The 70815-nt window shown below is 43.6% G+C and overlaps 4 protein-coding genes across 5 annotated transcripts; all 4 read right to left on the bottom strand.

The window, feature by feature from the left end:
- Positions 1–10509: 10509 nt before the first annotated feature.
- On the bottom strand, positions 10510–18378 carry LOC100497803 (coagulation factor XIII B chain). 2 transcript variants are annotated; one of them, XM_002938335.5, is made up of 8 exons: positions 17912–18363; positions 16627–16821; positions 15845–16045; positions 15042–15215; positions 14363–14560; positions 11649–11822; positions 11079–11276; positions 10510–10767 (listed from the first exon to the last, which is right to left on the bottom strand). In XM_002938335.5, the coding sequence occupies exons 1-8, from the start codon at positions 17973–17975 to the stop codon at positions 10703–10705; spliced, it is 1269 nt and encodes a 422-aa protein (XP_002938381.1). In that variant the 5' UTR covers positions 17976–18363; the 3' UTR covers positions 10510–10702. The 2 variants fall into 2 exon arrangements, with proteins under 2 accessions (XP_002938381.1, XP_012809417.1); XM_012953963.3 differs by lacking the exon at positions 11079–11276 and having other exon boundaries at positions 17912–18378.
- A 4256-nt stretch (positions 18379–22634) lies between these two features.
- LOC100497496 (coagulation factor XIII B chain) lies at positions 22635–34103 on the bottom strand. Its single transcript, XM_002938333.5, has 8 exons — positions 32886–34103; positions 31897–32085; positions 30603–30803; positions 25436–25609; positions 24751–24951; positions 24013–24186; positions 23440–23637; positions 22635–22890 (listed from the first exon to the last, which is right to left on the bottom strand). Exons 1-8 carry the CDS (start codon positions 32947–32949, stop codon positions 22826–22828), a joined length of 1266 nt encoding a protein of 421 aa, XP_002938379.1. The 5' UTR covers positions 32950–34103; the 3' UTR covers positions 22635–22825.
- A 1064-nt stretch (positions 34104–35167) lies between these two features.
- Positions 35168–48902, bottom strand: svep1l (sushi, von Willebrand factor type A, EGF and pentraxin domain containing 1 like). The gene is made up of 11 exons (XM_002938332.4): positions 48762–48902; positions 47308–47502; positions 46624–46797; positions 44599–44772; positions 44336–44518; positions 42275–42472; positions 40294–40476; positions 39693–39890; positions 38091–38264; positions 35688–35885; positions 35168–35311 (listed from the first exon to the last, which is right to left on the bottom strand). Exons 1-11 carry the CDS (start codon positions 48832–48834, stop codon positions 35307–35309), a joined length of 1755 nt encoding a protein of 584 aa, XP_002938378.1. The 5' UTR covers positions 48835–48902; the 3' UTR covers positions 35168–35306.
- Positions 48903–51818: 2916 nt separating this feature from the next.
- LOC100496324 (complement factor H-related protein 1) lies at positions 51819–67018 on the bottom strand. The gene is made up of 10 exons (XM_018096983.2): positions 66863–67018; positions 61136–61330; positions 60495–60668; positions 60160–60333; positions 57941–58123; positions 55492–55686; positions 54415–54606; positions 53370–53552; positions 53026–53223; positions 51819–52117 (listed from the first exon to the last, which is right to left on the bottom strand). Exons 1-10 carry the CDS (start codon positions 66933–66935, stop codon positions 52113–52115), a joined length of 1572 nt encoding a protein of 523 aa, XP_017952472.1. The 5' UTR covers positions 66936–67018; the 3' UTR covers positions 51819–52112.
- Positions 67019–70815: the final 3797 nt, after the last annotated feature.

Genomic DNA, 70815 nt, shown 5'->3' with positions numbered 1-70815 from the left:
GGACAGGCCAGACCGGGGGTGAGTGAGTGTAGGACAGACCGGGGGTGAGTGAGTGTAGGACAGACCGGGGGTGAGTGAGTGTAGGACAGGCCAGACCGGGGGTGAGTGAGTGTAGGACAGGCCAGACCGGGGGTGAGTGAGTGTAGGACTGGCCAGACTGGGGGTGAGTGAGTGTAGGACAGGCCAGACCGGGGGTGAGTGAGTGTAGGACAGGCCAGACTGGGGGTGAGTGAGTGTAGGACAGGCCAGACCGGGGGTGAGTGAGTGTAGGACAGGCCAGACCGGGGGTGAGTGAGTGTAGGACAGGCCAGACCGGGGGTGAGTGAGTATAGGACAGGCCAGACCGGGGGGTGAGTGAGTGTAGGACAGGCCAGACCGGGGGTGAGTGAGTGTAGGACAGGCCAGACTGGGGGTGAGTGAGTGTAGGACAGGCCAGACCGGGGGTGAGTGAGTGTAGGACTGGCCAGACCGGGGGTGAGTGAGTGTAGGACTGGCCAGACCGGGGGTGAGTGAGTGTAGGACAGGCCAGACCGGGGGTGAGTGAGTGTAGGACTGGCCAGACCGGGGATGAGTGAGTGTAGGACAGGCCAGACCGGGGGTGAGTGAGTGTAGGACAGGCCAGACCGGGGGTGAGTGAGTGTAGGACAGGCCAGACCGGGGATGAGTGAGTGTAGGACAGGCCAGACCGGGGGTGAGTGAGTGTAGGACAGGCCAGACCGGGGGTGAGTAAGTGTAGGACAGGCCAGACCGGGGGTGAGTGAGTGTAGGACAGGCCAGACCGCGGGTGAGTGAGTGTAGGACAGGCCAGACCGGGGGTGACTGTGACACAGTTGGCCAGCTTGAATACATTACAATATATGGACAAACAATCCCTGTTTTGCTTAAAGGGGAGGGCATTGCCTCTTACACACCTTCCTACATACTGTGCGTAGGTAATACATTCCCCCAGTCATACACTTACCTTCCTTGCAGAGGGCCAAGAGATCGACTGCTCTGTGCACCTTACTGATGGGGTTTTCAGCATAGCAGGTATAATGCAGGTTTGTGCTAATATTATACAGGGAAATAGTCGCTCCCTCTATGATTTTGTTGTCCTGGTCTCTCCACCCAATCACAGGGTCTCCTTTTACTGAGCAGGTCACACTGATATCACATGGATTGTGCCTGACTGTATGGTGATGTATATTCAGGTCTTCATATTGTAATCTCCCTGCACAAAATGATTAAATTAGAAAGAAAATGACTGTAAAAGAAAACAAACCCCCATTTATTTTTGCATTTTTTAAATATTTAATTGCTTGGGCCAAAGGCACCATTTGGTAACCAATGTAGGTATCAGGATCCCTGCGGAGTCTGTAGAATTACAGCCTCTCCTACACCTCTCACTAAGTTCTCGGGACCAGAGGTAAAAAAACAGGATAAATAATAACTTGGATAAGTTTATACCAAGTAAAGGAGTAATGAAGTGAAGGAAACAGACAGGGTCAGGGCAGGCAGCGATCCAATAGAGTTGCCAAAACAGGCCAAACAAGCACTCCTATAGGCAGTATTGCCATGTTTCTGGGCAAAAATTGTACGGCAGAAATGGCGATAGGCAGGATACAGCATGCTTAGACAGAGAATACTTTTGATATTTAGTAACTATGACATGTCTTGTGAATATATGGCTGATGAATTGGGGCAAACTTTGTAGCTAGACAAGGAGAAAGATGCTGAAGCAGTTGCATTTACTTACTGTACACTGAGAGATTATAGCACTGAATGAAATCATCTGCCTCACCGAGGCCACGCATATCTACTGTATATATTCCTTGGTCTCCCCCGCTTGCTTTATTGATGATTAATGAAGCGTCAGGTTTGCTGCCCAGTCTTGTTATAAACTGCCGGTTCTTCCATCCAATAGGCTGATTGGGTCTGGTTGTAGCAATGTGCCGTCCCTTAAAGATCCAAGAGATCTCTGTGATTCCTGTTCTATTCACTTGCAGAATGGCCTCTTCTCCTTCAGTGGCCGCAACTGTCTCTGTAGCTTTACAGGTGAGCTCCGCCAATACACCTAGCGAGGAACATAGAATACATTTACAGAGCAAAATGTGCTATTTATGGACACAGTACAGTGAGCAATTTTCAGGCACATGTAACCGTGTTTTTTTACTCCCATTGTAATTGCTGGAGTGCATGTTTACAAACTGAGTGCAAGATGCTGCTAACATAGTACCAGTACCAATTGGGGCACATGTGCACAATTGGTCAGAGCAGTCCAGACTGACGCAATGGCAGTGGCACTAAGAACATCTGTACAGAAATAAAAGGTCCATGTTTGGCTGGAAGCAAGTTGTTCACCTTTGAGTTAACTTTTAGTATTTACATTACATTACATTAACATTTATTTATAAAGCGCCAACATATCCCGCAGCGCTGTACAATAAGTGGGTTCCATACATTGGGCATACAGAGTAACATATAAAGCAATCAGTAACCGATACAGGAGGGGAAGAGAGCCCTGCCCAAAAGAGCTTACACTCTACATTATTATTATTATTATTTATTTATAAAGCGCCAACATATCCCGCAGCGCTGTACAATAAGTGGGTTCCATACATTGGGCATACAGAGTAACATATAAAGCAATCAGTAACCGATACAAGAGGTGAAGAGTATAATGTAGAGAGTAGTATTCTGAGGAAGTTTGCAATTGGTCTTCATTTTTTATTATTTGTAGTTTTTTAATTATTTCAATAATTGTTCAGAAGCTCTCCGGTTTGGAGTTCTAACAGCTATCTGGTTGCTAGGGCCAAATCACCTTAGCAACCAGGCAGTGGTTTGTATGAGACCATGGTAAATGAATAGGAGAGGGACAGAATGAAAAAAAAAGTTATTAAAAACAACACTAACAATAAAATGGTAGCCTCACAGAGCAATAGTTTTTAGCTGCTGGGGTCAGTGACCCCCCATTTACAAGCTGCAAAGAGTTTGAAGAAGAAGGAAAATAATTCAAAATCTAGATGAAAAAGGTAATAAAGACCAATTGAAAAGTTGCTTAGACTTATACATTCTATAAGATACTAAGGGCCTGATTCACTAAAGTGCGATAAAAATTATTGCACGCTTTTTTGCGGTTAAAAAGACGCGATAATTAGTGCGCGATTCACCATAGTATTATCGCGTGCGATAAATCGCCATTTTCGCATGGGTTATTTCTCGCGCTAGTTTTACCGCATGCGTTAATTTCCGCGCTGAAAAGAATACGATCGCATGATTCACTATAACTTTTGCGCGCTAAATATCGCATTCGGCTATGCGAAAATTAACACCTACTACAGGCAGGCGAAAAATGATACAAAAGTACAGTAAATGATTTTTTGCAATAAAATATGGACTTACAGTGTTATTTATTCAAGTCTGTGTTGGCCCCAGAGTGACGCAGCTGCCAGTTTGCAGCGAAATGTTCATTTTTAATACAGTAATTTTCTGCAAGTATTGGCGTGTATGGCTAACATGGCACGCGTTCATTTGCGCGACTATTTATATTTGGCTACAAGTGATGAAATGTTTCGCCAGGCATGGATTCGCAGCAAATTTTTGGACGTGCGTTGAATTTTTTCGCGGCGGATTTTTTCATGCGTTTCACAAAACAATCCGCCAATGGCAAAACGCATGAAAAAATTTGCCACACAAAAATTCACCGCACATCCAAAAATTGATACAAGCGTCAAAAAATAATAGTCACGGGCAACAATATTTTTGCCCGCACAACATTTTTGCCGTTTCACGGATCTTACGAAAGATTTGCTAATTTTTCACTAAAGAAACCAGAACACATTTGCTCATCACTAGTGGCTACTATTTATAAGCATCTACTATTTATATGCTACCATTTATATGATACTATTTATATGCTACTATTTATATGTGGCTAATATTTATATACACCATTTATATGCGGCGGCAATCTTTATACACTATTTCTATGCTACCATTCATATGCGGGCGACTATTCGCGTGCGTAATTTAGCGCATGTACCGGCAAATACCGCATTGAAATAGTCTTCGCGAGTTAAATAACGAAAAGGTGAACAATGTGGGTGATTACAGTCTGAGCCTGAGGTGTGAACACTGCAGGGGGTGAACAATGCAGAGATTAAAAGGTGTGAACAACACAGGGGATTACATGTTTAAACAATACAGGGGAGTTACAGCCTGAATCTGTGGTGTGAGCAATGCAGGGGGCTGGGTACTGTTGAAAGTGGAGGCTAAGTACTGGAGGAGGTGGAGGCGGAGTACTGGAGGAGGTGGAGGCTGAGTACTGGAGGAGGTGGAGGCTGAGTACTGGAGGAGGTAGAGGCTGAGTACTGGAGGAGGTGGAGGCTGAGTACTGGGGGAGGTGGAAGCTGAGTACTGAAGAAGGTGGAGGCTGAGTACTGGGGGAGGTGAAGGCTGAGTACTGGAGGAGGTGGAGGCTGAGTACTGGAGGAGGTGGAGGCTGAGTACTGGAGGAGGTGGAGGCTGAGTACTGGGGGAGGTGGAGGCTGAGTACTGAAGAAGGTGGAGGCTGAGTACTGGAGGAGGTGGAGGCTGAGTACTGGGGGAGGTGGAGGCTGAGTACTGAAGAAGGTGGAGGCTGAGTACTGGAGGAGGTGGAGGCTGAGTACTGGGGGAGGTGGAGGCTGAGTACTGAAGAAGGTGGAGGCTGAGTACTGGAGGAGGTGGAGGCTGAGTACTGGAGGAGGTGGAGGCTGAGTACTGGAGGAGGTGGAGGCTGAGTAATGGAGGAGGCGGAGGCTGAGTCGAGTGATAAATTTAAAAAGATCCAAAAATGTACTGAATTGTGTCTGAGTGACAGAGTAACCCCTCGCCCAACATAATATCTCTGCTCCCAGCTCCCAGCTCCATTTATGATGTTGCACCACACCAGCTACGTTATTGCACCTGCCCCCCGACACCATCAGTCCATCTCTTTGCTACAAATGTGGCAACCCTAATGCCCTCTCCAGCCTACTGTGCCCTTTCCCCTATACCTACAGTCCTGCTCCCGACCTGCTGCTCACAAAATGCACCTTCTTCTTATTTCTCCTCCCCTCCCTTCTGAATACCCACTAGGGCCCCACCATGCTCAGAAGCTGCCACAAACTAAAACTGCTGCCCTCCAGTTATTGCTCCATAAAGGCTGGAGGACCCCACCTGCTTCATTGCTGCCCTGCAGGAAGTGCCCCTCACTGTCTCCCTGCTGCTCTAAAACTACAATTCCCATCAACCCCTTTCCCCTACTACTTACTTACCCACCCCCACCCCGAGTTTTCTCAAAGAAAGAAAAACGAGGTCTAACCTATAAAACATTAAAGGGACACTGCCATGATATTTATGGGGCACTTTTTATTTCTAAATGACACTGTTACACAGCTAATAATTCCTTCTGCCATTTAACCTTTTATTCTTGAACCAACAAATGTATTTGTAGCTGTAATATTGGTGGGTTTTAAACAAAACCCATTTTTCCATGGCAGTATTCCTTTAATATTCTAAAAGCAATTAGAAAATACAGACTATGATTTCCATTCCCCCTACAGTGTGCGGCATCTCCGTTATCCTAGAATGACGACTATGTAGATTGTAAGCTCTAGGGACAGGGACCTCCATCCTCTTGTGCCTTTGACTCTTACCCTCCCATATAGACTGTAAGCTCTACGGGACAGGGACCTCCATCCTCTTGTGCCTTTGACTCTTACCCTCCCATATAGATTGTAAGCTCTACGGGGCAGGGACCTCCATCCTCTTGTGTCTTTGACTCTTACCCTCCCATATAGATTGTAAGCTCTACGGGGCAGGGACCTCCATCCTCTTGTGTCTTTGACTCTTACCCTCCCATATAGATTGTAAGCTCTACGGGGCAGGGACCTCCATCCTCTTGTGTCTTTGACTCTTACCCTCCCATATAGATTGTAAGCTCTACGGGGCAGGGACCTCCATCCTCTTGTGCCTTTGACTCTTACCCTCCCATATAGATTGTAAGCTCTACGGGGCAGGGACCCCCATCCTCTTGTGCCTTTGACTCTTACCCTCCCATATAGATTGTAAGCTCTACGGGGCAGGGACCTCCATCCTCTTGTGTCTTTGGCTCTTACTCTCCCATATAGACTGTAAGCTCTATGGGGCAGGGACCGCCATCCTCTTGTGCCTTTGACTCTTACCCTCCCATATAGATTGTAAGCTCTACGGGGCAGGAACCTCCATCCTCTTGTGTCTTGGATTTTTAACTTATTGCAACTGTAACTGTACCTTGTATTTATCTGTATTTATTGTTATACTTTGTATTTATCTATTATTATCTTAATAACCCCCTGTTTGTATTAATGTATTCTACTGTACAGCGCTGCGTACATAAGTAGCACTTAATAAATAAAGATATACATACATACATACATACATACATACATACAAACATGTAGAAATGCCATTATTAGACAGGATACAAGCAAGTTGCATTCCTATTATATTTTATAAACACATTTGAAAACATTTCAATGAAAATGCTATGTAACACTTACATTTTTGAAGAAGAAAAAGTATAAAAAGGCAGCAGGAATGGGGTAACATTGTCTGGATGATGTTGTTTCTCAGCAGAAAGAGAAGTGAAATGAATCCTGTGTTTAAGTGTTTTATTCTAAATAACAGGAACAAAATGGCCAACACACTGCTCTCTCTCTCACTCTCTTTCTATATATATATATGTATTTCCTTGATAGAGAGACCTGTGCCAGGAAATAGCCCTTCCGCTAACTGTTCTGTAATAACGCTATGGTTTTTAACACGTTCCCTTTCATGCATTTTCTTATAAGTCACAGCAGCCCATCAATGTCCTTCATTCATTTGGTTCTTTTAACATCTTCCTTTATCTCTGCTATAGTGTTTTTGCAGATTGGTGGGATGAAGGATGAATCTGTAAATGAATCCAAAATGACACCGGATTGATCGGCAAGTCATGGGTCAAGGAAAATTCATCCCAACCCTAACCTGCCCTCTCCCAGCCTGCACCCAGTGTGCCATTGTTATACACCTGCACCCAACCCACATATCTCTAATGTCACCTGGGTGGGTGGGGCAAACGTGAGTTTATAAATAACACCACCAGGCGGGCAGCGGAGGAGGGGCATGCTGGCATTGTGGGCAGAGGAACACCCACTAAAAAGTGTTTTTTCACATCCTGCGGAACACTACTACTGACTAGTGATGGGCACCAAAAAATTTGGCAGGCATGAATTTGCAGCGAATTTCTGCGTTTCACCAAAAAGAATTATCTCTCTCATCAAAAGAATTGTCTCTCTCATTCAAAAAATTGCCTCTCGCATCAAAAGAATTGTCTCTCATAAAAAGAATTGTCTCTCGCATAAAAATAAATTGTCTCTCATCAAAGGAATTGTCTCTCTCATCAAAAGAATTGTCTCTCGCATCATAAAAAATTGTCTCTAACGTCACAAAAAATTGTCTCTCATGTCACAAAAAATTGTCTCTCAAGTAAAAATGAATTGTCTTTCATCAAAAGAATTGTCTGGCACCAAAAAGAATTGGTTCTCATCAAAAGGATTGTCTCTCGCATCAAAATGAATTGTCTCTCATCAAAACAATTGTCTCTCTCATCAAAAAAATTGCCTCTTGCATCAAAAAGAATTGTCTCCCATCAAAAGAATTGTCTCTCGCGTCACAAAACATTGTCTCTTTCGTCAAAATGAATTGTCTCTCATCAAAAGAATTGTCTCTTTTGTCAAAATGAATTGTCTCTCATCAAAAGAATTGTCTCTCGCATAAAAAAGAATTGGCTCGTGTAAAAATGAATTGTCGCGCGGCAAACGATTGTTGCGTGTATTGTCGATTTTGAAAGATTCACAAATTTTTCAGCAAAACAAGACAGATTCGCTCATCACTACTACTGACATCCAGCCCACTGCAACGGAAGATCCACTAGTTGACTCCCAGGATTTCCTTTATACATAATTGCAATGGAAAGCAGTATCTGGATGATTAGATTCGTTTACTGCACTGCTGCTTCTGACTCCTGAAACAATGCAGCAGATGTCAGCTGATAAAGAGACTGCGAGACTTCTGCTACAGAAGTAAACAACGAGAAAAAGAACACAAAAAATCCTCTTTATTGTGCACAGCAGTGACCCCTTGTGGTCAGTCCAACAATATAGTCTAGTACCTATACTACTAAATTAGTAGTGCTATTCTGAAACATTTAGTCCAATTTGCCCTTTTGGAACTAACATTTTATGAGAGCTTCCTTTTACATGACACAGGTACAGATACATATAAACATTAGTAACCATGCTATAATGTTCACACTAACTGGCCTTCAGGCTGGGCCCCCTTAGCCCATAACAAGGTTACAGATATATAGAAACATTGGGGTAACAGTCACCCTGCTATAGTTCCAGGGGTACCCAGGGCACAAATAAGCACTCACCCCAAATCCCCCCCTAACTGGCCTTCAGGCTGGGCCCCCTTAGCCCATAACAAGGTTACAGATATATAGAAACATTGGGGTAACAGTCAGCCCGCTATAGTTCCAGGGTTAGCAAGGGCACAAATAAGCACTCACCCCAATTCCCCCCCTAACTGGCCTTCAGGGTGGGCCCCCTTAGCTCATAACAAGGTTACAGATATATAGAAACACTGGGGTAACAGTCACCCTGCTATAATTCCAGGGGTACCCAGGGCACAAATAAGCACTCACCCCAAATCCCCCCCTAATTGGCCTTCAGGCTGGGCCCCCTTAGCCCATAACAAGGTTACAGATATATAGAAACATTGGGGTAACAGTCAGCCCGCTATAGTTCCAGGGTTAGCAAGGGCACAAATAAGCACTCACCCCAATTCCCCCCCTAACTGGCCTTCAGGCTGGGCCCCCTTAGCTCATAACAAGGTTACAGATATATAGAAACATTGGGGTAACAGTCACCCTGCTATAGTTCCAGGGGTACCCAGGGCACAAATAAGCACTCACCCCAAATTCCCCCCTAACTGGCCTTCAGGCTGGGCCCCCTTAGCCCATAACAAGGTTACAGATATATAGAAACATTGGGGTAACAGTCACCCTGCTATAGTTCCAGGGTTAGCAAGGGCACAAATAAGCACTCACCCCAATTCCCCCCCTAACTGGCCTTCAGGCTGGGCCCCCTTAGCCCATAACAAGGTTACAGATATATAGAAACATTGGGGTAACAGTCACCCTGCTATAGTTCCAGGGTTAGCAAGGGCACAAATAAGCACTCACCCCAATTCCCCCCCTAACTGGCCTTCAGGCTGGGCCCCCTTAGCTCATAACAAGGTTACAGATATATAGAAACATTGGGGTAACAGTCACCCTGCTATAGTTCCAGGGGTACCCAGGGCACAAATAAGCACTCACCCCAAATCCCCCCCTAACTGGCCTTCAGGCTGGGCCCCCTTAGCCCATAACAAGGTTACAGATATATAGAAACATTGGGGTAACGGTCACCCCGCTATAGTTCCAGGGGTACCCAGGGCACAAATAAGCACTCACCCCAAATCCCCCCCTAACTGGCCTTCAGGCTGGGCCCCCTTAGCCCATAACAAGGTTACAGATATATAGAAACATTGGGGTAACAGTCACCCTGCTATAGTTCCAGGGGTACCCAGGGCACAAATAAGCACTCACCCCAAATTCCCCCCTAACTGGCCTTCAGGCTGGGCCCCCTTAGCCCATAACAAGGTTACAGATATATAGAAACATTGGGGTAATAGTCACCCTTCTATAGTTCCAGGGGTACCCAGGGCACAAATAAGCACTAACCCCAAATCCCCCCCCTAACTGGCCTTCAGGCTGGGCCCCCTTAGCCCATAACAAGGTTACAGATATATAGAAACATTGGGGTAACAGTCACCGTGCTATAGTTCCAGGGGTACCCTGCCAGACCACTGGTACTGATGGTAGAATGGATTTAGTGTAGACCTCTGTAGGCTGTTGAAAATAACTCCTGGATATTCTTCTTTAAAGAGTAAATGTTGAAAAATAACAGCTACTTACCTTAATGCATAGTAGAAGGCTTTGAGATCTGATCAGGAGATACTGTACCTTTCCAGAGAGAAAATGCAAGTATACATAGAGAAGCAAAGCCTATACCAGCAGGAGCAGAACCCCATCATTCACCATATTCCCATGTTTGTGATGTAGACTCTCAAGATGGACAATCCAATATAACTAAAGATTTTGGAGTGACACAAGGGGGTCTCTTAATTCATCAAATACCCCTTCAAACTAGACTAGGGGAGACTCACAGAGAGGTCCTACAATTCATCACAATGAGTTTCCCAGTCAAAGGGCTCCAGGAAAGGCAACAACAATAACCAATGGCCATTGCCTCCTCAAGATGTTCTACTGACTTGGGCTACTAGTCTAATGCCACGTTCAACAATACTGTAGTTCTTGGAGACCCTAGCAGTAAATAATTTATTATTTTAGTATAATTGTATTAAATAATCACACACACATAATGCAATATCCATAGAGAATGTATTTAAGGCAGAAGGTGGAGGAGAAGTATATAATTACCAGTGCAGTTTATGGGATTATATTGCTTACAAAAGGGAAGGGAAACCTATTGAGGAAAGGAACGTATAACAGCAAATGCAATGACGGCTATAAGTCCATTAGCTCTTTCACTTCTGTGCATTCCCTGTCTTTGCGTTACTTGGGGGGCTTGAACATCTGCCAGAAATCGGACCATTGGGGAGTTCCTTCCGCATGAGGATCTAGAAGAATTAAAAAGAAGGGGCTGTTAATAGCAATAGAACTGATTTACCACATTAATCCTAAATTGCATAGCTAATTTTCCATCAGATCGGGACCACATGGATGAGGTCTTCGGTCCGACAGCGCCTATGCTCACCGTTTTAATTTGATCGCTTGGCCCTAGGGCTAAATAATCAAATGAGCCTGATATTGCCCACCTTAGGTGGGGATATCGGGAGAAGATCCTGTCATTTGGCGACCTCACCAAATGAGCGGATCACATCATGTATGGCCACCTTCACCCTACAGTACTGTACCTATCATGGCTCACCTTGTTCAGTACACTTGGGAATGGCCATTCTACCTTGCTGACATTGTACCATAAGTAGAGTTTTGTTAGATATATCATATCCTTCTACGCAATAAAATAACATGAAGTCTCCATGCGGAACGTGTCGTTTAAAAGGGAACAGCCTAATCCAGTTGATTTTGTTTTCCTCCATTTCTTTACAGGTGACCTTGCATGGTTCTGAAAGGCAAGAAAAACAGAATTTTATAGCAGTAAAGACCGGTGATTATATTGCCAGCATAGAATATTAAATCAAGACATTTCAAGATTACTATAGGTATTAGCAAAGAAATCAGTAGCCTCAGATGCCCCTTCCCTGAGCAGAGCAACATCAGAACACTTCTCTGTTTCCCTTCTGAAGGTATCTCTCTCTGTCTGTACTGTTACATGAACTGGCCAGCAGGTGGCGCTGTTGTTTCAAAATGTATTATATTGGTTAATAACAACTTAAGTAGCTCTGAAACTGGAAAAAATAAATGTGACCAGAGGAGGGTCCTTGGGGAAAATATAGGGACAGTATCAGCTTTCATATTCTTCAGATTGTGCATGTACCTCTGCAGGCTGGTGGTTCATCCCATGTTCCATTTCTACACGTAACATTTTGTTTTCCCTCCAATGTATAATATTGCAGACACCGATATGTCATTACCGAGCCGTGTCCATATGACTCCAGTTGACCTTGTACTGTTTCTCCGAGTGGCACTTCTGGTGGGGGTCCGCAGCTCTCTACGCAGGAATATTGTTCATTTGTCAATTACACCCAACATTTTACCATAGACTATATACAGTATATGGAGCAGGTTTAATTTGAACATGAAACCCATTGACTATGACTATGCAAATGTTAAGAAGTTCCACACACTATCCAATTATTTGGTGCCTAGAAAGCCAATGAAATCATATATGATAACCTAGAATAACTTACCAAATGATAAAGTGAGTGTTTATCATTTATAAGTCTCCAAAAAGTGTCCATTAAGTCAGATAGGTGTTTATGTTTTTGTAAGTCGCTGTAAGCTGTGCCCCGGGGACTAACATGAAAAGTGGAATGATGACAAGCTGTATCCTGACTATGTTTGGAGGGGTCCCTTGAGAATTGTAGGATTCAAGGGGTTGTGGGAGATATAGTCTGTCTCATGATTGGCCAAGGGTGGTGAGCTGGAGTTAAATAAACAGAGCAGCAGAAGCGGATCTATCGCCAGGTGGCCCCAGTCCTAGTGAACACCAGTCAAGGACAGTTTCACAGTGTGTCTTAACTGTTAGAGTCTCCAAAGCTGGTACTGTAGGTTCTAGGAGGCCCAAACCCAATCCTGCAGCCACTCTCCATGCTCAGCTGTGCACATGGCTGGAGATTGTAAGACTGAGCTTTTTCTTGCTCTTCCTCTGGTTTCCTGTTAGGCTCTGCTGGGGTTTGATTCCAGGACCTCCTGGTTGTTGGCTAATAGCTAAAGTTTGCTACTCGTCTCTCTTCCCATGCATTATGTTAAGTCCAGTCTTCTTCACAAACCTTGCCTTGGTCTAACATGAAGCACTGTGCCTTGCCCCTAGCTTGTGTTCCCTGTTCTGGCTCCTGATCATGCCCCTTGCCTTTGCTCCTTCACCCCTTGCCTTTGCTCCTTCGCCCCTTGCCTTTGCTCCTTCGCCCCTTGCCTTTGCTCCTTCGCCCCTTGCCTTTGCTCCTTCGCCCCTTGCCTTTCCTCCTTCGCCCCTTGCCTTTGCTCCTTCGCCCCTTGCCTTTCCTCCTTCGCCCCTTGCCTTTGCTCCTTCGCCCCTTGCCTTTGCTCCTTCACCCCTTGCCTTTGCTCCTTCACCCCTTGCCTTTCCTCCTTCACCCCTTGCCTTTGCTCCTTCGCCCCTTGCCTTTGTTCCTTCGCTCCTTGCCTTTCCTCCTTCGCCCCATGCCTTTGCTCCTTTGCCCCTTGCCTTTGCTCCTTCGCCCCTTGCCTTTCCTCCTTCGCCCCTTGCCTTTGCTCCTTCGCCCCTTGCCTTTGCTCCTTCGCCCCTTGCATTTGCTCCTTCGCCCCTTGCCTTTGTTCCTTCGCTCCTTGCCTTTCCTCCTTCGCCCCTTGCCTTTGCTCCTTCGCCCCTTGCCTTTGCTCCTTCGCCCCTTGCCTTTGCTCCTTCGCCCCTTGCCTTTGTTCCTTCGCTCCTTGCCTTTTCTCCTTCGCTCCTTGCCTTTCCTCCTTCGCTCCTTGCCTTTCCTCCTTCGCCCCTTGCCTTTCCTCCTTCGCCCCTTACCTTTGCTCCTTCGCCCCTTGCCTTTGCTCCTTCGCTCCTTGCCTTTCCTCCTTCGCCCCTTGCCTTTGCTCCTTCGCTCCTTGTCTTTCCTCCTTCACCCCTTGCCTTTCCTCCTTTGCCCCTTGCCTTTGCTCATTTGCTCCTTCGCTCCTTGCCTTTGCTCCTTCGCCCCTTGCCTTTGCTCCTTGGCGCCTTGCCTTTGCTCCTTGGCCCCTTGTCTTTGCTCCTTGGTGCCTTGCCTTTGCTCCTTGGCCCCTTGCCTTTGCTCCTTCGCCCCTTGCCTTTGCTCCTTCAGCCCTTGCCTTTGTTCCTTCGCCCCTTTTCTTTGCTCCTTTGTCCCTTGCCTTTGCTCCTTCGTCCCTTCCTTTGCTCCTTTGCTCCTTTGTCCCTTGCCTTTGCTCTTTGGCCCCTTGCCTTTGCTCTTTCGTCCCTTGTCTTTGCTCCTTCGCCCCTTGCCTTTCCTCCTTGCCTTTGCTCCTTTGCCCCTTGCCTTTGCTCCTTTGCTCCTTCGCTCCTTGCCTTTGCTCCTTCGCCCCTTGCCTTTGCTCCTTTGCCCCTTGCCTTTGCTCTTTCGCCCTTTCCTTTGCTCCTTCGCCCCTTGCCTTTGCTCCTTCGCCCCTTGCCTTTGCTCCTTTGCCCCTTTCCTTTGCTCCTTGCCTTTGCTCCTTGGCCCCTTGCCTTTGCTCCTTTGCCCCTTTCCTTTGCTCTTTCGCCCCTTGTCTTTGCTCCTTTGCCCCTTGCCTTTGCTCCTTGGCCCCTTGCCTTTGCTCTTTTGCCCCTTTCCTTGGCTCCTTCGCCCCTTGCCTTTGCTCCTTTGCCCCTTGCCTTTGCTCCTTCGCCCCTTGTCTTTGCTCCTTTGCCCCTTTCCTTTGCTCCTTCGTCCCTTGCCTTTGCTCCTTCGCCCCTTGCCTTTGCTCCTTGACCCAGGACATTACACAAAGAGGTGGGCTCTAGATGTAAATACTGCAATAACTAGACCTTGAGTGATGAAATGAACCCATTTCTGCAGGTACCAAATTAGCACTTACCTTGTTTGATGCACTTGGGGTACATAACAACCCCATCGTTGCACCTTACTCTCAGCAGGCTTGAGTCAGATATGTCATATGTCTGCACACAGCTAAAGGAAACTATGTTTTTATGCTTCACCGGGGAACTTCTCCACAAAGGATCATCTATTCTGAGACCATTTGCTTCCATCTCCTCCTCAGAAAGAGAGCAGGGGCCTAAGGTAGAGATAAAACAAAGACACAATAAAAATCCCATAGGAATGAATCCGACATGAGTGAGTTTTTAGGAATTAAGCTCTAAACTCTGTTGATCAATCTGTCACAAAGCATTGTCTGGCCCCTTTAAGGTCTTAAGGCGTCCCACCTTGGAAGTTACTGATTCATTGGGCTTTACAGAAATAAGGTTCTCAGATCATTCTGGGCATCAAAAACATTGCTTTGGCCATTTACTAACTATTGTTACCCCTCATACATCATGGCTGCACACAGCTGAATGTGGTACATAGGGTGCATCTCAGCTGCTGGGGATGGACAGAGAAACGGAATACTTGTAGGGTGATTGGAGGCCATTTTGCTGAGGAACCTTGTATAAGAAACTAGTTAATCCTTTTGTGGGTTTGGAGGAATCCGGAATCCAGTTTTGCCTATACTGAATCCAAACCCTAATTCCCATATTCATACATGTACCCAAATGTACCTTTGCAGACTGGGGGATCGTCCCATTGCCCATTTCTACATGAGATCTGTTTTTTCCCCTCAAGGGTATAACTCTGTTGGCACTTATACGTCACAGCCGCGCCATGTTCATAGAACTTGTTGGGATCTTCCACTGTTTCACCATGGGACACTTCTGGTGGGGGCCCACAGCCATCTAGAACAACAGTTGTTACATTGGCATTGGCATCTACTGTATTCTTTTGTGTTTGTCAAGTAAAATGAACTTCACTTACACTGTATAAATAATATAAATCTTGTTTCCTTCAGTCTGGGAATCAAACAATCACAGCCAGATGGCAGACGCCATTTTGTGGGCACTGTTATTAAGGCAAGCTTTGTATCCCCCTTTAATCTTGTGTATGTGCCAGTATGGGGGGGCCTGATTCACATGCCCATGCACTGGCTACACAATTAGCTACAGTAACATCTAGGAAGTGCTGCATGGAAAGTGAAAGTAATTGTCTGCCCCACCTAGAGGTGTGGCAGGCGATATATGATTGACAGCTGGGATTTTGAAATAGCTTTATAATGCGTATGGGTGTTTGCTGTGGTGCCTGAGAAGTTTCCCGGGGAATGTTGGGGTGTATTATACATCCAGGGCTGTGCATGGAACTGGATAACATTGGTTGAGATAAGAAAATAGATTGGGATACAACGTTTGTATGTGTTTGGTAATATTTTATTACTGATGAATGGACTTTAAGTCATGGAAGGAAAATGCCAAGCTTTCCAGGCTCCATCAACATGCGAGCGCTTTTGCCTTTCCCAAATGTTAGTACTTACCTGGTTTGGTGCACTTGGGGTAAGTGAGAACGCCGTCACTGCACTTTGAATACAACATCTTTGAGTCAGATATTTCATATCCCTTTTTACAGCTAAATATAGCGTTGTCTCCATGCTTTATTGGGGACGTAAGCCACCTCAGAAAGCGGCTCATTGCGATGCCGTTTGCGTCCATGTCTTCCTCGGAGAGAGAGCACGGCGCTGAGGTAGAGAAGAACCATATGGAAACACTTAAAGGGTAACTATACCCCCAAACAATGTAGGTCAAGCTCATATGTAAAACCCTGCTTCATCTAATAAACCATTGTCATATAAATATACTTTTTAGTAGTATGTGCCATTGGGTAATCCTAAATAGTTCCTTGGTGTTTTTGTCCTGATTGCTGCTGAAGCCTCAGCCTCTGGGGTAAATAAATATAAGCATGAATATGCTCCATGACATCAATAGTATCACCTAATTGGCCTTCCCACCCCAGCCGCAAACCTCCCCCTACACTTTTACTTACGTAGGTGGGGGAGGGGTGCCTGGCTCGGAGCGAGAGGGGTACAGAACTGGGTTGGTGGGGCCCACTAATGTTAAGTTCATGGTGAACAACCTTGGAAGTATCTTGGGTATCAGTGCCAAATCACCCCCAAATAATTGTTTCTTGAAAATCTGGCATTGTGGAAGTAGAAAGTAAAAACTGGGCAGTGCCAAGGCAAATCTACCCCCTCCCTAGCTATAAAAATACCATTAACTATAGTGATAGATAGAAGGTTATGTAAGTGAAGATGGTACTTACCCAAACACCTTGGCTTAGGATCCCACCCATTTTCTGTACATTTGGCTGTGCCATATTCGGATCTACGCTCCTTATTCACTGGAATGTAACCTTCATTACATCGATAATTAGCATTTCCATCTATAGGTCGGTCCACCCAAAACCAAGTATCAACTCTTCCATTTTGAATCACGGGTTTGCCACAGGTTTTTTCTTCTGGATACAAAAACAAACCAAAAAAAAAAAAAGTGGACTGGAATGTTGGGTCACACTTAGGGGCAGAATTATCTAAATGTGAGTTTAGAGCTTAATACATAAAAACTCACCCATGTTCTATTCATTCTTATGGGATATGGGATTTCTAACAGAGATCCCCAACCATTTATACCCATAAGCCACATTCAAATGTAAGAAGAGTTGGGGAGCAACAAAAGCAATAAGAAGTTCCTGGGGGGGCAAATAAGGGCTGTAGTTGGCTATTTGGTAGCCCCTATGTGGACTGGCAGCCTACAGGGGGCTCTGTTTGGCAGTACATCTGGTTTTTATGCAACCAAAACTTGAGGCCACATCCAAGGGGTTGGTGAGCAACATGTTGTGGTTGGGGATTACTGCTTCATGGACAAAAGGAAGCCTCCTAATAGGCAGGGAACAGCTGCCTTTAGGGGATGTTTGTCAGCTTTTTTTCCCTTTCTCACCCAACTGGCTTGTACCTAATGATAGTGGCTTCTGGGTAGAGCACTTGCCCAAACCAGGCATCAGAGTCGGATGAGGAGTGAATGGCCCACCAAGGCATGCTAGCCCAGGGCCCCCCACATCCCCTCTAGGGCCCCTGCCACCCTCCTGCTGACCCAACACCAGCCCCCCACTGGGTTTTATCCCAGTGTCCCATCGGCCCAGTCCAACCCCATCAGACATTACATACTTCACACACTCAATATGACACAACCACTACTTGCATGAATGCATATATCTAGACGGTGTGCATTGAAGGCTCCTTTTCAGCATCCAGAATTAGGCTGGAATTCTGGGAAACTAACTATAATAAAGTTAGGGACCATGGGAGAGGAGTCCGGCAGTAAGGGACTATTCCAGTACATATCCGCTCACTCACAGCTCTGGTTATTAAGGGGTTCAGCTTCCACAATATTTGGAAGCCCAAATACTATAGGTTTTCACCCATAATAATTCACTTTTATAGTTCTAGAGCAGTGTTCTAGTTCTAGTGCAGTGTTCTAGTTCTAGAGCAGTGTTAAAGAAGGTTGATTCATTTTGGGTAAAAGGCAGAGAAATATAAAAGACCCCTTACCTGATGCCTGGGCTCCCACTACAATACAGCACAGGACAGATACCAGAACCCCAACAGGCCCCATTGGGCTATAAACTGTGACTGTTCCTCCTCGGTGTCGGGTCTCCTACTGTTTCCCTCAGCCTGAGTTTCATCCCATCCCTTTTAAAACTCCCTAATTTCGTAAGCGCAGATAACGAATGCCCGGAATTCGAGGGACATTGATCGGCCATCTGTGCTGCCCCTTCCCAAATACCAGCCCCGCAGCTCCGGACGGTACGTTACAGTAATGATAAAATCATCAGTATCAACAGAATGTTGCTCAACATAAACTTTGGATTTCAAGCTCAAACCTTAAATAGCCCAGAGGTCATGAATCTCTGGAACAGAATCAAATATTCTCTGTAGTAACTGGAACAGGATGCCCAGTACACATTCCATTTTTCCATTCTGCAAGACCCTATTACAAGCGGTGTGTTGTTACACTGGCTAGGCCCCTGGATGTAATTGGGTATAGTTGAAAAGGGTATAGATCTAAGAAAATATAAGTATGTGAGCTTATGGTAAATTAGCCCTTCTGTTTACCACAAACCACACCATATATCATCCGCGCTGAGACTCAATCCCTCAGGGGTGAGCCCTCGCTTTGTATGGAGGCCAGGTGGATATGTGTTGTATTTCTCAATAAATGGGCGCCAGTGGTTCTTAACGTTGAAACCATGAACTGTTTATTTACACAGCCACTTAGGAGTAATTACAGCACAGAATAGGCAGGTAGTAGCATCTCACAAAACAGGCAGTACAAATGGTCTCCCCGTAGGGCACAATGGGTTAACTCCCAGTTTTCAGGTATATGCTTCCAGTGGAACCTGGGCGATCACTATCTAACCCTAGGTCTGTTCCCTGATAACCCTACTCTGGCCAGTATTATACCCAGGATAATAATCCCTCTGCAAAATCTTGTCGGAGCCAGAAACTGCTTACTAGCTAGCCCTGCCTGTCTATCACACCTAGTGTGACCTATAACAGGAGCTGCCTATTCTGTCTGGACCTACCTATTCCCAAATTCCACAATATCTCCCTACCTGCTTGCTCAGGCAGAGAGTTTCACAAAATGGCCTCCAGTCTCATGGCTGCTCAGCCTATTATACTACACCACAGCGCTACCTTTTGGCCAAACTGCAAAAGGTCATGCTATGACACAGAAAAAAGGACTTGCTTCCCTTTACATTAAGGACCCTTTATAGCTGTCCAGATAACTTGGGGACCACAGAGTTAGAAAAGGCATAAATTACCAGTTAATTACAAGTGTGTCAGTCATTAAGCCATAGTTCCCTAAATAGGCTAAACACTCACCCATTCACCTATCTACTATGGAAATGTAGGGACCCATAGGGTTAATCTTGCCCTATGGCTTTAAACCCTAATACTTCCTTATTTGCTGCTGTTACTGGGTAAAGACCCTTGTATCTAGTTCACCCTTTACTTATGCCTTATTGGTTTATTTGGGTTGACCACACCTCTTGCACTCTCATATAGTGTTGAGCAGGAAGCTGTTTTTTCCTCTTTGGTTGCCTCTGTGTCTCAGGTGAAGGTTCACTGAGCATGGGATTGGAATATAGGCCCCAGTAAAACCATTATTGCCCTAGAGTTACCATCTGCTCTAGAAAAGTCGGGGACAGGGACCCCGTGAATGAGGACCAATTAGATAGTTACTCTTGTAGAGCACTTTCTAGGAAAGTGAGAGAGGGAAGGAAGCAAGGGCAGTTTTGGCTCCACCAAGGAAAGTAGCTGGAAGTACTTTCCATACAGGCAATGTTGCCTCAGTATAGGGCCACGGACATAGGAGACAGGCAGTATCTGAACCCTGTTCCACAGTCGGCTATAGGACCCATAAAGCTAGAGGTATTCAACCTGAGGACTGAGGTATCTATCCTGACTGCTTCCAAACGGGTGCCAAGCTGCCCAGGTGCATTTACCCTGCCCAGACTCTAAAGGAGGTGGGATAAACCGGTGTGCATCCTCTCTTTGCTGTCCTCAGGGAGTACTTTCATATATCATCTGTATGTGAGTTTATTACAATAACCCTGCACATTGATTGTCTTTGACAATAAACCAGTTCGCTTGTTCAACTGCAAGAACCTTCTGGCATCTATCTTTGCTACACTGGACACAGCTACAGTAAGTTGTAGTTATACTACACCCTAAGTTCTGCAGGTCTAGCAAAGGCCCATCTTTCCCTCCCATCCTCCCCATTGGGGGCAGAACAATCCTATTGGATTTATTTTATGTTTAAATGATTCCCTTTTCTCTGTAATAATAAAACAGCACCTGTACTTGATCCCAACTAAGATATAATTACCCCTTATTGGGGGCAGAACAATCCTATTGGGTTTATTTAATGGTTAAATGATTCCCTTTTCTCTGTAATAATAAAACAGTACCTGTACTTGATCCCAACTAAGATATAATTACCCCTTATTGGGGGCAGAACAGCCCTATTGGGTTTATTTAATGGTTAAATGATTCCCTTTTCTCTGTAATAATAAAGCAGTACCTGTACTTGATCCCAACTAAGATATAATTACCCCTTATTGGGGGCAGAACAGTCCTATTGGGTTTATTTCATGGTTAAATGATTCCCTTTTCTCTGTAATAATAAAACAGTACCTGTACTTGTTCCCAACTAAGATATAATTACCCCTTATTGGGGGCAGAACAGCCCTATTGGGTTTATTTAATGGGTAAATGATTCCCTTTTCTCTGTAATAATAAAACAGTACCTGTACATGATCCCAACTAAGATATAATTACCCCTTATTGGGGGCAGAACAGCCCTATTGGGTTTATTTAATGGTTAAATGATTCCCTTTTCTCTGTAATAATAAAACAGTACCTGTACTTGATCCCAACTAAGATATAATTACCCCTTATTGGCGCAGAACAGTCCTATTGGGTTTATTTAATGGTTAAATGATTCCCTTTTCTCTGTAATAATAAAACAGTACCTGTACTTGATCCCAACTAAGATATAATTACCCCTTATTGGGGGCAGAACAGCCCTATTGGGTTTATTTAATGGTTAAATGATTCCCTTTTCTCTGTAATAATAAAACAGTACCTGTACTTGATCCCAACTAAGATATAATTACCCCTTATTGGCGCAGAACAGTCCTATTGGGTTTATTTAATGGTTAAATGATTCCCTTTTCTCTGTAATAATAAAACAGTACCTGTACTTGATCCCAACTAAGATATAATTACCCCTTATTGGGGGCAGAACAGCCCTATTGGGTTTATTTCATGGTTAAATGATTCCCTTTTCTCTGTAATAATAAAACAGTACCTGTACTTGATCCCAACTAAGATATAATTACCCCTTATTGGGGGCAGAACAGCCCTATTGGGTTTATTTAATGGTTAAATGATTCCCTTTTCTCTGTAATAATAAAACAGTATCTGTACTTGATCCCAACTAAGATATAATTACCCCTTATTGGGGCAGAACAGCCCTATTGGGTTTATTTAATGGGTAAATGATTCCCTTTTCTCTGTAATAATAAAACAGTACCTGTACATGATCCCAACTAAGATATAATTACCCCTTATTGGGGGCAGAACAGCCCTATTGGGTTTATTTAATGGTTAAATGATTCCCTTTTCTCTGTAATAATAAAACAGTACCTGTACTTGATCCCAACTAAGATATAATTACCCCTTATTGGCGCAGAACAGTCCTATTGGGTTTATTTAATGGTTAAATGATTCCCTTTTCTCTGTAATAATAAAACAGTACCTGTACTTGATCCCAACTAAGATATAATTACCCCTTATTGGGGGCAGAACAGCCCTATTGGGTTTATTTAATGGTTAAATGATTCCCTTTTCTCTGTAATAATAAAACAGTACCTGTACTTGATCCCAACTAAGATATAATTACCCCTTATTGGCGCAGAACAGTCCTATTGGGTTTATTTAATGGTTAAATGATTCCCTTTTCTCTGTAATAATAAAACAGTACCTGTACTTGATCCCAACTAAGATATAATTACCCCTTATTGGGGGCAGAACAGCCCTATTGGGTTTATTTCATGGTTAAATGATTCCCTTTTCTCTGTAATAATAAAACAGTACCTGTACTTGATCCCAACTAAGATATAATTACCCCTTATTGGCGCAGAACAGTCCTATTGGGTTTATTTAATGGTTAAATGATTCCCTTTTCTCTGTAATAATAAAACAGTACCTGTACTTGATCCCAACTAAGATATAATTACCCCTTATTGGGGGCAGAACAGCCCTATTGGGTTTATTTCATGGTTAAATGATTCCCTTTTCTCTGTAATAATAAAACAGTACCTGTACATGATCCCTGTCATTCACCATATTCCCATGTTTGTGATGTAGACTCTCAAGATGGACAATCCAATATAACTAAAGGTTTTGGACTGACACAAGGGGGTCTCTTAATTCATCAAATACCCCTTCAAACTAGACTAGGGGAGACTCACAGAGAGGTCCTACAATTCATCACAATGAGTTTCCCAGTCAAAGGGCTCCAGGAAAGGCAACAACAATAACCAATGGCCATTGCCTCCTCAAGATGTTCTACTGACTTGGGCTACTAGTCTAATGCCACGTTCAACAATACTGTAGTTCTGGAGTCCCTAGGGGTAAATAATTTATTACTTTAGTATAATTGTATTAAATAATCACTCACACACACACACACACACACATAATGCAATATTCATAGAGAATGTATTTAAGGCAGAAGGTGGAGGAGAAGTATATAATTACCAGTGCAGTTTATGGGATTATATTGCTTACAAAAGGGAAGGGAAACCTATTGAGGAAAGGAACGTATAACAGCAAATGCAATGACGGCTATAAGTCCATTAGCTCTTTCACTTCTGTGCATTCCCTATCTTTGTGTTACATGGGGGGCTTGAACATCTGCCAGAAATCGGACCGGTGGGGAGTTCCTTCCGCATGAGGATCTAGAAGAATTAAAAAGATGGGACTGTTAATAGCAATAGAACTGATTTATCACATTGTCTCTGGATCAGATTCAGTTTGGTGGGAAAATATCTCCACTGACTAAGGGAAAATCTTGATGTCAACTAGAAGTTGTTCTTGTAAACTCAAAGCCGGCCCTGACTACGGTCAGTTAACCCCAAGAACATTTTTATTTTGCTATTCAGCACAAAATGGTTGAAAATTACATTTCTTTATGGTCCTGTGAACTGACTTTCTAGTTAATACAAGAAATTTGGACGACTAGATCTCAATCAGGCAGTTTTGATCCATCCACAGGATCAGGGACCACATAGGATCATTGATGCGGTGTTCGGTCCAACTCACAGTTTTAATTTGATCGCTTGGCCCTAGGGCCAAATAATCAAATGAGCCTGATATTGCCCACCTTAGGTGGGGATATCGGGAGAAGATCCTCTCATTTGGTGACCTCACCAAATAAGTGGATCACATCATGTATGGCCACCTTCACTCTAGTGATGCCCTACAGTACTGTACCTATCATGGCTTACCTTGTTCAGTGCAATTGGGAATGGCCATTCTACCTTGCTGACATTGTACCATAAGTAGATCTTTTTTAGATGTCTCATATCCTTCTAAGCAATGAAATAAAATGAACTCTCCATGCAGAACGTGTCGTTTTATAGGGAATGGCCAAATCCAGGTGATGTTTTTTTCGTCCAAGTCTTTACAGGTGACCTTGCATGGTTCTGACAGGCAAGAAAAACAGAATTTTATAGCAGAAAATGCCGGTGATGATATTGCCAGCATAGAATATTAAATCAAGACATTTCAAGATTGCTATAGGCATTAGCAAAGAAATCAGTAGCCTCAGATGCCCCTTCCCTGAGCAGAGCAACATCAGAACACTTCTCTGTTTCTCTTCTGAAGGTATCTCTCTCTGTCTGTACTGTTACATGAACTGGCCAGCAGGTGGCGCTGTTGTTTCAAAATGTATTATATTGGCAGCTAATAACAACTTAAATAGCTCTGAAACTGGAAAAAATAAATGTGACCAGAGGAGGGTCCATGGGGAAAATATAGGGACAGTATCAGCTTTCATATTCCTCAGATTGTGCATGTACCTCTGCAGGCTGGTGGTTCATCCCATGTTCCATTTCTACATGTAACATTTTGCTTTCCCTCCAATGTATAATATTGCGGACACCGATATGTCATTACCGAGCCGTGTCCATATGACTCCAGTTGACCTTGTACTGTTTCTCCGAGTGGCACTTCTGGTGGGGGTCCACAGCTCTCTACGCAGGAATATTGTTCATTTGTCAATCACATGCAACATTTTACCATAGACTACATACAGTATATGGAGCAGGATTAATTTGAACATGAAACCCATTGACTATGACCATGCAAATGTGAAGACGTTCCACATACTATCCAATTATTTGGTGCCTAGAAAGCCAATGAAATCATATATGATAACTTAGAATAACATACCAAATAACAAAGGAGTCTCAGTGCTCCATGACCCATTCACTTCTCCATCCTAATACATTTGGCAACACTGAGAGCTTGGTCAAAATATGGAAAATAGTAATAATGGTGAAACTCCATCTTTGCCTCTATATTAATAGGCACTAATAACATCCCATATTACAATACCTTCAATGCTAGAACCCCAGTTTAGGGTAAGAAGAAGAAGATCTATCTCCAGGTGGACCCCAGCCCTAGTGAACACCAGTCAAGGGCAATTTCACAGTGGATCTTAACTGTTAGGTTCTCCAGGGCTGGTAGGTTCTAGGAGACCCAATCCCAATCAGAAGAAATTAACCCATTTCTGTAGGTACCATATTAGTACTTACCTAGTTTCATGCACTTGGGGTACATAACAACCCCATCGTTGCACCTTACTCTGAGCAGGCTTGAGTCAGATATGTCATATCTCTGCACACAGCTAAATGAAACTATGTTTTCATGCTTCACCGGGGAACTTCTCCACCACAAAGGATAGTCTAATCTGAGACCATTTGCTTCCATCTCCTCCTCGGAAAGAGAGCAGGGGCCTAAGGTAGAGATAAAACAAAGACACAATAAAAATCCCATAGGAATGAATCCAACATGAGTGAGTTTTTTAGAAGTAAGCTCTAAACTCTGTTGATCAATCTGTCATAAAGCATTGTCTGGCCCCTTTAAGGTCTTAAGGCGTCCCACCTTGGAAGTTACTGATTCATTGGGCTTTACAGAAATAAGGTTCTCAGATCATTCTGGGCATCAAAAACATTGCGTGGCCATTAACTAACTATTGTTACCCCTCATACATCATGGCTGCACACAGCTGAATGTGGTACATAGGGTGCATCTCAGCTGCTGGGAATGGACAGAGAAACGGGAATACTTGTAGAGCGATTGGAGGCCATTTTGCTGAGGAACCTTGTATAAGAAACTAGTTAATCCTTTATTTGTGGGTTTGGAGGAATCCGGAATCCAGTTTTGCCTATACTGAATCCAAACCCTAATTCCCATATTCATACATGTACCCAAATGTACCTTTGCAGACTGGGGGATCGTCCCATTGCCCATTTCTACATGAGATCTGTTTTTTCCCCTCAAGGGTATAACTCTGTTGGCACTTATACGTCACAGCCGCGCCATGTTCATAGAACTTGTTGGGATCTTCCACTGTTTCTCCATGGGACACTTCTGGTGGGGGCCCACAGCCATCTAGAACAACAGTTGTTACATTGGCATTGGCATCTACCGTATTCTTTTGTGTTTGTCAAGTAAAATGAACTTCACTTACACTGTATAAATAATATAAATCTTGTTTCCTTCAGTCTTGGAATCACACAATCACAGCCAGACGGCAGACGCCATTTTGTGGGCAATGTTAGTAAGGCAAGCTTTGTATCCCCCCTTAATCTTGTGTATGTGCCAGTATGGGGGGGCCTGATTCACATGCCTATGCACTGGCTACAAAATTAGCTACAGTAACATCTAGGAAGTGCTGAATGGAAAGTAAAAGTAATCATTTGCCCCGCTTAGAGGTGTGGCAGGCAATATATAATTGACAGCTGGGATTTTTGAATAGCTTTATAATAGGTATGGGTGTGTTCTGTGGTGCCTGAGAAGTTTCCCGGGGAATGTTGTGGTGTATGATACATCCAGGGCTGTGCATGGATCTGGATAACATTGGTTGAGATAAGAAAATAGGGATATTTATCAAAGGAACAAGATTAGAATGTAAAGTTTGTATGTTACATAGTTACATAGGGATGAAAAAAGACCAGAGTCCATCAAGTTCAACCCATCCAATTAAACCCAACACACATAACCTATACTTATCTATCCTATACCAATCTGTACACTCACATACATAAACTATATATACAACCACTAATACTAACTGTAGATATTAGTATCACAATAGCCTTGGATATTCTGCTTGTTCAAGAACTCATCCAGGCCCCTCTTATAGGCATTAACAGAATCTGCCATTACCCCATCACTAGGAAGAGCATTCCCCAACCTCACTGCCTTCACCGTGAGGAACCCCCTACCCAACATCCCCCGGCAAGGCATTCCCCAACCCCCTCACTGCCCTCACAGTGAGGAGCCCCCTACCCAACATCCCCCGGCAGGGCATTCCCCAACCCCCTCACTGCCCTCACAGTGAGGAGCCCCCTACCCAACATCCCCCGGCAGGGCATTCCCCAACCCCCTCACTGCCCTCACCGTGAGGAACCCCCTACCCAACATCCCCCGGCAGGGCATTCCCCAACCCCCTCACTGCCCTCACCGTGAGGAACCCCCTACCCAACATCCCCCGGCAGGGAATTCCCCAACCCCCTCACTGCCCTCACCGTGAGGAACCCCCTACCCAACATCCCCCGGCAGGGCATTCCCCAACCCCCTCACTGCCCTCACCATGAGGAACCCCCTACCAAACATCCCCCGGCAGGGCATTCCCCAACCCCCTCACTGCCCTCACCGTGAGGAACCCCCTACCCAACAACCCCCGGCAGGGCATTCCCCAACCCCCTCACTGCCCTCACCGTGAGGAACCCCCTACCCAACATCCCCCGGCAGGGCATTCCCCAACCTCCTCACTGCCCTCACCGTGAGGAACCCCCTACCCAACATCCTCCGGCAGGGCATTCCCCAACCTCACTGCCCTCACCGTGAGGAACCCCCTACCCAACATCCCCTGGCAGGGCATTCCCCAACCCCCTCCCTGCCCTCACCGTGAGGAACCCCCTACCCAACATCCCCCGGCAGGGCATTCCCCAAACCCACTGCCCTCACCATGAGAAACCCCCTACCCAACATCCCCCGGCAGGGCATTCCCCAACCCCCTCACTGCCCTCACCGTGAGGAACCCCCTACCCAACATCCCCCGGCAGGGCATTCCCCAACCTCCTCACTGCCCTCACCGTGAGGAACCCCCTACCCAACATCCTCCGGCAGGGCATTCCCCAACCTCACTGCCCTCACCGTGAGGAACCCCCTACCCAACATCCCCCGGCAGGGCATTCCCCAACCCCCTCACTGCCCTCACCGTGAGGAACCCCCTACCCAACATCCCCCGGCAGGGCATTCCCCAACCTCCTCACTGCCCTCACCGTGAGGAACCCCCTACCCAACATCCTCCGGCAGGGCATTCCCCAACCTCACTGCCCTCACCGTGAGGAACCCCCTACCCAACATCCCCTGGCAGGGCATTCCCCAACCCCCTCACTGCCCTCACCGTGAGGAACCCCCTACCCAACATCCTCCGGCAGGGCATTCCCCAACCTCACTGCCCTCACCGTGAGGAACCCCCTACCCAACATCCCCCGGCAGGGCATTCCCCAACCCCCTCCCTGCCCTCACCGTGAGGAACCCCCTACCCAACATCCCCCGGCAGGGCATTCCCCAACCCCTCACTGCCCTCACCGTGAGGAACCCCCTACCCAACATGCCCCGGAAGGGCATTCCCCAACCTCCTCACTGCCTTCACCGTGAGGAACCCCCTACCCAACATCCCCCAGCAGGGCATTCCCCAACCTCCTTACTGCCTTCACCGTGAGGAACCCCCTACCCAACATCCCCCGGCAGGGCATTCCCCAACCCCCTCACTGCCCTCACCGTGAGGAACCCCCTACCCAACATCCCCCGGCAGGGCATTCCCCAACCTCATTGCCCTCACCGTGAGGAACCCCCTACCCAACATCCCCCGGCAGGGCATTCCCCAACCCCCTCACTGCCCTCACCGTGAGGAACCCCCTACCCAACATCCCCCGGCAGGGCATTCCCCAACCTCATTGCCCTCACCGTGAGGAACCCCCTACCCAACATCCCCCGGCAGGGCATTCCCCAACCCCCTCACTGCCCTAACCGTGAGGAACCCCCTACCCAACATCCCCCGGCAGGGCATTCCCCAACCCCCTCACTGCCCTCACCGTGAGGAACCCCCTACGCTGCTTCAAATGGAAGCTCCTTTCCTCTAATCTAAAGGGGTGACCTCTGGTGCGCTGATTGTTTTTATGGGAAAAAAGAACATCCCCCAACTGCCTATAATCCCCTCTAATGTACTTGTACAGAGTAATCATGTCCCCTCGCAAGCGCCTCTTTTCCAGAGAAAACAACCCCAACCCTGACAGTCTACCCTCATAGTTTAACCCTCTCTCTGCACTTTCTCCAGCTCATTAATATCCTTCTTAAGGACCGGAGCCCAAAACTGCCCCCCATACTCAGGGTGAGGCCTTACCAGGGACCTATAAAGGGGCAAAATTATGTTTCATCCCTTGAGTCAATGCCCTTTTTATACAAGACAGCACTTTATTTGCTTTAGTAGCCCAGAATGACACTGCCTGGAATTAGACAACTTGTTATCTACAAAAACCCCTAGATCCTTCTCCATTAAGGAAACCCCCAACTCACTACCATTCAGTAGATAGTTTGCATTTATATTATTTCTACCAAAGGGCATAACTTTGCACTTATCAACATTGAACCTCATTTTCCACTTTGCTGCCCAGTTTTCCAATTTAGTCAAATCTCAACCCTTTCTCCTTGTAGATTGTAAGCTCTTTTGGGCAGGGCTCTCTTCCCCTCTTGTATCGGTTATTGATTGCTTTATATGTTACTCTGTATGCCCAATGTATGGAACCCACTTATTGTACAGCGCTGCGGGGTATGTTGGCGCTTTATAAATAAATGTTAATGTAATGTAATGTCAAATCGCTCTGCAAAGCGGCACATCCTGCATGGAACTTGTTTTGCACAATTTAGTGTCATCAGCAAAAATAGAAACAGTACTGTCTATGCCCCCCTCCAGGTCATTAATAAACAAGTTAAAAAGCAAAGGACCAAGGACTGGCCCCTGCGGTACCCACTAACCACACTGGTCCAATTAGAAAATGTTCCATTTACCCCACTCTGTGTAATCTATCCTTCAGCCAGTTCTCTATCCAATTACAGATATTGGGCCTGATTCACTAAAGGGCGATAAAAATTATCGTACACTTTTTCGCGTTAAAAAACGCGAAATAATTTGCGCGCGATTCACCATAGTATTATCGCGTGCGAAAAATCACCAGTTTTACCGTTTTTAACGTCTTTTACCGTTTTGCGTTAATTTCCGCGCTGAAAAGAATATGATCGCATGATTCACTATAACTTTTGCGCGCTAAATATCGCATTCGGCTATGCGAAAATTAACACCTACTACAGGCAGGCGAAAAATTATACAATTATACAGTAAATGATTTTTTGCAATAAAATATGGACTTACAGTGTTATTTATTCAAGTCTGTGTTTCTGCTAGAGTGACGCAGCCGCCAGTTTGCAGCGAAATGTTCATTTTTAATACAGTAATTTTCCGCAAGTATTGGCGTGTATGGCTAACATGGCGTGCGTTCATTTGCGCGACTATTTCTATTTGGCTACAAGTGATGAAATGTTTCGCCAGGCATGGATTCGCAGTGAATTTTTGGACGTGCGTTGAATTTTTTTCGCGGCGGATTTTTTCATGCGTTTCTCAAAACAATCTGCCAATGGCAAAATGCATGAAAAAATTTGCCACGCAAAAATTCACCGCACATCCAAAAATTGATACAAGTGTCAAAAAATAATAGTCACAGCAACAATTTTTTTGCCCGCACAACATTTTTGCCGTTTCGGGGATCTTTCGAAAGATTTGCTAATTTTTCACTAAAGAAACCAGAACACATTCGCTCATCACTAGTGGCTACTATTTATAAGCATCTACTATTTATATGCTACTATTTATATGATACCATTTATATGCTACCATTCATATGCGGCGATTATTCGCGTATTTAGCGCATGTACCGGCAAATACCGCATTGAAATAGCCTTTCGCGAGTTAAATAACGCATGCAATATCACGCGTAAAAAAGTGCGAGTATGCTTATAGTGAATTGTGCGAAAAATCGCCAAAATTAAGCCGCGGTAAAAATTTTAGCGCACAATAAAAATAGCGCACGTTTTATCGCCCTTTAGTGAATCAGGCCCATTATGTTCTAGGCCAATATTCCTTAATTTGATCATTAACCTTCTGTGAGGTACTGTATCAATCGCTTTAGCAAAGTCCAAGTAGATCCCATCCACTGCCATTCCAGCATCAAGGTTCCTGCTCACCTCCTCATAAAAGGCGACTAAATTAGTCTGGCAAGATGCAAGCGCTTTTGCCTTTCCCAATGTTAGTACTTACCTGGTTTGGTGCAATTAGGGTAAGTGAGAACGCCGTCACTGCACGTTGAATCTAACAGCTTTGAGTCAGATATTTCATATCCCTCTTTACATCTAAACGAAGCGGTGTCTCCATGCTTTATTGGGGACGTAAGCCACACCCGATGGAGGGCCATTGCGATGCCGTTTGCGTCCATGTCTTCCTCGGAGAGAGAGCACGGCGCTGAGGTAGAGAACAACCATATGGAAACACGTAAAGGGAAACTATACCCCCAAACAATGTAGGTCTCTCCCAAACAGCTCATATGTAAAACCCTGCTTCATCTAAATAAACCATTTTCATAAAAAAATACTTTTTTAGCAGTATGTGCCATTGGGTAATCCTAAATAGGAAACTGCCATTTTAAGTACTAAGGGCCGCCCCCTGGGATCATAGGAGTCACAGTGCACACAAACAAGCCAAGGCACACATACATGCTAGGCCCCAACCGCCAATGAATGGGCAGAGTTCTGCCTTTTGCTCCCACACTACTTCCTGTTACAGTTAGAGCTGCATCACTTCCTGTCAGCTGATCTCTGAGGGAGCACACAGCCCATCACTAAATGGCGGCTCAAGGGAAAGGATGTAAAAGGGCAATATTTACTGATATATATATTCCAGTTTGGGGAGATTCTTTAATAGGCCACTTAATATAATATAAACTGTTGGTTACGTAATCATTCTGGGGGTATAGTTTTCCTTTAATTGCTAGTGAGTTACCAATGAAATTCTCAATGCTTCTTCTCAAAGGGGTGGTTCACTTTTAAGTTAACTTTTTGTATGTTGTTGAACAGCCAATTCTAAGCAACTTTGCAACTGGTCTTCATTATTGAGGTTTAGATTGCTGCTGAAGCCTCAGCCTCTGGGGTAAATAAATATAAGCATGATTACATTCCATGACATCAATAGTATCAGACTAGGGTGTCTGGGGCCCACCAGGGCTAGCACCTAATTTGCCAACCCACCCCAGTCGCGAACCTCCCCCTACACTTTTACTTACGTAGGTGGGGGAGGGGTGCCTGGCTCGGAGCGAGAGGGGCGCAGAACTGGGTTGGTGGGGCCCACTAATGTTAAGTTCATGGTGAAGAACCTTGGAAGTATCTTGGGTATCAGTGCCAAATCACCCCCAAATAATTGTTTCTTGAAAATCTGGCATTGTGGAAGTAGAAAGTAAAAACTGGGCAGTGCCAAGGCAAATCTACCCCCTCCCTATCTATAAAAATACCATTAACTATAGTGATAGATAGAAGGTTATGTAAGTGAGGATGGTACTTACCCAAACACCTTGGCTTAGGATCATACCCATTTTCTGTACATTTGGCTGTGCCATATTCGGATTTCGGACCTTTTTTATCTGCAATGTAACCTCCATTACATAGATATCTAATAGATTTCAATCGGCCCACCACGTACAAAGATTCAACTCTTCCATTTTGAATCACGGGTCTGCCGCAGCCTTTTCTTTCTGGATACAAAAACAAACCAAAAAAAAAGTGGACTGGGAGCCATTGGTTGGGGATCACTGCTATAGGGTTCATGGACAAAGGGAAGCCTCCTAATAGGCAGGGAACAGCTGCCTTTAGGGGATGTTTGTTTGTTTTTTTCCCCTTTCCCACCCAACTGGCTTGTACCTAATGATAGTGGCTTCTGGGCAGAGCATTTGCCCAAACCAGGCATCAGAGTCGGACTAGGGAGTGAGAGTCCCACCAAGGCATGCTAGCCCAGGGCTTCCTACATCCCCTCTAGGGCCCCTGCCACCCTCCTGCTGACCCACCACCAGCCCCCCCCCCTTTCCTTTGCTGTGATTGAAGGGGAAGGGCAGGTGGGGATCGGGTCTGGGGCTTTATCCCAGTGTCCCATCGGCCCAGTCCAACCCCGTCAGACATCACATACTTCACACCAACACACTCAATAACACACAACCACTACTTGCATGAATGTATACATCTAGACGGTGTGCATTGAAGGCTCCTTTTCAGCATCCAGAATTAGGCTGGAATTCTGGGAAACTAACTATAATAAAGTTAGGGACCATGGGAGAGGAGTCTGGCAGTAAGGGACTATTCCAGTACATATCCGCTTACTCACAGCTCTGGTTATAAAGGGGTTCACATTCCACAATATTTGGAAGCCCAAATACTACAGGTTTTTCACCCATAATAATTCCCTTTTATAGTTCTAGATCAGTGTTATAGTTCTAGAGCAGTGTTAAAGAAGGTTGATTCATTTTGGGTAAAAGGCAGAGAAATATAAAAGACCCCTTACCTGATGGCTGGGCTCCCACTACAATACAGCACAGGACACATACTAGAACCCCAACAGGCCCCATTGGGCTATAAACTGTGACTGTTGCTCCTCGGTGTCGGGTCTCCTACTGTTTCCCTCAGCCTGAGTTTCATCCCATCCCTTTTAAAACTCCCTAATTTCGTAAGCGCAGATAACGAATGCCCGGAATTTGAGGGACATTGATCGGCCATCTGTGCTGCCCCTTCCCAAATACCAGCCCCGCAGCTCCGGACGGTACGTTACAGTAATGATAAAATCATCAGTATCAACAGAATGTTGCTCAACATAAACTTTGGATTTCAAGCTCAAACCTTAAATAGCCCAGAGGTCATGAATCTCTGCAAAAGAATCAAATATTCTTAGTAGTAACTGGAACAGGATGCCCAGTACACATTCCATTTTTCCATTCTGCAAGACCCTATTACAAGCGGTGTGTTGTTACACTGGCTAGGCCCCTGGATGTAATTGGGTATAGTTGAAAAGGGTATAGATCTAAGAAAATAGTGTGTCAGTCATTAAGCCATAGTGGCCATAAGCCAGAGTAGAGAAAGGCTTATGCAGCCCCTCATTGGTGCAGCTCTAAATAAATAAACCTGATTGGTTAAACCAAGTAGTACCTGAGCATTAGATGTTATGTGCTCGTAACAGCTCCTCCCCCTTCTCCATCGGGGAGAACTGCTGGTTCTGAGCCCTTGTTGCTCATTTTGGTGGGGCTTGTTGACAACTGGATTTTGTTTGCCCACCAACAGTTGGCCACTCCTTGAGCTCATTTCATTGATCCCTTGAGAAAGAGCCTGTGCGTGAAACGCGTAGGTTTATTTCTGTACCAACGTTATTGACTCAATTTTTAAAGTTTCTGTAACTTTTTGAGGCTTTTACCTTGATTTAGTTGTCAGTACACTAGGTCACGATATTAACTATAATAAGATTATTATTAAGCCGTAGATTTACTAGCACACTTTATACTTACTGAATACAAACTTTGGAATATTACATATCTCATGGAAATGCTTCTCACTAGTGTTGAGCGTTTTATTTTTGCCAGGTTGCTTCTTCTCACTTACCGTGGAACTTTTATGTGTGGTTGAGTGGATATATATGTAAAGTGGGCAGTTTCTATTGTGAAAAAGGTCATTTTTAAACCTTTTGGAATCAATCTTTATCTTTATCTCTTAGTTTTTTACTCCTAGAGCTCCCACACGTTCCAATGGTGATCATTGGCTGGGGTGGGATTTCTCACTCAGTGTAATCAGCTCTAACCTCATTGTTCTAGATTTGGATCTTTCAGAAAGATCTGTTGAGGTTCTCCACTTGAAGTAAGAGCTTCCTATTAATATTGGCTCCACGAATCATTTGGAAAGATCTGTTGAGGTTCTCCACCTGAAGTAAGAGCTACCTATTAATATTGGCTCCATGGATCAATCGGAAAGATCTGTTGAGGTTCTCCACCTGAAGTAAGAGCTACCTATTAATATTGGCTCCATGGATCAATCGGAAAGATCTGTTGAGGTTCTCCACCTGAAGTAAGAGCTACCTATTAATATTGGCTCCATGGATCAATCGGAAAGATCTGTTGAGGTTCTCCACCTGAAGTAAGAGCTACCTATTAATATTGGCTCCATGGATCAATCGGAAAGATCTGTTGAGGTTCTCCACTTTAAGTAAGAGCTTCCTATTAATATTGGCTCCATTAATCATTTGGAAAGATCTGTTGAGGTTCTCCACTTGAAGTAAGAGCTACCTATTAATATTGGCTCCATGAATCATTTGGAAAGATCTGTTGAGGTTCTCCACTTGAAGTAAGAGCTACCTATTAATATTGGCTCCATGGATCATTTGGAAAGATCTGTTGAGGTTCTCCACTTGAAGTAAGAGTTACCTATTAATATTGGCTCCATGAATCATTTAGAAAGATCTGTTGAGGTTCTCCACCTGAAGTAAGAGCTACCTATTAATATTGGCTCCATGGATCAATCGGAAAGATCTGTTGAGGTTCTCCACTTGAAGTAAGAGCTACCTATTAATATTGGCTCCAAATGAGTGGCCAACATTAGAGGGGCTACTACATACATCACATGAGTCTAATAAGCTTCTCCCTGTTTAGATAGAATTGACAACAGCCCATAGACTAGATAGAATGATAATGTTCTGTAGAAAATCAAGATGGGGTTGAAGAAGTTGTACAGTATATTCTGATTTTTATATAAACAACCTCTAACAGAGGCTACAAGAAACGCAGATATGGACCCAAATACAAATGATAGTTTGCTTTCAAAAACTTTATTATTATTATTTAAAAATACTAGAAAATACAAGCCTTGGAAATCCAGCCCGTGTCTCTTGTGGGAGAGAAGGTCCAACTAAACCTGCCAACGTGGCGCAATCGCTAGTACATCGAGGCTACCCTAGAAAGGATACATGGTAATATAAGAGGAGGGTTTCATGGGAATGACAAATATTCTTTGACATTTCAACAGAATAATGAAAAACAATACATTTTTCCATAGATTCATGGTTCATGGCACTTCATGATGAAATTCTAGGTGCAAAATTGTAGAATCGCTTCAGTAAATTGCGTATTATCCCTAATAGATAGACACAATATTTGCACTCGGATACACATGGGAGATTGTGCCTAAGGCAGTTTATCCCTAAATTTAACGAGAAACCATGACTTTTTTATGCATTAACTTTGCTTTCTTTGAATAATGTTACACATCGGATGGATTCGCTCTGGCTCTCAGTAGAGGTACCAATGCATATGGCAGCGTCAGTACTCACCGGATCTATGGCATGTAGGGAGAGGAAGGACGCCATTACGGCACTGTACCCGTAGCTGCTTCTCATCAGGTATCTCATATCCATATACACAAACAAATCCAACAAAGTCTTGATGCCTCAGGTACAGTTTCTGCCTAGATATCCATTTCAGCCGGAGATTATTTGCCTTCAGGTCTTTATCGGACACGGTGCAAGGCTCTGACAAACAGAGATAATAAAAGTCAAAACTAAGGGTGAAAAAGATTTTACCAAATAGACAAATTGGGGGGGTGTATTTTCCCATTAACACATTACATATCTTCCTAAAGAAGAGCCACACCTCCTATATTTCTATGCAGAATAGATAAGAAGCATCTTCTAAACTACAAACAGAGGGTTCTAGTCCAGTCTACTGCCTGGGTTACACCCCCCTAACCAATCCCTTGTTAACTACCATCAGGTAGAGACTACCTGCCCCACCCCTATAAACTGCTGTCAGAGTGTCCTAGTCCAGTCCCACTGCTTCAGTGGAAACCCTCCTACCACAATTTCACAGTAGTATTTTACTATGTCTTTGAAACTCATCCTATACATTGCCATGAGTTCTAGTCCAGCCTCTGGTAGAAGACAACCATTTGCTCTAATATACAGTATAAAGGGGTATTGTACTTTAGATAGAAAACAGCAAAATCATAGTGAGCTCACTATTCAACAAGTCTATATCTCAAATGCAGTATGGGCTTGTGTAGGTGAGGAGATTGGGAAGGCCCTACACCAGCAGAGGCTTCAACATTGGGTTCTAGTTTAGATAAATATACAAAAGATAAGTTGAGCTGAAATCAGAGACTTTTAGTCCAGCCTATGGCACTTATACTTCCTAGAGCAGTGATCCCCAACCAGTGGCTCAGGGGGAACATGTTGCTCCCCAACCCCTTGGATGTTGCTCTCAGTGCCCCCAAACCAGGGAGTTATTTTTGAATTCCTGACTTGGGGGCAAGTTTTGGTTGAATAAAAACAAGATTTCCTACCAAATAAAGCCTCCTGTAGGCTGCCAGTCCACATAGGGGCTACCAAATAGCCAATCACAGCCCTTATTTGGCATCTCCCAGAAACTTTTATTTCACGCTTGTGTTACTTCCCAACTCTTTTCACATTTTAATGTGGCTCACAGGTAAAACTCCCATCCCAGACCATTACATCTGTCAGTGTCGTTGGACTGGAGGTGCTAGATAATCTGATACCCTTTGGGGCTCATTTACTAACCATCATTTTTTTAGCAATTAAAATCACAGAGAGAAAAAAAGACTTTTCTAAGATTTGCTATGCATCCAAACTGCTAAAAATCCGAACTTGTAGAAGCCAATGGCCGAGGTCCCTTCCCTTTCCATGAAGATTCTACTTTAGTCTCGATAGTTTTGAGATTTCGGATTTTTGACGCTGGGTTTTGACAGAAAACTCTACTTTTTTGAATTTGCGATTCAAAAAAAGTTGATTATTCAGCGACTTTTCTTGCAGTGACTTTTCTTGCAGTGACTTTTCCTAGCGATTTTTTTTTTGTAAATTTTAGACATTTGGGAAAACTAGTTTAGTCGAGTTTGAGAATTAAAAAAAAAAAGAGAAATTATAGAGTTTTAGTTAATCTGCCCCAATAGTTTTACATTTCTTTTTGTATCAAGAGTAGCTCCAAGTAGTGAGGAGCGAATTTTTTGGCAGGCATGGATTTGCAGCAAATTTCTACATTTGGTCATTGGCGAATTGTTTCGTGAAACTTCCGTGAAAATTTGGCGTGTCAAATTGGGCGTGGTCAGGTAAAAAAAAAAAGGTGCAGTCGCGTCAAAAAAGTGCGGGCGGCAAAAAATACATGGGGGCGACAAAAAATACATGGGGGCGACAAAAAATACATGGGGGCGACAAAAAATATATGTGGGCGACAAAAAAAAATTGTGCGCCAAATGCTTTTCATGAATTTCTCGCTGCTTCGCGAATTTTATGGTGAAGCGAAATGGGACAGATTCGCTCATCACTAGCTCCAAGTCTACATGGCTAATGAATATAAAGCTCTAAAAAAATGCACATTAAGGGCGAAGACACACAGAGCTACTTAGTAGCAGCTACTTGTCACTGGTACTAATCACCAGAAAATCCCCTGCCATAGACAATACTGACAATTGCCTCTGCTAACACACACGGAGAGACAATTATCCGTAATTCAATGATCAGTGTTGTCTATTTTTGTAGCCACAACAAGTAGCTGCTACTAGTAGGTCTGTGTGTCTTTACCCATAGGGTAATGGCAAGTCACAAACAGAAGGGATTGGCAGACTCCATGGCCAATAATTTGCTAATGCCGACTGGATTCTTATCAGTGATCGGAGCAGTGAGGGATAAAAACTGGAAAGCGTTTTCAAAGTTTTGTCTACAAACCTATACAAACTGGCGGATCGTCCCATATCCCATCTCTGCACGTAATTCTGCTGGGCCCTTCAAGTGTATAATATTCGGGGCACCTGTATTCAATAGATGCCCCATGTGCATAAAAAGATGATCTTTCTTCTATTGCGTCTCCATTCGGCACATTCGGTGGATACCCACAGCCCTCTAGATGGAAGATATTAGATTAGGATGTATCGGTGCACTGGTAAAGCAAATAATTCTATTTTTTTCTTTATAATAATAAATCAGTATTTTGTCCTTGATGGTAACTAAGCTTCATGAATCCATATTGTTGACAAAATAATCATTTTGGGTTTAGTTAATGCTTAAATGTTTTTTAGCAGACAAAGTATGGTGATCCAAATTGTGAAAAGAAAGCCTTATCTGGAAAACATAAGGTCCCAAACATTCTGGATAATAGATCCCCTGCCTGTATTGAGTTTGTGAAGAGCAGCTATTTGGCTTGTGAACCCCCATGAACCCCTCATTCTGTGTTCATTGTGTATACATTTATCTAGAAATAGACTGCACCCTCAACATGACTACAAACACCACTGATATCCTGGGTCTACATACAGTAAAATAGTAAGTTAGGTTGAAAAACCTTTGGACCCATGTCCATCACGTTCAACCATAATGCCTATATATAACCTGCCTACCTGCTAGTTGATCCAGAGGAAGGCAAAAACCCCATCTGAAGCCTCTCTAATTTGCCCCAGAGGGGAGAAAATTCCTTCCTGACTTGGCAATCGGACCCGTTCCTGGGGCAACTTGTACTAAGAGTTATCTCCTATAAGCACATTGGTGCCTAAACAGAAGACACGGGTCTATCATCTTGAGTGGGTGACCATTAGATCAACTCCAGTAGATGACCTTATTTACTTAACATTGTTCAGTCTTTTGTACATAACTTCAGGAATAGTTATTGATGCAACACAGCAGTGTCATTAATGTTCTAGGTGAAATAGATGCACTAAAACTTGACCACACACTGGCGACGTATCAGTATCCATTCCTTAATACAGTGATCCCCAACCAGCAGCTCAGGGCAACATGTTGCTCCCCAACCCCTTGGATGTTGCTCTCAGTGCCCCCAAACCAGGGAGTTATTTTTGAATTCCTGACTTGGGGGCAAGTTTTGGTTGAATAAAAACAGGATTCCCTACCAAATAAAGCCCCCTGTAAGCTGATAGTGTGCATAGAGGCCCCTAATAGCCAATCACAGCCCTTATTTGGCTCCTCCATGAACTTTTATGGTGCTTGTGTTGCTCCCCAAGTCTTTTTACATTTGACTGTGGCTCCCGAGTTAGAAAGGTTGGGGATCCCTTCCTTAATATATATTCCAAACATACAAGTACAATTATAACTATTCATTAATTTCATTTCCATGACATTTCCCAAGATGCATTTAAAATTAGCATTCCAAATTGTATGTTAGTGAATAAGTATTGAATTTTGAGATGAAAACCTTTGGCTTTCCCACCTGTTATTTGCGTTGTCTTTTCCTATTGTGGCATTAGATGTGTATGAAATGTATAAAATGTTGTCTAATCCTCAGTGGGTTCTATGGCACGTGCCAGTGTCAGTACTCACCATACTTGTGGCATTTAGGATAAAGGAGCACTCCGCTATTGCACTGCACCCTTAGCTGCGCCATGTCGGGTATCTCGTAGCCATATGTACATTCAAACTCCACAAACTCCCCGTGCCTCATGTACAGCTTGTCTCTAGCAATCCATTTCATACTGACATGGTTCTCTTTCAGCTCTTCCCCATACACAGTGCAGGGCTCTGGGAAACAAAGTCACAATCTTTCAGCACATTGCTCGGTATATAGTAACATTGCTCACTTCAAATAGGACCTGTCACCCTAAGAAATTATTCCTAATCATTTTGTATCATGTTTGAGCAAAATAAACTTTACTTACACAATCCCCCTTCACTCTTAGAATTTACAGTCAAAGCCAGCAGGCCGGCACCATTTTGGTTACACTGTTATTAAGGCAAAGCTTTGTATCACCCCAAAATCTTATGTATTTGCCATCTAGGGGATGTATAGGAAGTGCTGAATGGAAGATTAAAGTAATTGCAACATGGACCACAGATCCAGATAATATATCCTGTCTCTATTGAGCTACAAGAATGACAGTTGAACCGTTCGTAGTTGTGCTGAGCGGTTGAACAGGGCACATACCGATACAGACCGGCGGCTCCTCCCATTTTCCATTCCTACAAGCGACTTTGTCTTTTCCTTCAAGTATATAGAATTCTGGGCACTTATAAGTCATTACTGAGCCGTGCGTATGGGACTTCATTTGCGGCTCTAACGTGTCTCCGTAGCGCACCGCTGGCGGTTTCCCACAGCTCTCCCCCTGCCCTGTAGTACAAAAGTCATTCCGTTAGTACATAAATGTGTTGCATGATGGATTTATTAGGAATTAGGGACAAGGCATGAAAGCAGTGCTAAGAGATGTTGACATACGAAAAATGTATCAAGTCTTTCATTGGCCGGAGAAGCTTTTATATTATAAACCCTTCAAAAACGTAATTACAGATGGACGAGCATTTGCCAGACTGAAGAGGACTTTAATGTAATTTTAGATGCAAAAAACCTCCCCAATGAGAATGATGCATACCAACACTTATTAGACATCCCGCACTTACATAGGGAGATTATTGTGTAATTATGGCTTCATTATATGACACTGTAATCAGACATGAGGATAAAGGACATGTCCAGTGCTAGGAGAAGGTACTTAAGGGAAAACTATACCCCCAAACAATGTAGGTCTCTATAAACATATATTGCATAAAAAACACTACTCGCCACTAATACTTCTCAATCTCTCTGCTGCTTTTGACACTGTGGATCCCCCTTTCTCCTCCAGTCTCTCTGCTCTCTTGGCCTTCGTGACACTGCCTTATCCTGGTTTTCATCTTATCTCTCAGATCGATCCTTCAGTGTCTCTTACAATGGGGAATCACCTTCTCCCTTGCCTCTTACTGTCAGGGTTCCCCAAGGCTCTGTCCTGGGCCCCTTACTATTTTCTCTCTATACCTCCTCACTTGGCAAACTAATCAGTTCTTTTGGCTGTCAGTACCACCTCTATGCTGACGATACTCAGATCTATCTTTCCTCTCCTGATCTCAACCCAGAGCTTCTAACTCGCGTCTCTTCCTGCCTGGCCGCTATCTCCACTTGGATGTCCCAACGTTACCTTAAATTAAACCTCTCTAAGACTGAACTGGTTCTCTTTCCCCCATCCAACGCCCACATTGTTCCCGAGGTATCTATAACGGTTAGCAATTCTACCATCACCCCATCTTCCCAGGCCCGGTGCCTTGGGGTTATCCTTGATTCTGCCCTGTCCTTCACTCCTCATATCCAGTCACTTATCAAATCATGTCACTTTCACCTAAGAAATATCTCCAAAATACGATCATTTATCACCCAAGATGCTGCCAAAATTCTGATTCACTCTCTTATAATATCCTGCCTGGACTACTGTAACTTCCATATGTAAAACCCTGCTTCATCTAAGTAAGCCATTTTTATATATACTTAGTAGTATGTGCTATTGGGTAATCCTAAATAGGAAATGGCCATTTTAAGTACTAAGGGCCGCCCCCTGGGATCATAGGAGTCACAGTGCACACAAACAAGCCAAGGCACACATACATGCTAGGCCCCATCAGCCAATGAATAGGCAGAGTTCTGCATTTTGCTCCCACACTACTTCCTGTTACAGTTAGAGCTGCATCACTTCCTGTCAGCTGATCTCTGAGGGAACACACAGCCCATCACTAAATGGCGGCTCAAGGGAAAGGATGTAAAAGCGCAATATTTACTGTTATATATATTCCAGTTTGGGGAGATTCTCTAATAGAACACTATTATATAAATCTGTTGGTTAGTTATTCATTTTGGGGGTATAGTTTTCCTTTAATGCATCCACGTCCCATTGCAAGGGAAAAAACCAAGGCGTTATATCGACCAATATTGCTTTATTATACACCTGACATTGCAGGACTACAGCTCTTACCACTGACCATATGTTAAAGTGCGCTGGGATTTGTAACCCTACACTAACAGAGTAAAGAGAAGTAAGAACGATCTTTCCAATTGCAACTTACACCCTATTCACATAAGTTCCCATCTAGTGGTTAGTACTCACCTTGTTTCGTACAGGAGGGGTAAGTGACTGTGCCCCTAATACATGGCACTCTCAGCAGCGCTCCATCAGATATCTCATATCCGTCTAAACAGCGAAACCCAACGAAGTCTCCGTGCCTGAGGAACAGTCTCTTAGCCGCAGTCCATCTAAGCGCAATATTGCTGGAACTCATGTATTTCTCACCCAAAACACAAGGCTCTGAAAACCAAATATAAAAGGACACAAATCTTTTCAGCCAACTATAAAAACTGAATTCAGATCTACGAGTTGATATATAAGGGCGACTGTCCTCCACCATGAACATCTTTAGCTTGCAGGTACCTCAGATGGAGGCAAGAGATATGGATGGTTCTTGTGCTGAGCCTTTGTGCACCATTAAATTCTGCTCCATTTATAGCACATTCCACCCTAGTTCCCGGTGGAAAGACATCTTAAAAAAACTTTGTGATGTCCTTGCAGCATTTGAATGCTATGAGATATACTACCCAATCTATAGACTTTAAAAATGATTAATATGGCAAAATCACCAAACAAATAGATCTTTGACTGATTTGGCCACCCACATGTTGAGCTAAACCAAGCTGATCCAATGTGGTTGGCCTGGGGTCAACAATGGATTATAGTGTAGACCTTAGAAGATCTGTTGGGTGAGGACTTCATCATCATGTGATAGCTGATTGTCCCCAGCTATTGGTTGGGTAGACCATCCCAAGGGCCACATATATGATCCAAACCAAAAACCTGCCAACTAAGTGTGGAGGGGCTGAATCGGCAGCTGTAAAGGTCTTAATGATAGGGAGAGGCATAAAGGTACCTATGCTGGGATAGTGTTATAGCCAGTGATCCCCAACCCCTTGGATGTACTGTATGATATACTATCAGAATATCCAAGGCTATTGTGATACTAATATCTACAGTTAGTACTAGTGGTTGTATTTATAGTTTATGTATGTGAGTGTATAGATTGGTAGGTGGGGGTTAGGTGTGCTGGGTTTACTTGGATGGGTTGAACTTGATGGACACTGGTCTTTTTTCAACCCTATGTAACTATGTAACTATGTTGCTCTCAGTGCCCCCAAACCAAATTTTTGAATTCCTGACTTGGGGGCAAGTTTTGGTTGAATAAAAACAAGATTTCCTACCAAATAAAGCCCCCTGTAAGCTGATAGGGTGCATAGAGGCCCCTAATAGCCAATCACAGCCCTTATTTGGCTCCTCCATGAACTTTTATGGTGCTTGTGTTGCTCCCCAAGTCTTTTTACATTTGACTGTGGCTCACGAGTAAGAAAGGTTGGGGGCCCCTGCAGGGCCGCTGCTGGCCAAATGGGTGCCCTAAGCAGAAATTTACTTTTGTGCCCCCTCCCCCAAATGTTACGGAAGTAAAAATAAAATAAAAAAAAAACACCTACTATAGGGGCCCCACACACAGTGCCCCCATTTGCCCCCATAGACAATGCCCCCATAGTAAGTGCCCCCAATAGCCCCCATAGATTGATTGAACTATCCGGGACAGCGGGATGCGCTATAAAAACCGGCGGGACAGTGTTGGGGGGTATGTTATAATATATAAAAATGATTTTTTTTGGAGCAGCTGGGATGGTGCCCCCCTGGGAGTTGGTGCCCTATGCAGACTGAGTACTCTGCTTATAGGGAGCGGCGGCCCTGGACCCCTGCGTTATAGTATATCTTAGGAAAGGCTGTTCTTGCTGGATTTTGCTTGGTATAGGGCAATTTTATAGTAGCATAGCTTTGTGGTTTAGCTCTCTACAAGGTTTGGGGTGGGGCTGTTCTGCTGAATGCTGCTTAGATCAGAGGAACACCTACAGTATACAGTGCTTTCATATTTCTATGGCATCTCTATTATATAAATGATCCCGAGGAGACAGCATGAAGAATGAAGAACAGAAGAATAAAAAGCTTAAATTGCCGGCAGGGTCTATAATACCTTCATGAATGATGAACAAAACAAAGCAAGAGGATAATAACAAAAATATGTCTATTAGATAAAAAATAAAGGGGACAATAAATGCAGATATATAACCAAGGGAACTGTGCTCTCACCTATACAAACCGGAGGGTCGTCCCATTTTCCATTTCTGCACGTCATTCGGGGGTTTCCTTCAAGCACATAATAATTTACGCACACATAGTGCGTTACTGAGCCGTGCAAATGGGAAGCCATTCTGGGGGATACTATGTCGCCAAACTGTACCACCGGCGGGGGCCCGCAGCTCTGCCCTTGTTCTGAAACGCAAGGGCACCCATTTAGTTATCTTGCTCAGTCGGAGGGGTGGGGGGGGTAAAGATTCTGGATGGAAACTCACTTCTGCATTCTGGGATTTCGACCCACTGCCCCTTTTTACAAAGAGCTTCTTTATTTGTGTGAAAAACAAAACCGCTGTCACATTCGTACGTTGCTTTTTCCGTAGATCGGTAAGTGGCCTTCCCAGATACGAGCCTCGCGTTCCCTACGATTGGCGCAGGGCCACAAAGTAAAGCTGGACAACAAAAGGAACCGCAGGGGATTATGGGATAGAAGTATTTACAAATTGAAATGAAAGAAGACATTATTTGTTGTACAGTTAACTGTTTTATTTACCATAACTAAGGCAATTAAGCCCTTAAGAAAAAGTAGAAGGGTTATTTACTACACTTTGCACACTGCTCTCCTTGCATGTGGAATTGCTGCAGGTCTGTGTGTTCTGAAATGGAGGTGACTACCCCTGAATAGTGATGTAGCGAACATCGCCGAAAATGTTCGCGAACCCCTTCGAGGACTTTCGCCAAAACTCGCGAATATTCGCGAACTTTGCGAACCCCATAGACTTCAATGGGAAGGCGAACTTTAAAACCTAGAAAAGCCATTTCTGGCCAGAAAACTGGTTTTAAAGTTGTTAAAAGGGTGCCACGACCTGGACAGTGGCATGCAGGAGGGGGATCAAGGGCAAAAACTTCTCTGAAAAATACTTGTAAAAAAAACCGCCAAAAAAAAAAACCGCCAAAAAATAACACCAAAAAAACCCCCGCAAGCTATTCCTATGTATATGCATAGGCGATAAAACGAAGCGAAAATATGCGGCGGAAAAACCAAGGCGAAAAAACGCGGCGCCAAAAAAAAACGCGGCGAACCCAAAGTGGCGAACATCGGCAAAAGTCCGCGAATTTGCGCGAACGCGAACACCCGATGTTCGCGCGAATTAGTTCGCCGGCGAACAGTTCGCTACATCTCTACCCCTGAATACATTGCTGCCTGTGTTCAGCAGCACTGTATTCATAAGGGGCAGAAAGAGAGGCATGTAGGAGCTCTTACTTCTGCCCCCTAACCCTCCCCTAACTTGCTTGTCATTCAGTGTGCAGGTTAGACCCGGGCCAACACAAATGGGTGCCAAGCCGAGCCCCCGGCCTGATCCAACCCCCAGCCAGCAACTCCTCTCTCTCCCCTCCTCTGATTGGACGAGTTATGGGGGCAGTGGGGGCTTTTGGAAATCCCCCACTGAAGGGTATAAAAAGGCATGATAGAATGTAAACAACTTGGAAGTTTTATGTACAATATTGCATTTGTACATTGTTTCCCCATCGATGTAAATTAAATCTTATCTGATTTCTGAAGAACAGAATCTAGGTGGTGTTCTTGCATTGTTACCCAATTATTGGGCCTTACAGTTACAAGACATGCCTTTAAAATCAATATAGAAAATTGATTCCAAGATTGCATCAACCCCAGGCATGCCGGAATGATCACTATGGAAAATGGATATTGAGCACTGCATTAACCCCAGGCTTGCCTGAAAATAGAATGAGCACTGCATTGACCATAGACTAAGCCAGTAAGATCACAGGAAAGGAATTCTAAGCATCGCGTTAATTTTTTTTCACTCCAAATGTAGCAGTTTCACAAAAAGGTTTGCAGAAGGCGAAATGCAGAATTTCGCTGCAAATCCATGCCTGGTGGAAACATTTGCTCATTAAGATTTCTGAACCATCTCTACTGCCGGACTACCACTAACATGACTATCTTTCTCCACTCAGCTGAAGACTGAAACTCCCTCAGAAGGATTAAAGATGGATGAACATTGCTCTCAAGTGAGGTCCCCAGGTAGGAAGGCAGCTTTGTGCAGCAGGTTTGGGTAGGCCGGTCCCTAAGGCAACTGTCTCAGCCAACTTGGCCTTGATCTGGAACTGCCAAACACCACCCACTCCCTTGAAGCTTCTCCCCTTTTGGGCACTGCCAAAGCCTATTCTTGGCTTTTTGGGATTTATAGTACTACCATGATAAGTATAAACGGAAATTGCTGTAACCGGGCTTACATAACTATGTATAATAAGAGTCAAGCATAGTGAGCACTTACAGACACACGTAGGGATATTAATCCATTGGCCATTCCGACACTGTGCTTCGCTGTGTTCCGCCATCTCATAGCCAGCATTGCACACAAACTTTACACTCTCGCCGTCTGTGTAGTTGGCCTTTAATTCTATAATATTTGCATTCTCCACCGCCGGCGCCCACCTACATGGCTTTCCTGTACAAATAAACAGAAGAAGAGGGAGAATGGCAGGGATTTTGTTATATAGATCATTGGCAAAGTGACTATTTACACATCCTGCATTTCTGCTGTGCCAAGGGTCTTTCCCTGACTGAACTAACATGCCCTGTGGAATTTGCTTTCATTTAAATGGAGCAAATCCAAATCATTGTAATTACCAACTGCTCTGTGGTGGACACTAGTTACTTACTGGAATGTTCTCTGCGCAATTTACTCAATTGCACCCATTGAAGGGGACACTTGACCTTAATTAATGAGACTTGAGATAGGTTGGGGGGGTTCTACAAGTACTGTCAGTGGAGCAGTCACTATTTAGAGCACCTACACCATATTGTAGTGACATAGTAAGATGGAGACATCAGATACTCACTGTATTCTTCTCTAGAGGACAAACAGTTCCTCATAGTGGTGTCCAATGGGCGATTACAATGTCCTGATTGGAAGAGCTTGAAGTGAGTGCAGATGGATTTATATCACAGAACTTACCCAAACACTTGGGCCGTGGGTCCCATCCATTCTCAGTACATCTGGCTACGCCGTATGTGTCATTTTCATTGGTCTTGTTGAGTGGAACATAATGTTCATAGCAGCTATACTCAATCGCTCTCAGTGTAGATGACGGGAATGAGTACCAGTACCGGAACTCTCCGTTCTGCAGCTCAGGTTGGTCACACAGTTGGGCTACAGAAGCAAAACCAACATAGTTATCATCTTACATGCAGAAGAGCTTACAATTCATTTTGCTTGTTTAAACTTTTAAGACTTTTTTTCATTTCTGGAGTGGAAGTGAGAGCAGAGCATTCAGTAACCCTTCCTTTCCAATACTTTCCCATAATTTCTCTTAATTGCTTGTTGTGTCCATCCTCATTTTGCCACTGTATTTACCATATACCAAAACACCATACTGACCCAGTCCTACCTGGGGAGATTGGCAACTGATAATATATACCTTGCAAAGAGGTCATGGGAACAGACCTTCCTTGACTCCTCGCTGAAATTTACCCCCTTCTGAACAACCACAGGTTTCATGTTTCAGTACATTCTGCACCACCATATACCTTGATGTTTGTATTTGTTATTGTCCGTTGGCTCCTTTGCACTTCAGTATATCTTTTCTTTTTTAGATGCATGATCAAAATCTTTTGATCCTGGCTTGTACCTTGGTAGTTACATCTCTAGCTAAAGATCTGGTGCAAAGTATAGGAACAATGTCAGTTGTCATAGCCCCACAGAGCAGCAGATGTAGGAAGGAGAAGTGTAATCCAGTAGTAGGGTTAGGCAACATGGAGACAGCAGGACCAGTAGGAAAAGTGACAGTAGACAAGACTGGGAAAGTAGAGCAAGATGGAGGCAGTAGGGCAAGTAGAAAAAGGGACAGGAGAAAAGATTGGGAAAGTAGAGCAAGATGGAGGCAGTAATGGGGAGGTGGTGATGGAACTGCAAGACCAAGACAGCAGAACAAGTTAGAAATAGTTGTAGATAATGGTGACTGTAGGGCAGGGATCCCCAACATTTCTTACTTGTGAGCCAAAGTCAAATGTAAAAAGACTTGGAGAGCAACACAAGCACCATAAAAGTTCATGGAGGTGCCAAATAAGGGCTGTGATTGGCTATTAGGGGCCTCTATGCACCCTATCAGCTTACAGGGGGCTTTATTTGGTAGGAAATCTTGTTTTTATTCAACCAAAACTTGCCCCCAAGTCAGGAATTCAAAAATAACTCCCTGGTTTGGGGGCACTGAGAGCAACATCCAAGGGGTTGGTGAGCAACATGTTGCCCCCGAGTCACTGGTTGGGGATCACTGCTGTAGGGCAACTCAGGGACAGCTGCCCAGCCTACAGATATTGGTTGGACTTCAACAGTGGTTAAAGGGCCATAATGTGCAGTACTACTTTACACACATATCCAATTAAATATATTATTATAACATATCAGCTTACCTGCTTGCTGGGCTCTCACCACAATACAGCACAGGATGGAGGCAAATACATAGAGAGATCCCCAGGCAGACATGGCGGCTCAGTATGTAAGCCTGTGTAGTTCCTACCCTTCCTCCCTGTGAGTGAATAAACACACTGACAGACCTTGTGCTTTTATCCCTGTGTTTGTGTAACTCAGATAAGGATTTCAGGAGATTTGTTTAGGTTTTATTCCAGTAATTGTCCACCAAACCTCCCCCTCTACCTTTTTGACTTCAAATCCCAGCATGCTTTGTTATGTTCTCAGTCGGATACATAAGTAAATACATTGCTCAACAGCGACTTTAGCTCCTACTGAGCATGCTCCATGAGATATAAAGTCCGAATCAGAGTTCCTGTTACCAGTGATACCTTTATTGCTGACATTTTTTGTTCCAACAAATCCAGTTTAAAAGGCATACAGAGCTTATCTGAGAGAGAGAAAAATTAGAACAATTCATTTTTAATAATTACATTTCACAAAAAAATGGTAAATAATAGAAAATCTTTACTTTTGTATCAAATTGTACCACCCAATTGGAAAAAGTCCCAACAATGGGTCTCATTTGTCACCAACCCTTCTGCAAGATAGGAGAACCGTAATAGTACTTCAGTTCATCGTGAAGCAGAGACCAATGGAAGTCAATGGTTGGTGGGAATTTACATTCTGTGCCATTAACGCCTACCTTGTTATATCATACTGTGGATATTATGCTTATTGCTTAGACTGATCTATTTGGGTTTTGGGGAGCTGACTGAAAAAGAGATGTTGTGACCATCTATAGGGCGAAGACACACGGAGATACTTAAGGTGCCCATACACGGGCAGATCCGCTCGCTTGGTGATGTCGCCAAGCGAGCGGATCTTCTCCTGATATCCCCCACCTACGGGTGGGCGATATTGGGAGAATCCAGGGTAATTCGATCATTCGGCAATGGGGCCAAACAATTGAATTATAGTGACGGGTATAGGCGAAGTCGGTCTGGGGACTGCATCAACGAGCCAATGTGGTCCTTGATCCGACTAGATTTTTAAACCTGTCCAATTGAGATCTGTCCGATTTCAGGCCAGATATCGGTCAGGCAGGCCTGATTAGGTGCCGAATTGGTCTAAAGCTGGCCATACACGCACCGATAATATCGTATGTAACCTCGTTTCGTACGATATTCGGTGCGTGTCGGAGAGCCGGAGAGACAATTATCAGTAAATGATCAGCATTGTCTATTTTAGCAGCCATGCTAGTAGCTCCATGCGTCTTCACCTTTAGGGTTTATTACTGTGTAGGTTGTCGCATATAGAAATCTATTGTCCTTCTGCCATTGTAGGGAAACAAATAAGACAAATCTTTCAGCTGGCCTAATCTATGTGTACCTAGTCAATGTCTATTCTTTGTTTGTTCCCCTTCTAAGGGCTCTGGCACACGGGGAGATTAGTCGCCCGTGACAAATCTTCCTGTTCGCGGGCGACTAATCTCCCCGAGTTGCCATCACCTGCCATCCGACTGGCGAAAATGTAAGTCGCCGGTGGGATGGAACACACGGCGGTGCGATTTTGGCAACTTCAGCGATTTGCCGAAATCACCTGCGCAGTGTGTACCATCCCACCGGCGACTTACATGTTCGCCGGTGGGATGGTAGTTCAGGGAGATTAGTCGCCCGTGACAAGAGAGATTTGTCGCTGCGACTAATCTCCCCGTGTGCCAGAGCCCTTAGAAGGGGAACAAACAAAGAATAGACATTGACTAGGTACACGTAGATTAGGCCAGCTGAAAGATTTGTCTTATTTGTTTCCCTACAATGGCAGAAGGACAATAGATTTCTATATGCGACAACCTACACAGTAATAAACCCACAGATAGGCTGAAGTCAAACAATCAGTTTATTAAGGGAACGTGTCCTTGGGGCACTCAATCTAAAGCCAAAGGGAATTTGATCATTTTGTGTTGGCTTGTCCATGGGTTTATTCCCACTAACGATTTGCTGATACACTCCCCTAGCTGAAGGTCTGGGGCTTGGAATCCAAATCCTATCACTTTACTGGTGAAAAACCTTTACATCGTATGTATTATCTATTTCATATTGGGATATTTTTCTTTTGATGAAAAGAGGATTTCACCAAGTGAAAGACAGGTTTTCTCAAGTAATTATTAATTTACATTGACCCATCCATTTCAGTTTCTGTGAGTGCCGATCCAACATGTTACATATGGTCATCTGGTCCCTTTAGCGGTAGGTTTGGTGAGAAATGTTTACATGATATGTATTATTTATTGAAGTAAAAGGAAGGTCTTCTCAGTATTATTATTATAATTAGCATTTATTTATAAAGCGCCAACATATCTAAGTGGGTTACATACATTGGGCATACAGAGTAACATATAAAGCAATCAGTAACCGATACAGGAGGGGAAGGGAGCCCTGCCCAAAAGAGCTTACACTCTACATTATTATTATTATTATTATTAACATTTATTTATAAAGCGCCAACATATCCCGCAGCGCTGTACAATAAGTGGGTTACATACATTGGGCATACAGAGTAACATATAAAGCAATCAGTAACCGATACAGGAGGGGAAGGGAGCCCTGCCCAAAAGAGCTTACACTCTACATTATTATTATTATTATTATTAACATTTATTTATAAAGCGCCAACATATCCCGCAGCGCTGTACAATAAGTGGGTTCCATACATTGGACATACAGAGTAACATATAAAGCAATCAGTAACCGATACAAGAGGTGAAGGGAGCCCTGCCCAAAAGAGCTTACACTCTACATTATTATTATTATTATTATTATTAACATTTATTTATAAAGCGCCAACATATCCCGCAGCGCTGTACAATAAGTGGGTTCCATACATTGGACATACAGAGTAACATATAAAGCAATCAGTAACCGATACAGGAGGGGAAGAGAGCCCTGCCCAAAAGAGCTTACACTCCACATTATTATTATTATTAACATTTATTTATAAAGCGCCAACATATCCCGCAGTGCTGTACAATATGTGGGTTACATACATTGGACATACAGAGTAACATATAAAGCAATCAGTAACCGATACAAGAGGTGAAGAGAGCCCTGCCCAAAAGAGCTTACACTCTACAAAGATCCAGGGTGTCCTTGTGGTCAACATAGAATTGTTCCTCCACCAATCACAACAAATGCTTTGTGCCATTGGTCAAAAATGTTAGTTAGAATGCTAGTTTTTAAATGAAGTTTGCTGTATTACTAGGGTGATATGACTTCAGAATACAGCATGAATCTCAGCTTGGGAAAGAAGATCTACCTATAAACCTGGCAACCTAGGCAATCAGCACTTTCAAGTCAGCCTAGAAAGAAACAGAAAATATATAATTAGTAATTATAGACAGTTAGGCTTTGGTTGCACTAATAATTAATGTTGATTTGTTCAGAAGGCATTTATTTTATATAGTGATTGAGTTATAGTGATGATATTAAATGGCATAGGTTTAATAGGTGCTTGAGTATCAGTGATGTAGACTTGCCCTATAAGATGCCATCAGAGCAGTTTCATAGTAACATAGTAAGTTAGGTTGAAAAAGACACACACCCATCACGTTCAACCTTAATGCCTATATGTAATCCAAGTACATCCAAGAAATAAGCCATGTGTAGGAATAGACTCTCTGCCCCCAATAAGGGGTAATTATATCTTAGTTGGGATCAATTACAATGTATTGTTTTATTATTACAGAGAAAAAGAAAATCAGTTTTAAAATTCTATATTATTTGATTAAAATGGATTCTATGGGAGAAGGGCTTTCCGTAATTCAGAGCTTTCTGGATAATGGGTTTCCGGATAAGAGATCCCACACCTGTATGTATTTTATTGGTATTATGGAATACAGTTGTTATGCCCCTTCACGCAGCGTGCAAGCCCACAAGTCTTTTACCAAGCCATACTTTCTGGGTTCCAGCCTGAGGCATGGTGTAGTTTTAGTCCCCCGGGGGAAATGTTTCTGGTGCACATACACATCAGACTTGCAACTTACATCATATTTTATGTCTTTTCTACTCTTAGAAATATATATAATTATTTAGTCTTCTGAGACTTTGTTTTGAGCTAAATAAAGTCTGACCACGTGGTGGACCACAAAACAGCTCCAAAGATGATTTAAAACTGTTAGAGATGTATGTATGAATCTTCTTGGGGCATTGAGGTCTACAGCAGGAGACCACATGGGTTTCTGGATTGGGTTGAACATGGGGCACTTACCTTGTTTGGTGCAGTTTGGGTAAGAGACAACACCTCGGTTGCACTTTGTCCTCATTGATTTGCTGTCAGATATTCTATATCCATCCAAACAGGTAAATTCAATGGTATCTCCATGTGTAGAGTACAGTTTGCTGGAGTCCTTCCACATCAGTCTGATATTGTTTTCTTCCATGTCTTTAGCAGCAATGGTGCATGGCTCTGGGTAACAATAACAAATATATTCATAAATATACACACTGTATAGAATATATGGAGGCAAAAAACTGTATTCACTGCATATTCACACTGTATTCACACTCAAACTTACACACCACAACATTCTCCGTATGGAACACGGCACATACCCATGCAAACTGGTGGCTCCTCCCATCTTCCCTCCCAACAAGTCACTTTTACGTTTCCTTGTAGTATATAATAATCCGGGCACTGATAGGTCATTACAGAGCCATGATCATGTGACTTCATTTGCTGCTCCAATGTTTCTCCATAATACACTTCTGGGGGCTTCCCACAGCTCTCTCCCTGCCCTAAAATAAAAGAAGGGACACACTTATACTTCGTACAGAACAACCGAGGTATCCTAGTATATCTGCCCCAAATAGAACAGTATATCTCCTATTCATTGTTCTGTCTTTCTTTTACACCCCTGCCCAGTTGCTAGGTTAAATTGGACCCTAGCAACCAGATAGCTGTTAAAATTGCCAAACTGGAGTGCTGCTGAACAAAAAAAACCAAATAATTCAAAAACTGCAAATAATATAAAATGAAGACCAGTTGCAAATTGTCTCAGAATAGCACTCTCTATATCATACATAAAGGTGAACAACCCCTTTAGGCTGATGCCACACGTGGCGTTTTTCCGCTGCGTATTTTCTAATTCTCTCAGCGGCTGAAAAACACCTGTTACCATCATCCATAGAAATAACTTGAAAAGACTCGAAGCAAACCACACAATGTGGAAATACGCTAGAAAACGCCTTAGCACAGATTTTTCAAGCGTTGGCTGAAATACGCCAGTATTTGCAAAGCAAGCTATTCCTATGTATACACAAAGGCAGCTGCCAGACCTAGCGGAAATACGTGTCGTTTTTTACTATTTTGCACTATTAGCACCATGGAAATGGGATTTGCTACGTCACCAGTACTAGGCTGAAAAACGCCATAGTCAGGGGCTGTGTGGCTTGTGCGGCGTTTTTAGGCTGAGAAAATACGCAGCGTAAAAACGCCACGTGTGGCATCCTTAACTTTGGTGGTATAACGGAATGGGGCTTAAATATCTGAGATTTGCAATATTGTTGTGTTGTTTCAGCTGTTGTATGGATTTTATATCACAGCACTTGGGCCCAATATGAATTTGTGAAAGTGTAGCTGCGGCCTGTCAGTACCTACCTACTTTAGTGCAATTAGGATAAATGATTGCCCCATTAATACACTGGACTCGTAGCTGTTTTCCTTTAAAAATCTTGTATCCGTCTAAACACTTAAACTCAACCCAGCGGTGAGCCACCAGGCTATTAAGGTCAAGCCATTTCAGCTTAATATTGTTGGCTTTCATGTGTTGCTCTAAAATGATGCACAGCTCTGAAACAGAAAGAAATCAGAATTAGACATGGGTGTGGAGGCATTCTCGGACAGTTTATTGCCCGTTTATTGCAACAGTATCAAATTTGTTTAACAATAACACTCATATCATTAAATAATATAACTTAGTCTCTTGGTAACATAATAACAATAATAACATTAACCCGCTGAAGGCTGCTTTGCGGGAGCTGTATCTGCCCCCCACCGTAAACAGTTCCCTGAGGTTAGAAACCCCTTTCTCTATCCACCACAGCCCCATTTCCCTCCGACCTATGGCTGTAATCCCTATCCTCAGGCCTAACCTTCCGCCCGGCTCCTCTTAGTTCTGGCCACCCCCCGGCTGCGACTATGTCCCTCTTGTTCCCCTGCACCCTATGACCCCCTTTTCTTTCTCCCACAGCTAAGGGAGGGAGGGTGGGAGCTGCTGCAAACAAAATGGCTGCTCTCCTCCGTGCTCCTCCCCGTTTGTCTTCCTCCTTCATTCTCTCCTCCAATCACCTTCCGGACCCCATAATGCCTCGCACCAAACACTTTCCCCGGGCCCTTTCCTAACCTTATCATGGCCCTGTGCCCTCACTCGTGCCTCACTTATTACGGGCCCCTGGAATGAATGTTTATGGTCATTGGCATCAAAATGACATCTGAACATGATTCCTTTGGCACAAGTCTAATTCATGTATTGATGCAGTTCTTAGAGAATACCCTGCAGGTACCACTGCCACATTAATAGCAACACTTGAATGCAAATTAACCAAATAAACTGGTCAGGTGAAATGGCACTTGGCTCCAATGGGTGCAAGTGTAAGGGGGCATATGGTTAGGCATCAATATGTGGAATAGCTGCTTCCATTTTTGTGCCCATAAATGACCCCTGTAAGCACTCACCTAGTGTGCAGGTAGGATAATCGATTGTGCCCTTAATGCATTGCACCCTTAGCAGCGCCTCATCAGATATCCCATATCCGTCTAAACAGCGGAACCCAATCCAGTCACCGTGCCGAGCCGACAGTGTATTAACCTCAACCCATTTCAAACTGATATTGTTTGCTTTCATGTGTTCATCTAAAACAATACACGGCTCTGAAATGGAAAAAAAACAAAGTGAGAGAATTAATCATGTAGCGAAAGGTGTTTTATGTACAGGTATAGGACCCGTTATTCAGAATGCTTGGGACCAAGGGTATTCTGAATAAAGGGGTCTTTCCATAATTTGGATCTCTCTACCTTACGTCTACTAAAAAATCAATACAACATGAATTGAACCCAATAGGGCTGTTCTGCCCCAATAAGGGGTAATTATATCTTAGTTGGGATCAAGTACAGGTACTGTTTTATTATTACAGAGAAAAGGGAATCATTTAACCATTAAATAAACCCAATAGGGCTGTTCTGCCCCAATAAGGGGTAATTATATCTTAGTTGGGATCAAGTACAGGTACTGTTTTATTATTACAGAGAAAAGGGAATCATTTAACCATGAAATAAACCCAATAGGGCTGTTCTGCCCCAATAAGGGGTAATTATATCTTAGTTGGGATCAAGTACAGGTACTGTTTTATTATTACAGAGAAAAGGGAATCATTTAACCATGAAATAAACCCAATAGGGCTGTTCTGCCCCCAATAAGGGGTAATTATATCTTAGTTGGGATCAAGTACAGGTACTGTTTTATTATTACAGAGAAAAGGGAATCATTTAACCATGAAATAAACCCAATAGGGCTGTTCTGCCCCAATAAGGGGTAATTATATCTTAGTTGGGATCAAGTACAGGTACTGTTTTATTATTACAGAGAAAAGGGAATCATTTAACCATTAAATAAACCCAATAGGACTGTTCTGCCCCAATAAGGGGTAATTATATCTTAGTTGGGATCAAGTACAGGGACTGTTTTATTATTACAGAGAAAAAGGAAATCAGTTTTAAAATTCTGAATTATTTGATTAAAATGGAGTCTATGGGAGACGGGCTTTCCGTAATTTGGAGCTTTCTGGATAATGGGTTTCCAGATAAGGGGTCCCATACCTGTACCATGATTTGAGCTGTGGTGATAATAGGCTGCTCCAGCTGTAGTTTTGCTGCACTTTACAGGGGAACGCCTATACTAGCATAGATTTACAGAGGCTATGACAAGGGGCTGTTCCTGCTGAATCGTATTTGTAGTTAGGAAAACCCATACTGGCAGTTTACTTTCTGTACAGTCAAACACCTTCTCTGGCATACTTTTATGGTTTCTCTCTGTTTAGGGTCTGTTTCTGACAAACTGTACCAGCTATTATTAAAATCAAGGGTTTGGTTTTTCCCACAACAATGCTGGTATAATGCCATTATTAGTTATTGTTGACTAACCATAACCCAGTAAAAATCACCAAGGGGCACATTTACTAATCGACAAACGTCCGAATGCGGTTTTTTCGCAATGATCAGTATTTTTGCGATTTGTTCGCCGTCGTCGGGATTGTTTCGTATTGTTCGCGACTTTTTCGTCGCCGTTACGACTTTATCGTATATTTTTTGCGACTTTTTCGTCACCGTTGCAAAACATTCAGATTGGTTTTTCCGCCATTTACTATAGCGCAATACGAAAAAATCGCGACGGCGACAAAATAATCGTGCAAAATACGATAAAGTCATGACGGCGCAGAAAAAGTCGTGACAAATATGAAACAATCGTGACGGGGATGAAAAAAATCACAAAATTTCCGTTTCCAATCGTTGTTTTTCCCATTCGGATTCGGGGATTAGTAAATGTGCCCCTAAATGTACCCCAAACTTAACACAAAAATTCAAAAAGGAAAATAACATTTTTATTAGAAAATCCATAATAAAAACATACAAACCCCCAAGAAACCCACCTTACGCATTTCATACCCTAGCGGTACTTATTCATAGGCATACTATATCCAGTACTATACAGCCTCCTATGAATAAGTACTGGTAGGGTATGAAACGCATAAGGTGGCTTTCTTGGGGGTTTGTATGTTTTTATTATGGATTTTGGGATACGTTAGTTATTTTTACTTGATTTGCCCAATTACTTTGGCCTTCTTTGACTGGCTACTGGGGATCCTTATTTTTTGATAAAGTGTAACCATAACCCAGCCCCAATTATACCAAACCGGAGGCCTATAGCCCTATACCATACAGGAGGGCTATAAGGTATGATATGGTAGACAGTGAGCAAACAGGATGGAGAACAGGTAAGTACCCAAGGCTAAATGCCAGCAGAATTTATCTTTTTAGAAGCTGGGGAAAACAAAGCAAGATGGTGATAATCGTGCATTTGCTTCCTGATATTTCCATTAGGAAAACAATGAACGAAGTGAGCACTCACCTAAACAAACTGGAGGATCGACCCATTTTCCATTTCTGCATGTAACTTGCCCAGTTCCTTCAAGCTTAAACAAATGGTGGCACTTATAACTCAACGCGGTGCCATGTGGATTGACAGCCTGTGTTTCTGATAAGAGGTCCCCAAACTGCACCGCTGGAGGGGGCCCACAGCTTTCTCCTTCCTCTGAAATGCAAAAACCATGAAGTACAGATGTTTAGAAAAACAATGGATGGGTTGGAGGATTGGACTGGCCTGCCAAATACCAGAAGATCTCTAGGTGGCCCAGACCCTAATGAGCCCAAGCCAGCAGGACCCATCTACCTCTAATTGTAGTGACTGTTGGTTGTGGATATCAGGTTAATTGTTCTAGTAAGTCCCAGCAGGCCCAGTTCCACAACTGGTTGGTACTAATAAATGTTAAATTACAGGTATAGGACCTGTTATCCAGGGTATCTGGGTATTCCGGATAAGGGGTCTTTCCATAATTTGGATCTCCATACCTTAAGTCTACTAAGAAATAAATAAAACATGAATTAAACCCAAAAGGATTATTTTACATCCAGTAAGGATTAATTATATTTTAGTTGGGATCAAATACAAAGCACTGTTTTATTTTTACATAGAAAAAGGAAATCAATTTTAAAAATCTGAATGATTTGATTAAAATGGGGTCTATGGGAGACAGCCTTTCCGTAATTTGGAGCTTTCTGGATATCGGGTGTCTGGATAAGGGATCCCATACCTGTTCCAAACAAACACTTGAGTAAAAAATAGTCATGGTGGAATATAAGTGAAACATATCACATGGAAGGTTGTTTGGATCACAGGCTTATAAAGCTTCTGAGCTTCGGAACCATATGGGGTGTGGAGTAAAGTGAGTATGAGATGCCGAAATCAAGTATGACATTAATAATATGTGTATAGAATAGAGGAAAGGTGAGTGGGTATTAAATGGGGGATAAATTGGTATAAACTGGCAATGGGTACAAAGTGGGGGCAGGTGGTTATAGAGGCTAGGTTGACTGTGTATGAAGATCCCCACAGTATTTAGGTGCTTGGATATTGAATGAGCTGATAAACATTCTGGATGAACTATCTTTTCAATAAGGTTGTTAATAAAAATACCCTTCTTGCAATGATCAGCTAAATATACTTTGGGCCTTTGGTAAAGGATTAGAGTACAGGTATGGGACCTGCTATGCATAATGCTCAGAACCTGGGGGTTTCCAGATAAGGGGTCTTTCCATAATTTGGATCTCCATACCTTACGTCTACTAAAAGGTTATTTAAACATGAAATAAACCCAATAGGATTGATTTGCCTCCAATAAGGGGTAATTATATCTTAGTTGGGATCAAGTACAGGTACTGTTTTATTATTACAGAGAAAAGGGAATCATTTAACCATTAAATAAACCCAATAGGGCTGTTCTGCCCCCAATAAGGGGTAATTATATCTTAGTTGGGATCAAGTACAGGTACTGTTTTATTATTACAGAGAAAAGGGAATCATTTAACCATGAAATAAACCCAATAGGGCTGTTCTGCCCCAATAAGGGGTAATTATATCTTAGTTGGGATCAAGTACAGGTACTGTTTTATTATTACAGAGAAAAGGGAATCATTTAACCATGAAATAAACCCAATAGGGCTGTTCTGCCCCCAATAAGGGGTAATTATATCTTAGTTGGGATCAAGTACAGGTACTGTTTTATTATTACAGAGAAAAGGGAATCATTTAACCATGAAATAAACCCAATAGGGCTGTTCTGCCCCCAATAAGGGGTAATTATATCTTAGTTGGGATCAAGTACAGGTACTGTTTTATTATTACAGAGAAAAGGGAATCATTTAACCATTAAATAAACCCAATAGGGCTGTTCTGCCCCCAATAAGGGGTAATTATATCTTAGTTGGGATCAAGTACAGGTACTGTTTTATTATTACAGAGAAAAGGGAATCATTTAACCATTAAATAAACCCAATAGGGCTGTTCTGCCCCCAATAAGGGGTAATTATATCTTAGTTGGGGTCACGTACAGGTACTGTATTGTAGCATGGTGGATTAATATAATGACATATAATAAGTGAGACAAGAACCTGGTGCACCAAAAGGGATGAAGCTGTTATCCATGTTCATCATATTAAGCGCCATGAATATAGTGAGCTGAAGATCTAGGAGAATGCTACAATAGGCCATGGTTTTGGAAGAAAACTTACTTCCGCATTCAGGGATCTCTATCCACTGACCATTTTTACAAAGAGCTTCATTACTTTTGTGAAAAACAAAACCGCCGTCACACTCATACACCACTTTCTCCGAAGACTGGTAAATATCCTTCTGCGAATGAGCACTTGCGTTCCCCACTGTAGGGGCAGGTCCACAAAATGTAGCTATGAAACAAAGGGGACAGCAGAGGATTGTGGGTATTCACAAAATCAAATGAAACAATACATTGGAATAAATAGTGCACCCATGGTAAGCTGATGCACTAACCAGATGGGATTGCTTTATGCATTATCCACAATCAAATAACAGAATAGTGAGCACTTACAGATACAGGTAGGGATGTCCATCCACTGACCGTTCAGACACTGCGCTTCACCGTTTCCAGCCATCCTGTAGCCAGTATTACACACATACTTTACATTTTCGCCATCCCTGTAGTTGTATTTTTCTTCTATAATACGTGCATTCTCCACCGCCAGCGCCTCGAGACATGGTTTTCCTGTATAGATAAACAGTACAGATACACAGTGAGAGAAAGGGGGGGCTGAAAGATATAAAAAAGTAATTGCTAATGGCTAATGAATTAGTTAATTACACACATAACTAAGGATAGGCTTTTAGTGTAACTGCCATTTTGTATCCAGAATTCCAGTAGATTTGCTATTGTTCTGTTTTGTAGCACCAAGGGGGATTTTCTTGTCTAAAACCATTTTTCCCAGTGTATTAAATGTGCCAATGGCCTAATCACACCCAAGACATGCTCTACTCTGTACAGTCCCACTACAGCACCCCCCATCGCCCTCTGGAAATAGAACATATTTTTATATAAATGCAATGGGCCACCCCACCTAAAATTTCTGCCCTAGGCACTGGGTCGCAGATGCCTATATAGATAATATAGTGCTGAATTGACATGGGTGACTTCCATTAAAGAGAAGCCAGACTGATTTATGTCATTGAACTTACCCAAACACTTGGCCCGTGGGTCCCATCCATTCTCAGTACATCTGGCTACGCCGTATGTGTCATTATCATTGGTCTTGTTGAGTGGAACATAATGTTCATAGCAGTTGTACTCAATCGCTCTAAATGTAGATAACGGGAATGAGTACCAGTACCGGAACTCTCCGTTCTGCAGCTCAGGTTGGTCACACAGTTGGGCTACAGAAGCAAAGCCAACATAGTAATCAACTTATATGCAGAAGAGCTTACAATTCATTTTGCTTGTTTATACATTTTAGGCTCTTTTCTATTTATTTAGTGGAAATAAGAGCAGAGCATTCAGTAGCCCTTTCCTTCCAAATGTGTGCCCTTATTTTTCTTCCTTGCTTGTTGCCCCCATGCTCTAATTTACCATATACCAACATACCATACTGACCCATACCATATCAGGCAACTGATTAGCAACTGATATATAACTACAGCAAAATCTACATAGTAAAGGGACATATGGACAGATATGAGTATAAAAAAATGAACAAACTTGGTTTAGTACCAAATGTATCCTGGACCCCTTTCCCTGTCTCTAAGATTTACCCCTCTCTAAATAACCACCAGCTTTGCAATTCTGTACTTTCTGCTCCACCATGTACCTAGATGCTTGTATTTGTTATTGGGTCTTGTCTCCTTTGCACTATAGTTGTGTATATATATTTTATTTCAGATGCATGATCAAAATCTTTGGGTCCTGGGGATTTGCACCTTGGTAGTTACACCCCTTACTAAAGATCTAGTGCAAAGTATAGAGACAATTGGCATGGCCCCACAGAGCAGCAGATGTAGGTAGGAGGAGTGTGATAGTAGGCATGATGGAGACAGTAGGGAGAGTAGGAAGAGTGACAGTAGACAAGACTGGGAAAGTAAAGCAAGATGGAGGCAGTAGGGAGAGTAGGAAGAGTGACAGTAGACAAGACTGGTAAAGCAAAGCAAGATGGAGGCAGTAGGGAGAGTAGGAAGAGTGACAGCAGAGAAGACTGGGAAAGCAAAGCAAGATGGGGGCTGTAGGGAGAGTAGGAAGAGTGACAGCAGAGAAGACTGGGAAAGCAAAGCAAGATGGAGGCTGTAGGGAGAGTAGGAAGAGTGACAGTAAACAAGACTGGGAAAGTAGAGCAAGATGGAGGCTGTAGGGAGAGTAGGAAGACTGACAGTAGACAAGACTGGGAAAGTGGAGCAAGATGGAGGCAGTAGGGAGAGTAGGAAGACTGACAATAGACAAGACTGGGAAAGTAAAGCAAGATGGAGGCAGTAGGGAGAGTAGGAAGACTGACAGTAGACATGACTGGGAAAGTAAAGCAAGATGGAGGCTGTAGGGAGAGTAGGAAGAGTGACAGTAAACAAGACTGGGAAAGTAGAGCAAGATGGAGACAGTAGGGAGAGTAGGAAGACTGACAGTAGACAAGACTGGGAAAGTAAAGCAAGATGGAGGCAGTGGGGAGAGTAGGAAGACAGACAGTAAACAAGACTGGGAAAGTAAAGCAAGACGGAGGCAGTAGGGAGAGTAGGAAGACTGACAGTAGACAAGACTGGGAAAGTAAAGCAAGACGGAGGCAGTAGGGAGAGTAGGAAGACTGACAGTAGACAAGACTGGGAAAGCAAAGCAAGATGGAGGCAGTAGGGAGAGTAGGAAGACTGACAGTAGACAAGACTGGGAAAGTAAAGCAAGATGGAGGCAGTAGGGAGAGTAGGAAGACTGACAGTAAACAAGACTGGGAAAGTAAAGCAAGATGGAGACAGTAGGGAGAGTAGGAAGACTGACAGTAGACAAGACTGGGAAAGTAAAGCAAGATGGAGGCAGTAGGGAGAGTAGGAAGACTGACAGTAGACAAGACTGGGAAAGTAAAGCAAGATGGAGGCAGTAGGGAGAGTAGAAAGACTGGCCGTAGACAAGACTGGGAAAGTAAAGCAAGATGGAGGCAGTAGGGAGAGTAGGAAGACTGACAGTAAACAAGACTGGGAAAGTAAAGCAAGATGGAGGCAGTAGGGAGAGTAGGAAGACTGACTGTAGACAAGACTGGGAAAGTAAAGCAAGATGGAGGCTGTAGGGAGAGTAGGAAGAGTGACAGCAGAGAAGACTGGGAAAGCAAAGCAAGATGGAGGCTGTAGGGAGAGTAGGAAGAGTGACAGTAAACAAGACTGGGAAAGTAGAGCAAGATGGAGGCAGTAGGGAGAGTAGGAAGACTGACAGTAGACAAGACTGGGAAAGTGGAGCAAGATGGAGGCAGTAGGGAGAGTAGGAAGACTGACAATAGACAAGACTGGGAAAGTAAAGCAAGATGGAAGCAGTAGGGAGAGTAGGAAGACTGACAGTAGACATGACTGGGAAAGTAAAGCAAGATGGAGGCTGTAGGGAGAGTAGGAAGAGTGACAGTAAACAAGACTGGGAAAGTAGAGCAAGATGGAGACAGTAGGGAGAGTAGGAAGACTGACAGTAGACAAGACTGGGAAAGTAAAGCAAGACGGAGGCAGTAGGGAGAGTAGGAAGACTGACAGTAAACAAGACTGGGAAAGTAAAGCAAGATGGAGACAGTAGGGAGAGTAGGAAGACTGACAGTAGACAAGACTGGGAAAGTAAAGCAAGATGGAGGCTGTAGGGAGAGTAGGAAGACTGACAGTAGACAAGACTGGGAAAGTAAAGCAAGACGGAGGCAGTAGGGAGAGTAGGAAGACTGACAGTAGACAAGACTGGGAAAGCAAAGCAAGATGGAGGCAGTAGGGAGAGTAGGAAGACTGACAGTAGACAAGACTGGGAAAGTAAAGCAAGATGGAGGCAGTAGGGAGAGTAGGAAGACTGACAGTAAACAAGACTGGGAAAGTAAAGCAAGATGGAGACAGTAGGGAGAGTAGGAAGACTGACAGTAGACAAGACTGGGAAAGTAAAGCAAGATGGAGGCAGTAGGGAGAGTAGGAAGACTGACAGTAGACAAGACTGGGAAAGTAAAGCAAGATGGAGGCAGTAGGGAGAGTAGAAAGACTGACCGTAGACAAGACTGGGAAAGTAAAGCAAGATGGAGGCTGTAGGGAGAGTAGGAAGACTGACAGTAGACAAGACTGGGAAAGTAGAGCAAGATGGAGGCAGTAGGGAGAGTAGGAAGACTGACAGTAAACAAGACTGGGAAAGTAAAGCAAGATGGAGGCAGTAGGGAGAGTAGGAAGACTGACTGTAGACAAGACTGGGAAAGTAAAGCAAGATGGAGGCTGTAGGGAGAGTAGGAAGACTGACAGTAGACAAGACTGGGAAAGCAAAGCAAGACGGAGGCAGTAGGGAGAGTAGGAAGACTGGCAGTAAACAAGACTGGGAAAGTAAAGCAAGATGGAGGCAGTAGGGAGAGTAGGAATACTGACAGTAGACAAGACTGGGAAAGTAAAGCAAGATGGAGGCTGTGGGGAGAGTAGGAAGACTGACAGTAAACAAGACTGGGAAAGTAGAGCAAGATGGAGGCAGTAGGGAGAGTAGGAAGACTGACAATAGACAAGACTGTGAAAGTAAAGCAAGATGGAGGCTGTAGGGAGAGTAGGAAGACTGACAGTAGACAAGACTGGGAAAGTAGAGCAAGATGGAGACAGTAGGGAGAGTAGGAAGACTGACAGTAGACAAGACTAGAAAAGCAAAGCAAGATGGAGGCAGTAGGGAGAGTAGGAAGAGTGACAGTAGACAAGACTAGGAAAGCAAAGCAAGATGGAGGCAGTAGGGAGAGTAGGAAGACTGACAGTAGACAAGACTGGGAAAGTAAAGCAAGATGGAGGCAGTAGGGAGAGTAGAAAGACTGACAGTAAACAAGACTGGGAAAGTAAAGCAAGATGGAGACAGTAGGGAGAGTAGGAAGACTGACAGTAGACAAGACTGGGAAAGTAAAGCAAGATGGAGGCAGTAGGGAGAGTAGAAAGACTGACCGTAGACAAGACTGGGAAAGTAAAGCAAGATGGAGGCTGTAGGGAGAGTAGGAAGACTGACAGTAGACAAGACTGGGAAAGCAAAGCAAGATGGAGGCAGTAGGGAGAGTAGGAAGACTGACAGTAAACAAGACTGGGAAAGTAAAGCAAGATGGAGGCAGTAGGGAGAGTAGGAAGACTGACTGTAGACAAGACTGGGAAAGTAAAGCAAGATGGAGGCTGTAGGGAGAGTAGGAAGACTGACAGTAGACAAGACTGGGAAAGCAAAGCAAGATGGAGGCAGTAGGGAGAGTAGGAAGACTGACAGTAGACAAGACTGGGAAAGTAGAGCAAGATGGAGACAGTAGGGAGAGTAGGAAGACTGACAGTAGACAAGACTAGGAAAGCAAAGCAAGATGGAGGCAGTAGGGAGAGTAGGAAGACTGACAGTAGACAAGACTAGGAAAGCAAAGCAAGATGGAGGCAGTAGGGAGAGTAGGAAGAGTGACAGTAGACAAGACTAGGAAAGCAAAGCAAGATGGAGGCAGTAGGGAGAGTAGGAAGAGTGACAGTAGACAAGACTGGGAAAGTAAAGCAAGATGGGGGCAGTAGGGAGAGTAGGAAGACTGACAGTAGACAAGACTAGGAAAGCAAAGCAAGATGGAGGCAGTAGGGAGAGTAGGAAGAGTGACAGTAGACAAGACTAGGAAAGCAAAGCAAGATGGAGGCAGTAGGGAGAGTAGGAAGACTGACAGTAGACAAGACTAGGAAAGCAAAGCAAGATGGAGGCAGTAGGGAGAGTAGGAAGACTGACAGTAGACAAGACTAGGAAAGCAAAGCAAGATGGAGGCAGTAGGGAGAGTAGGAAGAGTGACAGTAGACAAGACTAGGAAAGCAAAGCAAGATGGAGGCAGTAGGGAGAGTAGGAAGAGTGACAGTAGACAAGACTGGGAAAGTAAAGCAAGATGGGGGCAGTAGGGAGAGTAGGAAGACTGACAGTAGACAAGACTGGGAAAGCAAAGCAAGATGGAGGCAGTAGGGAGAGTAGGAAGAGTGACAGTAGACAAGACTAGGAAAGCAAAGCAAGATGGAGGCAGTAGGGAGAGTAGGAAGAGTGACAGTAGACAAGACTGGGAAAGTAAAGCAAGATGGAGGCTGTAGGGAGAGTAGGAAGACTGACAGTAGACAAGACTGGGAAAGTAAAGCAAGACGGAGGCAGTAGGGAGAGTAGGAGGAGTGACAGTAGACAAGACTGGGAAAGTAAAGCAAGACGGAGGCAGTAGGGAGAGTAGGAGGAGTGACAGTAGACAAGACTAGGAAAGTAAAGCAAGATGGAGGCTGTAGGGAGAGTAGGAAGACTGACAGTAGACAAGACTGGGAAAGTAAAGCAAGATGGAGGCTGTAGGGAGAGTAGGAAGACTGACAGTAGACAAGACTGGGAAAGTAAAGCAAGATGGAGGCAGTAGGGAGAGTAGGAGGAGTGACAGTAGACAAGACTAGGAAAGTAAAGCAAGATGGAGGCTGTAGGGAGAGTAGGAAGACTGACAGTAGACAAATTGGTAAAGCAAAGCAAGATGGAGGCAGCAGGGGGAGGTGGTGACAGCAAGGCTGCAACAACAGCGCAGGATAGAAACAGTAGTGGATGATGGTGACTACAGGGCAATTCAGGGACCTTTGGCCGGCCTACAGATGTTGGTTGGACTTCAACAGCAGTTAAAGGGCCATAATGTGTAGAGTAATACTTTACATACATATCCCCTCTCTGCAAAGCCCTGCCTTAATTGAACATTAGATACATGATATTATTATAACATATCAGCTTACCTGCTTGCTGGGCTCTCACCACAATACAGCACAGGATGGAGGCAAATACATAGAGAGATCCCCAGGCAGACATGGCGGCTCAGTATGTAAGCCTGTGTAGTTCCTACCCTTCCTCCCTGTGAGTAAATAAACACACTGACAGACCTTGTGCTTTTATCCCTGTGTTTGTGTAACTCAGATAAGGATTTTAGAAGTTTTATTTGGGTTTGATTCCACCTTGTGGTGTAAATAAAATGTGGAAGGAGTAACTGCCTAACTAACTAACTAACCAGTAACTTTGGTTTATCCTGTGTTTCCCTTAGTACCCATCCCTTCTGTATACTCATATGTGCAAATACAGCCCCATGTCATTCACTTTTACTTCAACTTATAGTATGGCATAGACATTGTCTGAGACTAATTGCAAAGTTGCTCGGACATTCTATATCATACTAAAAAAGTTAACTTGTCATGGCTACCAAACGCCAGAAAATCCCCTGCCATAGACAATACTGAGAATTGCCTCTGCTAAAACCCATGTAGAGACAGTTATCAGTAAATGATCAGCATTGTCTGTTTTAGTAGCCACGACAAGTAGCTGCTACTAGTAGCTCTGTGTGTCTTTACCTTAAAGGTCAACCACCCCTTTAATTACAATCCCTACTTCCCTGTGAAACAGATCAGTAATTTTGCCAGTAGACTCTCAACCTAAAGCCAATGAATAAGGGCACACAGAGCAACTAGTAGCAGCTACTAAACACCAGAAAATCCCCTGCCATAGACAATACTGAGAATTGCCTCTGCTAAACACACGGACAGACAATTATCAGTAAATGATCAGCATTGTCTGTTTTAGCAGCCACGACAAGTAGCTGCTACTAGTAGCACTGTGTGTCTTCACGCTAAGTGCTATAGGTATGAAATGGGTCAGGCTATTTGATCATTTTATCTTGGCCTGTCCGTGGGTTCAAGATCCCAAGATCTTACAAATGGTGATTCGATCTCCTTTAGTAACAAATATTTTTTATGCCTTTGCCAAAAACATTTTTTGAAATGGATAATTTACTTTTGGAAGCTTTATTTTCAGCAGTTTCTTGAAAGAAAGTAGGATGAGATGCCTCAACAGCATGAATCTAGTTTTGGGAAAAGATACACATAAACACGTCAACATTGGCAACAGCGAGCAACACGTCCCAGTCAGCCTGCAAAAGAAACAGAAAATATATCATTAATAATGGATATAGATGGTTAAAAAATGGATATTTTGTTCCGAAGGGATTATTTTTATATAGTTACTGAGTTCCAGTAATGATAGGAAATGGCATAGGTTTAATCGTTTTAGTGCTTGCCGTATTGGTTGGACTTTTTTCTGACTGTTACCCGACAATACACAATGCCCAGGGAACAAAATGGAGGGCAGAAATAAAGAACCTGTAAAGCTGGCACATAGATACTTACGTGTCAGTCTATATATTGGGATAAAACTTTGTTTTGCGCTAAATGGAGCCTGACCAAATTCTGCTTTCCCTGAGAGACAGCTCTCATATCTGCTTTCCCTGAGAGACAGCTCTCATATCTGCTTTCCCCGAGAGACAGCTCTCATATCTGCTTTCCCTGAGAGACAGCTCTCATATCTGCTTTCCCTGAGAGACAGCTCTCATATCTGCTTTCCCTGAGAGACAGCTCTCATATCTGCTTTCCCCGAGAGACAGCTCTCATATCTGCTTTCCCCGAGAGACAGCTCTCATATCTGCTTTCCCTGAGAGACAGCTCTCATATCTGCTTTCCCTGAGAGACAGCTCTCATATCTGCTTTCCCTGAGAGACAGCTCTCATATCTGCTTTCCCTGTTCAGCACAACAAGGAATTTGTGCAGCTTCCTAAAAAACTAAAACCGATGAATGACAGGGTTTTCTCTGCTGAGTAATGCCTATGCCCAATGAATATATCTTTACCTTCTCCTTATTGTTTTAAAGCTTTATTTGGTAATTTCTTGGGTTGAAACTGCTTTCAGTTTACTACTTCCTGGTTCCTGTGAGCAGTTTGGCAGGCTGAGAAGTTCATCAATCAGAATGTCAGAGCACATACGCTTCCACTGCTCATCTGTGAGACCAACCAATCATAGCCAAGAGGGAGGGGGATGTTTATATTAAGCATTATCTTTACTCAGCTGATTGCAGGTGATATATTTAATGTACAAAAATGTTTTTATTCAATTAAATTAAGCATTTCATTTTGCTCATGTTGAGTAGAGATGTTTACTGTATAGTACTGTACGATATAGTTATATAGTTATATAGACATATAGTAGCAGTAGATAATATAGAGGGTGTTCACCTTCAATGTCCAAATCTCATACCTCCCAACATTTAGAGAACGGAAAGAGGGAAAAAAATAAATGGCAAATTTTTGACCACTCCCATTTTTGTGACCACACCCCTAAATACCACTCCCATTTGACTAAATTTGCCAGGTTATTTAAAGTTTGAACACATTTCTGGGAGTTTTGGAGTCCTGTTTATGTGTTATTTAGTTTTGCTGAAAAAGCTGAAATTGCCCTTTAAGCTGCGAGTCTTGGTTCCCAAGAGACCTGTTTAGCTTATTAGTTACAATTGTTACAATCTCAGTGCAGGGGGGGCTTTTTATCTTTCTGGGCTCTCTGCCAAAAGCTACTTATTTAATTAAATGTGAGAAACATTGTATCTAAGTGCAGGTGAAGCCCATTAAGATTTCTGGGCTCTCTGCCATAAGCCCACTTATTTAATTTAATGTGAGAAACAATGTATCTAAGTGCAAGTGAAGCTTGTCAAGATTTCTGGGCTCTCTGCCAAAAGCCCACTTCTTTAATTAAATGTGAGAAACATTGTATCTAAGTGCAGGTGATGCTCGTTAAGATTTCTGGGCTCTCTGCCAAAAGCCCACTTATTTAATTAAATGTGAGAAACATTGTATCTAAGTGCAGGTGATGCTCGTTAAGATTTCTGGGCTCTCTGCCAAAAGCCCACTTATTTAATTAAATGTGAGAAACATTGTATCTAAGTGCAGGTGACGCTCATTAACATTTCTGAACTCTCTACCAAAACCTACTTTTAATTAAATTTGTATCTTTTTTAGCTTCAGTGCAGGAGATCAAAGGGAAATGAGGGACTTTTCAGTAAGAATCCGGGACTGTGGGCGGAGCTGTCAAAAGAGGGGCTGTCCTGCGAAAAATCATATGTTGGTGGGCCCTTCATATCAGATTCTCTGGTGGGCCCTTACTGTCCCAGCCTAACTCTGGGAACACACACAGGGGTATATTTATCATGCTGTGTAAATAGTGGGGTAAAAAATTATCGGTGATGTTGCTCATAGCAGCCAATCAGATGCTTTGCTTTGGTTTTCTAACTGTTAAAATCTAATTGCTGATTGGTTGCCCTGGGCAACATCACCAGTAATGGTTCACTCCACATTTTACACAGCATGATAAATATAACCCCAATGTGTGTGAACTGGTATGTTTATGTGGGGAGGAGTGGGCCCCGAATAAACATGAGGAGGGAGGGGGAACGTGCGCAGAGCAGTGACATCTAGCAAGTGCAGAATAGAAAGTGAAAGTAACTGACTGACATAGAGGCATAGAGGTGTGGCAGACTATATGACTGAGCTCAGATTTTTAAATACATTTATAACGGCCGCAGTGTAACGACACGCCCCTGCAAAATAACCTTTGAAGGGGCTCGGTACGCACCAAAACCTACCGCCCCCCCCCCAACCAACATGGACACAGGCACGTCCACAAATGAGCACCCCCACGTGTCTGATAACAGTAACGGCATGATCTTTTATTGACTATAGAGGCAGCAGTCCGCCCCCCTGTTCCCTGGACCCCCACATGGCTGTGGGCTCTGCTGCCTCTACAGTTACACCACTGTATAACAGGTATGGATGCATTAATATTTGTAGATTGTAAGCTCTTTTGGGCAGGGCTCTCTTCCC

Source organism: Xenopus tropicalis, chromosome 8 (assembly GCF_000004195.4).
Source record: "Xenopus tropicalis strain Nigerian chromosome 8, UCB_Xtro_10.0, whole genome shotgun sequence".
Lineage (NCBI taxonomy): Eukaryota > Metazoa > Chordata > Amphibia > Anura > Pipidae > Xenopus > Xenopus tropicalis.
Note: the sequence above shows the minus strand (reverse complement) of the source record. Positions and strands in the feature narration are given on the sequence as shown.

What these genes read in the sequence shown, in the direction of transcription:
- LOC100497803 (XM_002938335.5), bottom strand. Translation starts at nt 17,975, where the DNA reads ATGGGGCCTGTTGGGGTTCTGGTATCTGTCCTGTGCTGTATTGTAGTG. An exon ending in CCCCAAGTGCACCAAACCAG is followed by an intron (nt 15,216 to 15,844) that starts GTAAGTACTAAC and finishes CTGTTGTTCTAG; the next exon opens with ATGGCTGTGGGCCCCCACCA. An exon ending in CCCCAAGTGCATCAAACAAG is followed by an intron (nt 11,823 to 14,362) that starts GTAAGTGCTAAT and finishes ATTCCTGCGTAG; the next exon opens with AGAGCTGCGGACCCCCACCA.
- LOC100497496 (XM_002938333.5), bottom strand. Translation starts at nt 32,949, where the DNA reads ATGGGGCCTGTTGGGGTTCTAGTATGTGTCCTGTGCTGTATTGTAGTG. An exon ending in CCCCAAGTGCATGAAACTAG is followed by an intron (nt 24,187 to 24,750) that starts GTAAGTACTAAT and finishes ATTCCTGCGTAG; the next exon opens with AGAGCTGTGGACCCCCACCA. An exon ending in TGAACCACCAGCCTGCAGAG is followed by an intron (nt 23,638 to 24,012) that starts GTACATGCACAA and finishes CTTGCCTGTCAG; the next exon opens with AACCATGCAAGGTCACCTGT.
- svep1l (XM_002938332.4), bottom strand. Translation starts at nt 48,834, where the DNA reads ATGTCTGCCTGGGGATCTCTCTATGTATTTGCCTCCATCCTGTGCTGT. An exon ending in GGTGAGAGCCCAGCAAGCAG is followed by an intron (nt 47,503 to 48,761) that starts GTAAGCTGATAT and finishes TTGCTTCTGTAG; the next exon opens with CCCAACTGTGTGACCAACCT. An exon ending in TCCTAAATGCCACAAGTATG is followed by an intron (nt 38,265 to 39,692) that starts GTGAGTACTGAC and finishes TCTTCCATCTAG; the next exon opens with AGGGCTGTGGGTATCCACCG.
- LOC100496324 (XM_018096983.2), bottom strand. Translation starts at nt 66,935, where the DNA reads ATGTCTGCCTGGGGATCTCTCTATGTATTTGCCTCCATCCTGTGCTGT. An exon ending in GGACATCCCTACCTGTATCT is followed by an intron (nt 60,334 to 60,494) that starts GTAAGTGCTCAC and finishes TTTGTTTCATAG; the next exon opens with CTACATTTTGTGGACCTGCC. An exon ending in CGATCCTCCAGTTTGTTTAG is followed by an intron (nt 55,687 to 57,940) that starts GTGAGTGCTCAC and finishes TTTCCATTTCAG; the next exon opens with AGCCGTGTATTGTTTTAGAT.